This window comes from Falco peregrinus, chromosome 4, assembly GCF_023634155.1.
Source record: "Falco peregrinus isolate bFalPer1 chromosome 4, bFalPer1.pri, whole genome shotgun sequence".
Classification (NCBI taxonomy): Eukaryota; Metazoa; Chordata; class Aves; order Falconiformes; family Falconidae; genus Falco; species Falco peregrinus.
Genome location: NC_073724.1, coordinates 94,733,921 through 94,806,009, shown reverse-complemented (window position 1 = coordinate 94,806,009; position 72,089 = coordinate 94,733,921). Strand labels below are relative to the sequence as shown.

The window sequence follows — 72,089 nt, the reverse complement described above, 5'->3', positions numbered from 1 at the left end:
GGCAACATTTCAAGGGTCCTGTGTTATGCTACTTCTTGGTAATTGTCTGGTGTCTCTGGCAATATCTAAGCATCTTTTTCAGTGCCTGCCATAATGAGGTCTTCATCATTTTGAAGATCTTGATGTTACTGTAGACCATATGAATAAATATGAGATTTTTTTTTAAGTCTGTCTGTAAATTCTAGTACATTGAACAGTTCACTGGCTGTTTTTAATCTACCCATGAGCTTTTGAAATACTATTTGCACATTAAAATTTCTGTCCCGCTTTATTATTAATGTACTGTGTATTTGGAATCTATGAGGTCTTAATCATGTTGAAGATCTTGGTATTATTGTACTCCATAAAAACACATAAGAGAATTAAAAAAAAAAAAAAGTCTGTAAATTCTAGCACACCAAGCATTTCACTGGGTGTTTTTCTTTACCCATGAGCTTTTCAAATACTATTTGCACATTAAAATATTTGTCCTGCTTTATTACTGATGTACTTTGAAATCTACTATGCAAATAGTTCCTTTCATTAAATCAAGAAAATAGAATGTTAAATATGCACAGGAATAGTTTCCAGATGGCCAGAGCAGTAGTCTGGAGCTACTAAATGGAAAACATTCTTCTTTGTTAGTTCAAGGCAAATACGTACCTGTCAGGCAGAGCTCTGAGTCAGGTATTTAGCCCTAAAACATCTCCAAGCTCCCCAAGAGACAGGCAGGAAAGAACCTATTTAATCCTTATGAGCTGATACCATTCTCTCTTTCCTATTTCTGTAATCTAAGGTACAGCACAGTTGCAGAAAGCAGGGAAGTAATATCTCTGCAAATTTGGTCTCAAATTCTCTGGCTTCCTCTTCTAATTTATGACACCCTTACATAAGGAAAAGTTAGTAAGATATTTCATTTATCCCCTTTTCCTCCTTCTGTCTTGATTATTTACAGGGCTTGGTTATTTTGTCCTAAACTTTCAGTTGGTTACCTTGGAGCTGTATCAGCAATTTTTGCAAAAGCAATGCTGTAGAAATGATCGCTTCATGACATTATTGACTCAGTGTACATTTTATTTACATTAATGTACATTTGATTTACCTTAACAACTTAACGTAAATTGAACAATGCCAAGTCCTTATTGAAACATTCAAACCAGATCATGTGCCTTGGTAAAGACTGGAATATTCAGAATCCTTTTTCAATACCCCTAGAAAATATTTTTCAATACCACAAGTGTTTTATTGTGCTCCATCTATTAACAGAGGTTTCTTTTAGCACGAATCACTAAACAAAAATAATCAGTCTGCCCTGTCCCACTTGTGAACTGCTGTTCACCCACTGTGTAATGCTTCATTGCAGAGAATGTCATGAGTAACTGAGGCAGCATAACCGAGGGTTATGCCAGTTTAATGATGTAACTCATTATTTATATATAGCTACTTTTCAGTGAGATGGTACAGTAGAAATATTACTGCATACATTAATTTTAAGTTTTAATACTCCTTTGAGCAAATCTATATCACAGATAATTCAGTTGTCTTTTGAAATCAGCAATTCAAAAACCCCCAACAACCTGTCTATTTAGAAATGTAGATTAGCTTGCCTTCTCTGAAGGTTCACGTAATTTCTTTTTCTCTCTTGAGAAAGAGACATTATTTTTTACCCTTCTCTTCTTCAGAGCTGCTTCCCAGCAATCTGAACACAGCACTGTTGGCTGATGTTATTCTGTCCCAAAGTCAGATTCTGCCTTTGCTAAACTTCAGGAGGTTTTATCATCTGTAAAGTTAACACCAAACATATAATTACTTTACAGCGGGTATCTATTAGACCATACAGATCTGCTTGGAAGGCCATGTCTACACAGCAAGTGAAGTGGTTGCAGTTTGTGCTAGCTTTAATCAAATAAGGCCGTACAAAATAGGACAGCACAGGTTTCAGCATATTATAGCATCCTAATGAGCTTGGACTGACTGCAAAAATCCTAGCAACAGGCTGTATTTATGCATGCCACATCATCAGCTTCATGCACAGTGCAAGGACATCCTTAACCTTAGAGTAATACTGCTTGTGTAAACTAAAAGTACTGCTTGTGAGGAGATGATGAAATTGGTATACACATATCATTTCTGCCAGATCCTTTCCACAGACGTTTCTCAGTCTCACAGTACTGGATGAGCCCAGTGATTGAAGCATGTGTTAAAGAGAAAAGAAAAACAGTTCTACAAATCTCTTTATCAAAACTCATCGCTACTTAGTGACAGAGCACTTAAGTAAACTGATGAATATGATTTGGTACGTGAAAATTTGTTTATTTGTTATTGATATGTGCTTTACCTGCTTACTGACATTTTATATGGTTATTTTGATGATTCACCTTCCTCCTTTTGTGCTTCCGATCATTTTCCCCTTTTTCACACACCTCAGGTGAAGGTTTCTACCTCAACACTTAGAAGACAGAGACATAAACAGTTCACTTACAGGCATGGTCTGGGAGAGGGTGAGCAGGAATGGAAGTAACTGTAAGCCTCCTTCAGGCACCTCTAAAAAGAGAATTTTCTTCAGCAGGGAAGGAAATCTCTCTTCCTTCTTGGCTGTTCATTTCCAGTCTCCTCTCCAGATGTTCATGTCCCTTGGGCTGAATATGCAATCTACAGTTTTTGAGACTGCACTCAGGCTGAGAAGAAGAAAAAACCAAAAACCCCAAAGTATGTGGAGAGAAAGGAAAATCAATCTTTGGTTGGTCTTACAACACAAAATAAATAGCCTTACTGTAAAAATATGGGGACTGAATATTCTTTCCTGTGGTTCTTCTCCAGAGTTTAATACTTTTGCACCTTTGTGTAATTACAGTACTGAACCCCGCCAATTTCTAGTAGATGAAATGCATCTTTTGATTACCAGCTTGGAACTCAAAGGAGATTTGCATCTTCCAATGTTGACTATACTATGGCAGTAGTAGTGGTAGAAAAAAAATCACATCTGCATTTAACATTCAGTTAAATTTATGCCTTATTAATTATTTTTTGTATAAAGCTAATAAGTAAAAAGCACTAGGGGCATGCATTTAGAGCACATATATATAATTAATGTCATATACATGATTTTCACAATACAAAATAGAAATAAGTAATATAATATTTTCCTCACTGGGATTGATAATTCATTAGGCTGCAAATAGAAAATTGTCATAAAGTTTCTACACAGACAGTGGTCAACACTGACACTGAAAAAGATTTCCTGTTGGCTGTGTTTAAAGATTCAAACAAGAGGAAAAGCCATTGAGGATGATTAAATGGAATGAGATAAATTAGAAAACTGGCATCATGATGAAGGTCTTTAGCCACACGCAGTATGGGAAGGTGAACAGAGCTGGTGTATAATTGCAACATCACTTTTGTATAAACTGAGTCCTGATGCTAAATGACCATCTTTGTGGCTACACTCAAAAAGAACAGAAAATCAGAAGGTAGTTTCACAACTGAGCTTAAACAACATTCCCTGACACTGACTTCATCTCGTATGACAAGCTCCTGTGGTTCCTGTGGCATAACTCTAACCCTTGGCTGCTTTGTCATTTCTTTGATGCTTTTACCTTCAGAAAGTCTTGCACATTAAGATGCATCAAGCAAAAGAGCATCAAAGAGGAATAGTGAGGGGAAGATTATAAGAAGCAGAAACTGGTATGTTACTGGTATAGCTGAGACATTAGCATAATCCCCAGTATTTGACAGGTGGGCCTGGATAGAAAGTCTGATGTTGTGATAACTATATATGTTCCAGGGGGTTTAGAACAATGACAGATTCTAATACATTAAAGAATCCTCTTGGCATATCCAAAGTATATGTTTTTTAAAGTTTGTTAGCGTATTTATCTTTTGCTTTTAGGGCACAAGGCTCAAAAATAAAGGAGAAAACTATCAGTGAATAGATTTGTCTCAGGTCTGCCTGTCATGTGCTAAGGAAGGGCCAGGTAGGTCTTTGCTACCTCCTGGAATGAAATGGGTTCGGTAATCTCTGTAGATAGCCTGTTACTGGGCTTTATCTCCCTCAGGATTATGAATAGCTTCCTAAATCCAACCTATGACCCAAATTGTCAATATAACTGGTTGTCATCTTCTTTACAATGCCATTATTGAGTCTTCCCTTTCTCTTTTCCCTTCCAGCTGCCCCCTAGCTTGTCCTCTTTTCTACAGAGAACAAACCTAACTCCTTCTCAATTTACTCATACATTGTATTTTTTTTTTCTTGTCATTTTTTCAGTTTTCCCTTAGATTTTCCGGTATGCCTATACATCTCCTAAAAACCGCCTGCCAGAAACAGGGCACAGTATTTCAGCTGAGGCCTTTTCCATGTCAATTGAAAAAGAATAATTATACCTCGTGTCTTACTACAAGACAGAAATACATCTGCTTGGTGTTGTGGGTTTTTTATATATATATCAGAATCGTATTTGTTACACATTTGTTTTTTAAACCTCTTCTGCATTCTAATCTGCCACTCTTCTGCCTGGCCATGTATCTAATTCCTTCAGTGTGTTTGCTACCCACCCAGCTTGGTGTAACCCACCAATTTTATAGATATATATTCTGTTCTGTCCCTAGTATTTCAGAAAGGTATTAACCAAGCCCAGCACAGGTATTTATAGGTTCCTGAGTACTTCAGGAACAAATCATTGCTAACAGCTTTTAGAATATTTTTTCAAATACATGTGCACCTTGTGATGATTTCCTCTGTCCCACATTTCCTTGGCTTGTGTATCGTAATTTCACCACAACAGTGTCAAAAGCCTTAAAGCCAAACAATACCATATGTGTTTGCTTTCCTTTACCATCAGCCATGAGAGAAATAATTATCCCAGAGTAGCTGAAAATCATAATGGCAAATATGGTAGCAGAATGTAATAATTTACATGGTGCTCTTCATGTTCTGTTTTGCCCTGTCATTAGAGGTCTGGGGAGGGAGGTCATCTGGATTTCTTAGGCATATGGTTTTATTTAACTATGGTAAACCAGCAATTGCAACTGGAGGAAATATCTTTACAGAGGAATATATTTACAGATATCACCCAGCATGGAGCAGTCTAATGCTATTGCCTAGCATGCAGGAGAGGCCTTTATTCAGCTAATTCTTGTTGTGAGTGGGGGGACTTCACATGGTACTATCTAATTTTATCTAAAAAACCTTCTGCAAACAAAATCAGAAAAGGGCTTCCATTGCCATGGCTGCAGAGCTAAGCAAAACTTCACCATGCAGATTTTTGTAAGAAAAAATGAGTAATGACTGAGGGCTGTATGAGCTGGTGGGAAGACAGTATAGTTTCATGGTTACAGATGACAGCTAAGAAAAAGAGAGCCTCTGAAGTTTTTGAAGCTGCAGTCATTTGTTTACCTAAAAGTAAACGAAAACAAACTCATTTCAAGCTTCTATGATAAGTAGCTTTTGTTCCCAGGTACTAGCAATCTGGTAACGCTTCTCTTCTGTTTTCTGTGTCTATATTTCAACAGTAACCTCTCTAGACAGTAACCAGGATTTGCTGAAGATGCTCACCACTCAATATGGGGATCTCTGGACTGCAATTTTTACTACCTTTTACATAAAACTATCACTGAAATAAGTGCTGTGCAAATTTCTATTTTTGCATTGTTAATGAGTCTAACATTTTTCATTTTAAGAAGTTTGTTCTCACTTGCTCATTTCTCTCCCAAACTGTTCCACCATCAGCTGTACTTTTGTGTTCAGATATTTGCCTAAAAATTTCTTAAGTTTTTTAAGGTAAGGGAAAACGTTTGTGTTAATACTAAATTTGTCATTTTGTAATATGGCACTGCTCTCTTATTTAATCTGTAACTCATATGAGCACACACCAAGCATTCAGACTTCTTCATCTTTGCATTTGGAAGCGAGGTTGCTCTTGCAACAAAGATTTGAAGTCAAGGTCCATAGTCCAGAGTTCTGGTAAAACCTTAAGTAGGTTAGACAGGCCAGAATTAGTTTCTCCTGCTATCTTGAAGTTATGCATCTCGTTCAAGCAAACCAAGTTGGGTATTGATGCAGTTTCTGAAAAGAAGTAGACTAGTTTTTGATGGCAATGTACCTTACAACTCTTAAATTGTTGTTCTGGGTTTTGATGTGTTGTATTATGAGAGTGACTGGTGATTGAGGGAGATAACATGGCAATCTTAGCTCAGACAGCAAACTTTCAGGTACTTAAAATTAATTGAGTCCTTCCCAACATTATTTAGTTCCAAAACACATTCAGTGTAGGGAGCTTATTTTCATTGACATAAGTAAAAAAATAAGTTGGTTGGGTTTTGTGGGTTTTTTTTGCTTGTTCTGCTTTGTTTTGTGGATTTTTTTTAAGTGTTTGTGCATCTTTATCTGCTTTTCAGCAGGAACATAAAGTCTTTCCTACAGATAAGATCTTAAATCCAAGTCTGTAACTGATAAGCACAAATGGTAGATGATATATTGCTATCTATACTGGATGTAACTGTGTCCTGCATCTAATGTTAATGTTCTCTGATCCTTACTGCCTCCCCCCCAGGAACACATTAAAGCAAAGCACAGATTAGTTGAAAAGACAGTTGGCTTGTCAGGTGTGCAGGCTAAGACTCTCAAACGGAGAGAGGAATTTTTACCAACAAAATCCCTTTACTAAGAATTTTTCTTTCACATACCCCTTCTGTAACCTACTACACAACAGAACAATACAGGTGAAGTTTGCAAATATGAAACTTTGTGCAAGGGCTGCAGGCAAGCGGTGGGACTGCTGGTTAAGTCCTGGCCTGAGGCTAAGTGATCTGAGCAGGCTGGGGAGAAGTACTGGGCATGACATGAGAAATTGCTTAATACAACAAATAACTGCAAGAAGCAAACAAAAGCTACAGATAGCACCCTGAGGGCTAGATAGATCTCAGAGGTGGTTAAACGGATATTACATGAGAAACAGCCAAACTTCACCAATAACTGGAGGTGAATACTGGGGACCTTCTGGGGAATGCAGTCTTGCAAAGCTAGCAACATCTAGGTAGTACTTTGCACGGTAACATACAAGACCAAAATCACACAAGTGATAGCATCAGAAATACCAGATTTGGGTACAGATGTAGAAAGACTGCAACCAATATAGAAAAAAGTCATTATAGGTAGTTTTTTCATTTGGGAAAAACCTGGGATGGACAAAGGGAGGTAGAGGGATGGCAAAAAGGAGGATCACAAAGTAAGAAAAAGGGATTATAGGGTGTGCAAATTGAGTGGCCCAGGCTGTTGGAGATACCCGCTGGGAAGCCCCATGCTTGGTTGCTGTCCCTGGGGAGGACCTCAAGCAAAACCCACTGTTCTGCCCATAGTGTACAGGTAGGAAGAAATCATGGGTATATAACGTTTGTGTATAGGAAGAAATTAAGCATTCAATATTTGTGCATTCTTGATTCGGCATGTGAAATGTCATTCTGTCAGTGTTTCCAAACCAGACAGATTTTTCTTAGTATATTAGTGTTAATATAAACTTATTTCTTTTATTCTTTCAATCAGTTTCAAGGCTTGTCAGTACAGGTTTACATCCAAAACTGACTAAAAAAACCCCATTTCATTAAAAGAAAAATTTGCTTGCTTCAATAGCAGTTGCTACTCTTGGTGTCTCCAAATATCCTTCAATTCATTTTTCCTTTCAAAAGTCCATTCAGTTTGCACATTTTCGTAGCTGTAATCTCACTGTCTTAAACTGACAAGCATGAAAAATAGCAAATGTAACTGCTTCAGCAACCATAAGTTGAGGACCACCATCTGGTTAAATATTTCACAGTTTAGTATTTGCTAGTTTACCCACCAAGTAAAAATCTCTTCCCTTTTGATTCAAAATTAATTAAGATCTGCTAAAAATTCTGTTCATTGCAATTTTTATGTGCACAGACAGTGCAGTGGTGTATTACTTTTAAAACTACATTTTGGAGAAGAAAGTAAGTAATATAAATTATTTTGACTTGTCCCGTGACACACATGACCTATTAAACGGAACCTGCATCCTTCCTCTCAGAAAGACCATCTTAAATTTTACAGAACAATGTTCTTGCATTTATGGTGGCTTTTATCTGCTGAGGATTTCTGTAATGTATTTTTCATAGGTGTTGTCTGTAAATTGCTACTAATTATGGGAAATATGCATTTTTCCCCTATACTGTGAAGGAAAATTTTTCTGCTGTCAAATATACATGGTGTATGTTTGCGTTAAATTTGCTTGTTCTTGCTCTCTTGGAATGTGCTCTTTGCTGTCTGTTTTCCAAGGCTTTCCTGATTGTATATTCTCAGGGTATAGCTCTTAAGGAAAAAAAAAAAAAATGCCCATTGCTGACAGGGCCATTGTTGGATATGTTTTATATTAAAGGGCTGTTGTTTTTTTTCCATTCAATTATTTGTTCATACAAAACAGGAAAGAAGAATTCCAAGGCTATCAGTAACATCTTTGAACATAAGTTCATGCTTTCCCATAGGGCTGAAATTAAATCAAGACATTATCCATCTTCCTGGAAAAAAAACCCAAACTAGCAAACGAAAGATGTCTACAGATGTGTTTTTATTTTTGTTGTGATATGAGGAGGTGTATCAGCACAAAAACTTGTATCATTGACTTAGAGTTAATTAATCATGTGTAAAGCTGTATTGTTTATAACTCTTATAAAAACTTTATTAGGGGTGGCTATCTTGTTTGTATGTTGACCTCAGTGATATTCCTAGACTAAAAGAGGTCTGCTTGTGTGATGAAGGGTTAACAGGACCCTAGCTGACAAGCCAAACCCTATGACTTCACTGTTTTTCTTAGGCTTGGCAAATATTTCTATTGTTACAGGCCAATTTTAACTTTGCATAACCACAAATGAGCTACTTTATCCTTTAACTTCCTGACTGTAAATGGCACTGAACCTCTACATCCGTTGCTAAAGGCTTCACAGGGTAAGGTTCTAGCAAAAAGGTGAAAATTAAGAATTTTTCAAGATATAGAAAACAGGCCTGGAAAACTCTTACTCCAAAAGTCCAAGTGTATCCTGTAAAGTCGAATCCAGCAGATAGAAAGGCAGAACGTTATTTATGCTGCTTTAGAGAAATGAAGCATGCTGGTAATTGGAAACAACATAAAAATCAAGTATAAGGTTACTGGCTAACACATGGCCACCCTTAAAAATAGCAGGACACTCCCCTTTCTGAAAATTTTCTCAGATTTGCAGTGTACTGTGTAAGCAACTCAAGAAGGAAATGTTCTCAAATATGAGTTCTGAATGATCAACCACAGAAGCTCCTAAACTATCCTCAGCAAAAGGCAAGACAGGTATTAGCCCAAAGCCAGTACAAAGGAGGTCAGGAACTAAAAAATATTTTAAAATAAAACTGAATACCCATGTGTGAATATCTGCTACTAGTTCCAGAAGTATACTCACACACAATGGTGTATGACAGGATGCAAATTTTCAGGGAAATCCTAACCTATAGATCATAGTAATTCAGGGAAGCAATGATATTTGGTTACTGTGACTCCAAAGGCAGTGCAAATAGAACAACAGATATCTTCATCATTATGGAAAGTAGCATCATGCTTTACAGGAGTTTGGAATGGAACATGAAATGGAAACCAGGTCCAAAGCAAGTGCTTCAAGGCATTTGATCCTCTTCTGCTATACCCCTTGCCTGAAAGCAGGGAGACAGGGTCCCCACAAGGGTGCCTTGGAATGACAGTCTCTCTTACCCGTTCACCATCACTTTCTGAAAGGCAACAAGTCAACCCCTCTGAATACAAAGACCCAGACTGCTAGACACTTGAACTCGCAGGTATGCATGCAGCGGCATTTTCCAGAGTGCCTTTCACCTAACTTCTATCAACCAGCAGCAGGGTGTCTTGGCACTCTCCAAATCCCTCTGCATACTTGGCTGCATCTCTGGGTGCTTCGGGCATGCCTGCAGATGCAAGCAAAGGCAGGATACTCTGCACTGGCAAAATGAAAACCAGCCCTGCTCTGAAACCTGTGGCATGCAGGGCTGTGGCTGAGCAAACTTACCCTGCCTCAGATCGGAGAAGTGCCTCAGCCTGGCGTGTCAGCTGGGGTGCAGCAAGACACGGGTGCAGTTCAGCTTAATCCACACTGAACCTGCCTTGTATCCAAATAGCCACAACTGTGGATCCCACAGGCCATTTCTCAGTCCAACCAGACAAAGTCTGAAATATTTCTATAAACAGGATTTAGGGAGCAAACACACTGCTGTTAGATATAAGACCAACCAAAACATACACTTGAATATGATTCAGTATCCAAGGCCATGACCCATTCCATGATTCTGATTAATACAAACCGTCTCTTTTGATAGTCCTGCTGGTTCTACCCACTTGCTGTAGTGACAGTGAAATAATTAATCATGATTTCTTCATTTACTCTTAGTAATCTTATGAAGAATATTCTGAAATGTAATCCTTCCCAGAAACATGCACAGTATAAGTCTTCTGTAAGTTCTCTCTCTCATAAGGTGCTTTGCTTTTGATTTTAAAAATTCTACTGCTATAAGGCTACTAGGAATGCTCTTCTAGTAAAAATTAAGTTGAACATTTTTTTGCCTGCCTTTATTTTGTATTAAATCCCAGACTCCCTCTGATTTCCCACTAGTACTCTGTCCCCAAAGCGATGCAAGTCTTCCAATAGAAAGCAAAAAAATCTGCAGCTTAACCCAAGTATATCCTGCAATCAGGTTTTGCTTTGCACAGCAAATATCGTGTTTCATTGCATTTTTCTGTCTTTGATATATTCCAGTAGTTTATTTGCCTTTAACTGTAACCACACATTAGACTGATGTTTCATATATATATTTTTAAGTAACTATCAGCAAACACACCATTAAATCTCCAGGGCTGCTTTTCTTTCTTTCTGCAACTGTTTTTCACTTTCTGGAATGAACTTCCACAACACTCATTACAAATGTTCCATAGTATTTATTTACCCTACCTTTTCCTAAGTCCTACACTGTTACCACTTCACTGCTTTGTGGTGGTGGTGTTTTTACTAGGCACTGTTTCAGATGTACTCAACTTTCTTCTCCAGATAGCCAGTAACATTGATCTTTCTAAATATGAGTCTAAAACCGACTGTATGCAAAGATGTACCCTTTTTATATGCACTTGTACAAGTAAAAATTTCAAACCTCTAAGTGTGCAATTACTGCATCAACAGATCAAGCTGCTGGCAGAAGGGAACAGAATGCTGTATCATGTCCAACACAAGCTGAATGTCGCATTGGGCTCCTGCTTATCTCCCATTCTGCTGTGGTGTTGCTGCAGTCACGCAATGGCAGCACAGTCTTTTATTGTTTGTGACACCTAACTATCTAATTTTATTATTGAGTAAGTATTGTTAAGGATATTCATAGACCAGATTAGCCTATGAATTGTGACATCCATCTAAAGTGCAACATATTTCATTTTCTGAAAATCAACAAAGCTTCCATAGATCTGTAAACCCAATAGATCTGGAATGTTGTGAGGTGACCTGACATCTCCTAGAGGCTGGATACCATAGAGAAAGAAGCAAGATGACAAAATTTTGTCAGGTAAACTGAGGATGCTTGTCCCTGGCATCTCTGCTTTACAAAGTACCGAACATCTGCAATCGTAATGTTGTGGGAAATTACCTACACTGAGTACAGCAACTGCTTTTGGGAAATGGGACTAGGCGGGAAGACAACATACCTCTCTGTTTTAATATATGTGGAATAGGTGCTGCTTAGCTTCTCAGCAATCTAGGCATGTCTATTGCAGTGGAGCCAGTTCCGCTGCTGAAGAATGGGAAAGCAGCAAGAGCACGTTCCTACCACTGAATTCAACGCCAGTAAAAAAGAAATATCCCCGTAGCTGGGCATGAGAAAACCACATGGAATTAATGAAATTATCGTGCTATCTGAATATTGTGTATGAAAGAAACTGGTTTTCATGTACTTAATTTTTAAAGTTTGTTGTGTGTGTAACTTTCACATATGCATATTCTACTACTAGCTTGGGATTTATGCAGCGGATTCCCAGACCCTTTTCAGTTCATAAATTAACACACTGGACTGAGTCCCAGCAAGGATTTTTTCTGAGTTCAAGCCCAATGCCTTAGAGAGCACTCGTTAGCTTCCTGGCAGGCATACGTCTGGCCTTGCACTACAGTGCTTCCAGGCATCACTGCTGCAGGGCAGATCACACAAATACACAAACCCATGCTTACTTTTCTAAACAGAGGTCTTAAGCACCAGGGTACAGATTATTCTGTGTAATGACTCATGATTCAACACCCCACCCCCCCCACCCACCCCCACTTTTTAAAACTTAATATTTGGCAGCAAAGGCTTGAGGATCTGCTGTGCTAGATGATGACTTTGAGGAGGAGCAAAGCTGTGTAGATCAGCACAGCATTCAGCTGGGAAGGGAAGGCTTTCTAAATCACTCCTTTATTTTGTCTAAGCTTTGAGGAATATCTATGAGATATGTATAAAATGGTCTTGATGGCAGGGACCTGTGCGCAGGACCTCCCTCTCCCAGTGGGGTGTTTCCCCCATTGACTGACCTAGAGCTTGCTCTCTTTCCAGTACCCTGTGTGCTTTACTCTGCAGTGGTAAAGCTTCAAAAGGAGAGGTGCTGAGTACTTCACTCTAGCATAGCAAGTCTCATAGTAGATAGATACTGATATAAAGTTCTTCAGACTGAGGTAAAATCCAGGTCTTTCCTTGATGAGAGCAGGTTGGTAGCTAAGAGACAAGTGCCACTTAGGTGTCCTTTCCTCGTTCTGCAGGTTTTAAAAGAAAAAATGTCACTATTCCACCTCAACATGTTCTTGAAAAAACACGTTCATACTTATCAGACCTAACAGATCAGATCTGTCAGACAGCTTATGAATTTCACAAAAATTATAAGGTAGTTGTCGGTTTACACAGCTCTGAAGTGTACCTGGAGAACTGCAAAGGAAAAGAGTAAATTACCTGCAGAACTTGCATGCTTTTAGCTTTAGGTGATCTGACCATTGGAACCGGGTTTTCTCGATCACAGCTTAGGATTTATGAAGCTAAATTCCATTTAAGTGTCATGTGAGATGAATAAGCCTTTTCCTGGATTTCAGCCAGCCTCCAGGCTAGGAAGCTATTTCGCCTAGTTGTTTAATGGGTATCTTACTGTGTGAAAGTTATCAGCACCCTGTAAAGCAGAATAAGTAAGCCAAGTTCCCTCAGTTCCACAGAAAAACTCCCTTAACCTCCTGAAGCCCTTTTACATTTACACTGGTGTAGTTGCCCTCACCCCCTACCCCCACCCCCCACCCCCCACCCCCCACCTTAAGTAATTTCCTTTGACAAGTTTATGTATAACATTTCTTTGGTAAATGGCAAAATAAAAACTAAATGCTATATGTTAATGATGTATATTAATGTTTAAATGAAATGTTAATATTTACGTCTTGAGACTATAAGAAAGATATAACAGGGAGGTTATGTCAATATGTGAATACCTAAAGCCAGGCCCCGCGTGCTGTGTTTGCATGGCTCTGATGCATGTATACGTCAGTGATCCGCCAGGTACAAACTGTCACCTCTCTGAGTATGCTTTCAGTGATGCACTCCACGAAATGGTAGCTGTGTGCACAGCTTTGTAAAGAAACTATTTCAGTTATTTGATTTCTGAGAAAGCACAGAGTTCCCTTCTGTGCAATGGGTTGTCTGGACATTGTTCTAGAAAGATTGTCAGCAGAAAAAGCTTCTGACCTCATTCTTATATGGAGTTACAATTAGAGAGTCTGAAGCTTACTATAATGTAGGTGAAAGAGACCAAAAGTGAATACAATATTCCCAGCTAGTGAATTTGTCAAATAGCGACAGAGAATTATGGGTGATAGTCAGGAAAAAAGGTAAAAAGTTTACTGTTTGATTAAGCCTGCTGCTTTGCTAGACTTGTTGAAAATTAGCAGTGCCTTTGTCTGATGGAAAGACTAAATGAATACTTTTATCATCCATAAAGTTATGCAGCAGTTTGCAGTGGGCAAAGCACTGAGTCATCTTTTGACCTACTCAGAATTTCACATGTTGGGAGAACTGTCAATTTGTAAAGTAAAAAAAAAAAAAAAAAAAAGTGTGCAGTTTAGCAGCCTTAAATACTTAGCAGGAAATTAGGATGGATGTAGGAATTACAACTCTGGGCGTAGGGGACTAAGTTCTGCTCAAGTACCATTTTCCATAAGTGAACACTTACATAAAAACCCGGTTGTTGACCAGGAGTTCAGTGATATTGATGAACTGTCAGCTAGCATAGAGATTTCTGAGTTATACTGCTAATCATAGAATCATGGAATGGTTTGGGTTGGAAGGGACCTTAAAGATTGTCAGTTCCAACCCCCCCTGCCGTGGGCAGGGACACCTTCCACTTAGTCCAGGTTGCTCAAAGCCCCATCCAGCCTGGCCTTGAGCACTGCCAGGGATGGGGCAGCCACAGCTTCTCTGGGCAGCCTGTGCCAGTGCCAGCGCCACCCTCATGGTGAAGAATTTCTTCCTTGTATCTTGTCTAAATCTACCCCTTTTCAGTTTAATGTCTTAGAAAAGGCTGGCAGACAAGGCCAGTAATGCAAATGCTGTTCATTACAGTGTCATTAGTTCATTCTCTTTTACTGGTGTTTGGGAAAGGGTATATGCTATTTTTACCTCTCTACATGGATTTAAAAGGAATTGATTTCCTTTCTGCTAATACATGGGGAATGTGATACTGTTTGTAAAAATATTATCTTATGAAAGGTTACAAAATCTATCTACCCTTGTAACGTTGAATTTTTCAATCTAGCCATACATTTTGAATTACAAATCTTGATTTATTAAGGCTTTTGGAGAATTCAACCACATGATTTTATTAATCATCAGTAAACATTTTTTGCAGATATTTTCAAAGGAAAAAGGATTGTGTCCTTTAGTGAAATGACAATGTAGTATTGTTATCTTTGCCAATATATAAACTTTGCAAGAATTTGAAAGGACATCTGAAACCTCTGGTGCTGAGCTGAGGCCAATGTACTTAAAATGTGTTTGCACAGCTCTGTGTCTAGAAATTTGCTCATTCTGTAGGTGAAGTGTCTAATCAGACTATGATGGGACCACCAATGAATTCTTGGTGTGTCAGTGACTAAAACATATAAAACTGTACTTGCAGTCATATTGTAGTGTAAACTGATTTCCCCCAATAACTATTGGATAAAGAATCATTATATTATTATAGCAGTAAGATCCTCTATCAGTTTGTGTAACTGGGTGTCTTTTCACATGGTACTTTGAAAATGCAGTTGAAGCTGTTATGGTATATATGATTTATGTTAAGTTAGTGATTAACTGCTGGCTAATAAGTTGTGATGAAAAATTATTGAGGAATGAATCAGTATAAAATGGAGCACTTTTTGTTTTCTTTGTCAAATAAAAAATGAAAAATTGCAAGTCCCATTTAATAAAAAAAATATTTGATCCAAAACCCCTTTCTTATTTTCAGCTGTTATTTAATCAAGTTGTCACTTTTTGATCTGAAATGTCATTTTAAAACTCAAACTGAAAGATCTGAAAATGCTGAAATAAACATTTCCTGCATTTTTAATCAAAATTATTGTGTGAGTTTGATATTGATTTATACATAGGATTAATCAAAATGAAATAACAGGTTTTGGTTTACTGTATTTGTTATTAATCCAATTTTTTCAATGAATTTCCCCCCTTCCATTAAACACCATTTTAGCTTCATTAATTTTGGTCCTTTGAAGTTTTAAGATCAAATCAGTAATGTACATATCAGCTGATGCAACTACAAATACATCAAGACAAGTGGTCACAAGGTTCATGAGGAATCTGCAGCAGTGGGACAAATGACTCATGAAGCTTTTTATATCTCAACACACTCTTGCATGGGATTAATGAGACAGAGCTATTGGTCTGACCATTAAAATGGATCACCTGAGGTTTCTTGTTCTTTTATTAGAAGGCAACCAGCTCTGTATCAATGTATTTTTTTACATCCTTACTGCACTCTGTGGTCTCTTTATAATCGTTACGGTTTCAGTTAAGAAAGTTTAACTTGATGGGCCCCATATGAAATAGAAAGTGTCCAGTAGCAAAGAAATTGAAGTTACATATTTATATTTTAGTTTTCCCGATTTGATTTTCCTCAACGGCATAAGCTGAGAATGTATCACTGAAATTTTATTCTATAAGCCGTACACATTGCTTTTTAAAATGTTTCCTTCCTCTTTATCCAATGAACTGTCAAGTGATTTGAGAAATATGTTGGTAGCCAAAACTGGTCAAATTACTGTTGTACTCAATGCTGCAATGCCTAAAAGTCTGGTTCCTGGCTCTGGGATGAGAAGTTATGATGCTGGCTCCTGTGGTGGAGGGAGGACCCCATCTGGACCAGGAACACTCAACTGGTTCCCTGCTTACCCCATGAGAGACCTAACATGTAACCTGTGTTTCAAGCTGGACACGGGGTTGCTGAGTTCTGGGCCAGCAAGATGCACACTTGAAGACATTGCTAGTCCAGCCGTTGGGTTGGTACCTCCGAAATTATACGTCCCAGTGGGAAAAAGCGGCTGACCACTGGAGGCTGGAGGGAGGACTCTACTGAAGCACTCAGCTGTCGCCTCATTCACCAGGTCTACTCTGGTTCTGCAAGTGCCAGAGCCAAAATCTCTTCCTTGTAGTTGAGAAGCTCCAGGCTCTTTGAATGATTTATGGGATTATGTGAAGCTATAAATCTTCTGCTACAGCTAAATGCAACAATGATACTGTTTATATAATAATTTGCATCAGCTTTGCTTGACCACATCTATGCCAATGCTGAATTGCTGAACGACTGAGTAATGGCTGTATGGAGAGCGTGACTGAAATAACATCAGGCTCCATGGCCACAGAAGGGGGCTGTCCCAGCTTCAGCCGGTTCCCGAGGAATTACCAGTTTTCATATAAACAGAACCACCAGAGCTTCAGTTAAGCTCAAACAAAGTGATCTTTCAAAAAGATAAAATCAAAACCCCCAAGGCTTGCCTGGCAGAAATGTCCACCAGCAATGTCCATTTGTCCTCTCCATATGGAAGAACATCCCCCTTCACAGTGCGCATGTTTCCCTCCTGCCCACTGCCATCAGTGCCTGGGCCAGAATGCCAGAAAAACATCAAGAGCTTATTATCCTTTTTCACGTGGCAAACTGAACCCAAAACTTCTTCAGTGCTTTTGAGGCTCAAATTTTTCTTCTTCACCTCTGAATTTTGGATTGGTGCCAAAAGAGAAAATACTTGACTACCATGAGGTGTTCTGTTTAGCGTTTTCCCAGCTGAGAATAGAAGTAAAAGTGCCAGAAAATGTGTAAGAAATATTGTACTTGGGGAAATTTACAACCTACTTCTGTAAACGAATAGACACTTGGATAAATAGAACATTTGGATGAGCTTTTGTTTTAGAATAAACAAAACAATGGCCCGTACTAGGGATGTGTGTGACCTAATGGGTGCGTGCTAAGACTGACAAAATTAATGTATTTTCACATGGTATAGCTGCCCATATAATACCTAATTGTGGAAGCAGAACAGTAAGTCTGAGGCTGCATCATTTCAAAGGCATGTCAATAAAAACTTCTCCTATATAACACACCATCTTACACTTTTTTTGTTCACTAAATATGTAACATAGGCAAATTGTTTTAGAAATATTTAGAGAGCTTACAAGAGACTAGTGGCAATGCTATTTTTACTGTGCCTTCTCCTTCTATGCAGAAAGTCTGTTACCTAGAAGAAAACTACATCTTTTTTAATGGGAGTTGTAATTGAACATGCTCTCAGTTATCGTTCTCTCTGTTATTTACTATGTGCTAAAAGATTGCTTTCTCCAGAACTTTTCCAGGGTTCTATTCCTTTTCCAGAATTGGGTTATACTCTATCCAATCTATAGGACTGAATATTTGAATATATGTATTTTCTGTTTTCTGCCTTTTTAGAAAAATTTCTCCAAGTGTTCGGGTACTTCACCCTTCTCCAAAAATTCTTCAAGGTCATCTCTTTTTCTTCTGAGTTTATGTCATTTTCTTTTATCCCTTAGAATGAAATTCATGAAGTCCAGCCAGTTTAAAGACATTCAATTCTCAAAGTATTTTTTTTTCATTCTACTCTAGAGAAAGATGTTTGCTCTTTGTGACTGGAGTTAATTTTGATAGCAACAAGTCTGACTTACCCAGGGAGCACTATTTCAAAGCATTAAAAAAAGCATCAGGTTGGCTGGCAGTTTTTCCTTTCAGTGTGACTGTAGACCAACATTTCCATCACTCTGCTGCTTAGGAGCCCAGAAATTACATCCTGGTACTCTCACAGTGTTACTCTCATTTATTTTTTTGCCTTGCCTTTTCTGTTATTCACTCTGCATGGCTGGATTGTTTTTTAGTACTTTGTACCAATTTCATCGTTTCCACTGTCTGTGTGTTTTCTTCTTGTGCTGAAGGGGAATGAAGAACTTGTATGCAAGTCAATTTCCTGTCTTACTGCATTTTTCTATTTTTTTTAAGCTTAAGCATAATTTGTACTTGTGTTCCCTTTATTTTTTTTTCTATGGAAGTGCCAGATCCTTTAGCTTATTTTCACACTTTTATATTTTTTGTACCAGTACTGTAACTTGTCACTATACAAATGATGAGAACAAAGACAGTGCTCTCCAGTTATTAAAGTTAGACCTGAAGCTCATATGGTCTGTGGAAATAAAGTGGGTTTTGTCATTGCTTAATATGAGAAAAGAATAGAAACCCAAGAGATAAAAAAAATATAAAATAATTGATAAGCACTTTAAAAGTAAAAATTAATTTCCTAATCAAGGAAGGATTTTATTGGTATGAAATAACACATAGCAGCAAACAAGAAAAATGAGATTAAATGCAAAAAAATGGATATGGAAAAAAAATAACATTTCTCAGTAAGCAATTGTTATCACTTAGTGAACCATACTACCCAAAACAGGCAGAAGAACAAATAAAACAAAGCATTAAATTGCACTGTTGTTATATACAACAACATATTCATGCTGTATCTTTAAGCCAGAAAACACACACACTGTAAACCCAAAACCTGCTGAAAACTGCAAGATTTGGCTATTCAGGAAGTAGAAGATGATGGTGAAGGTATATGAAATAATGAAAAAAATGTAAAGGATGGATGGTGTTTTAACAGTAGCTGAAGGTACCCATCACATTGCACAGCAGAAGAGTGTACTTCTGACAAAGATGTGTGCAGATGTGGTATATCACTTATATACACAACCAGTACTGTGAATGTATGACTTATGAGTCCTAATGCCTGTGGCATTCCCCCATGTTCTTTCTATCTGTATAATGAAATATTTGAATTCATAACAGAGGAATCACACTGGTTTAGACCTGCCTGAAGAAGTAAACTAGATATTTTTAATCATACACTTTTATGGTTAAAATAGTTAAGACATGTTCTCCATCTCCTTGAGCTCCTGTGATGAGAACTATAACTGAGGAAGACTTAATGATTGATTTTGGAAAAAGTACTAGATAAGAAGTTATCACGGAAAAGTTTAAAGCACTAAGCATCTTTCAGGGCACTGACAGATTTTTGTGCATTTCTGTGAACTGCATAATTTAATTTCAGGCAGTAAAATCCATATAAATTAATGCTAAAAATTTGAGGAGGAGGGGGGGAATCACATCAAAACAAATAAACAGCTCATAATGACTTGATTAATCCCAGGTTTTGAGCAGCAAAATATTTAATCAGATACTTTTTAGTCCTGACATGTTCTTTGTCAATATATAAATAATTCCAAAAAATCTTCAGTGCAGTTCTATGCAGCGTTTATAAGGTATATTACTGATTTCAAGTATGAAACCATTAACTACAAATCATTGCTTTGAAATTATTTTTGTGGCCTGTAAAATCAGAAAACGAGGTTATTGGTTTCCCAAAAGTCCCTAAAGATGGAAAAGAAATCGTTATATAAAGTTCTACCTAAGTGGAAGAGTAAAATTGCAACATGTGGTGACAATCTGTCTAAAATACAGGGCAAAAATAAAGCTGTGCAAATACATTTTCTCATCGCAAGTTTCAGTTTCTTTGAGAGGAGAAATGGAATAATTCTGCACAAGCACAAAATTTGTTGGCGGAGAAATGGGCATCTCTCTTGGAAACTGAGTAAGGTACCTCACACAACTGTCGTCCTGAGCCAAAGTCAGGAACATAGACCCATACTACCCACAAAATATTACAACAAAACCGTTTTCCACCAGCAGATTTGACCACTGCTTGTTGACTCTTACTGTGCAATTCTCCCCTATGGGAGGTCTGTGTATAGTCATCTATAATTAATGATTCTGTCTGCTGCAGACTTTACTGTCTTCTGCACTGACAAGAACAAACAGCCCTGGAAGACGTGTATTTTTTGCACATCTTAGTGACAAGATAATGGACAGTTGTGGGAAAGTATAAAAACAGGACACTAAGCTACACAATGGCCCCATGAAGCTCCTGGGATCCCAGGTGTCTGGCATCTTTTCTGAGTTTTTTTAATTATTATTATTCAGTTTTATCTTGTGTTTTTTGTAAGAAATATTAATTTTCTTGCTAAATAGTTATAGTTCATGACAGGAAAAAATGTAATTCAAAAGAACTGATCTCTTAACCATAAAAATACTTGTTTAAAGATTATGAACTCGTGATAGAGGAAAAAAATAGCTTGTTTTTATACAGACATGATAAGAACTTTCTTGGATGAGAGTAAATACAAATCCTTTTCCATTATTAAACACTATTCAGACATTGCAAAATATCAGCGAGGTCAATTAAGTTTAAAGAGGTGTTGTCTTAGGTCAGACAGGATGGGTGACTATAAATGAGAACTCAAAAGTTAAATGCACGATAGAGGCTAAAGAGAAAGCTATTAATATTAAAAAATAGACAGATCATTTGTTCAGCACAATTGTCCTGTGTCTTGGAGAAATGGCTTCAATGTCATGCAGGAAATAAAATTAGTTTGCAGCAAATAGTGCACTTAAAAAAAAAAAAAAGGAGAATATCTGGCTGAAGGTGAAAGTGTAAGAAATCGTCACCAGTTGTTTAAATGAATAAAAGAGTAGAGTTTAAAATTACAGAATTTATACTGAAACAGAAAATTTCAGACTTATACTATGAACATACCAGCTCTGATATCTTTATTCCCAATCCCAGACCAAACAAGTCATTGTGACTTATTTTAAACCTTCCTGTTATTACTGCCTAGCCTAAGAGCTTGAACAACTTGTAAAATATGCAAATCAAAATTAAAAAAAAATGTGAAATAAATTGCATCTTTTGTAGCAGTTTTTCTTTACAGAAAGATTGATAGTAATGGAAACTATTATGACCAAAACACTTTGGGTGCCTGTGCTTTTGTTGAAGTCTCTGTATTGAGTATTGCACAATAAATTAGCACCATGTCTAAAATGCTCCCCACTAGAAGAATCCTTGACTATTGAAGTATACTCCCTCCACTGACTATCACTGCAGCTGTTTTGATATGAATTATCAGAGTGCTCAAGAAAAAAATTACCTTTATCTTCTCTCACAGAGAACCTGGGCACTCAGGCTTCACTGGCATTCGTTGCCACTTGATCTGAAGACCAAAGGACTGGAGGAGCTGAGAGAGGGGAGAGATGTTCTGGTGAATAGTCAGACATATCTACAGCACATAAGTGACCAGTTGTAAAAGATGACAAAGAAATCCCATCAGAGAGCCTTATGCTTTTTCTGTCTGCAGATAGCAGCGCTTAGGACTTCTACCTGAATAAAATCTAATACCAATATTTTTATCTTAACTAAATTTAAGCTTGTGCTGTATAGTTATTTTCTTCCTTTATTTATCCTTAAAGGCACAGACACTTCTTGGAGCTTAACTGTCACGCGAAAGTCAGTGAGAGCTGAGTGCCTAAGTCTTCTGCACTCCTTCAGAATTTATAGCGTGAAATGTCAAATGTGAGAATCTTCCTTTTATATTGACAGCAATCCTGTGTTCATGAGGAAAAAATAAGAATTCTGTTATGAATAGATTTCCTTTCTTCAGAAAATGCTGATATCCATAAATAATATTGTGAAAAGTACTGGTGTTGCACATTTCCTGAACAAGTTCATTACGGTATCTGCTTTAGACTAAAGTTTCTACATACGGTCTTGGGAGTTTTTTTCACATCTTTGTGGAAACTAATATTCTTTATGGCACAGCTGTCAACTAAAAAAATATAATAGAAACTTGCTGTCCTCTCTCCCCAGAGCAGCAAAGAGATTTCTTTTCTTTCCCCTCTTACTCTTTGCATGTGTCACATACTTTCTTACTCAATATGAAGAATATGTTTTATGAATGGTTCGGCATTTCCTTTAAATAAGAAGGAAAGCAGTATCTTTTATAGTTTTCTTCTTTAACAAGATAGGACCTCTAAGTATTTTTGAGGCCATGAGGATTTATTATTTTTATTACACAGAAAATAATACTCTACCAGAAACCACAGAAACGGTGCTTTTTATTAATAGTATGTATATAGGATTTATTGGCTACCTTCCTTCATATGATTTCAAATTATAAACACTCCCTCAAACATTTTTACATTTTTACAGCTAGTTAAAAACTGAGACTGCCTAAATGTTTTGGCAATGAAGTCTAAATACTAAAGATTAATTCTGACACTGGATACCTTAAAAGACTTTAATGAAGATAAATAGCTGAATACTGCACACTCTGTGCATCAGGCTTACGTTCAATACAATGTTTCTTCCTTTTTTGGGTGAAGAACACTCACTCAGGCCAAGTGAGACAAAGCAAATTCTCGATTTAGAAACATGAAATATCCCCTGAATAACTCAAGTGTTTTTGTTACTTACTGAAAAGGACATTGAATTCACTATAGAGAGCTCCACTCTTGTGCAGATTTATGCATGGCAGAAAGCCTTATTACCAAAAGTTAGTGTGCCAAAGGCTTTCTTGTGGTCCAGGCTGTCAGTATCTGCAGGCAGTGTACACAGCAGCAGCTGCACTTCCACTGGCTTATGGAAATAGAAAGTGCTGGAGAATGCTTATATGAATACATTCATGCCAGCCTGCAAATCACTCAAAACTGCCATTTCAGCTAACACCATGTATGGTGCATTTTTCAGCTGAGATCAATTTGTGCATGCAGTCTAACCTAACTACAAACAAAAAATATAATGATACGTGCAATCTAACAATATTGAGATTGACCTGGATTATTGGGAACAGAAATCTTTCCCAAGCGAAGCCTGGGGAAAGATATACAACTTTACCGATGGGGACATATATCACACAATATAATCTGCCATGAGGGATGCAATCAAGGCCATGGTTTCTGCCACCTTCTCTTTTGCTGCAATATTAAAAATTTATCCAGGAAAAAAAATCAACAACAACTATGGCAAAGTATGAACCCACAGTTTTCCATCAGTGTGTTGGAATTATTTCTGCATGTGAAGATGGTATTGGATGGTCTGGGATGTTTGGTCTCTTTACTGCATGTCTGGCTGACTACATTACGCTGTGCATGACTATCTCTGTAATCAAGAGAACATGTCTTCATTCCTTCTGATGCAAACTGGTAGGATTTACTTATCCTTAGATCAGGCTCTGGTCACCTATCCTCCTCAGCTGTGTTTCACCCCTGAGACTCTTCCTTTCCTGCTTTTGTGTCTATTTTAACTGTGTGGGTGGGATCTGTGTTCTTAAAGTCTTGGTTCTCTGCTTGTCCACACCAGTTTACCTGATACAGCACATCACTCTTCTTGTGCACATGTCCTTGTGTTTCCTTCTATTGGAAAAAATTGGGCTTGTGAGACAATGGCATCTATTCAGGCTTTGACCCAGTTTCAGTAACAGTGTCACAAATGTGCCCTCAGGTGTGGAAAGAGAAAGCTCTCCCATGTTCTCCTGTTCAGGTATAGGTATGATGTTCTCCAAATCAAAGCAGCAGGTTTGTTTTTTTTTTTTAACAGCATAAAGGAGGTCTAGTGTAAGAGAAAAGTGTTAAAAATATCTGGACAAATGTCAATTGTGTTGAAAACTGTAGTAGATAGTAACTTTTAACCAGGCAGGTCTTCAGAGGAAGCTCTGTGTGGCCGTGTGTGATTGCCTGAACAGCCTCGTGCCGCTTGCTTATCAGCCCTGAGCACCTGTGTTTTCTTGGCTCATAGGCCTTCTGACTGTGCTGTTAGCTAGCAGCTATATACAAGTGAATGGTTCTGCTTCAGGGATGCCATGCCATGTGAGGACAGTGGTTGTATCCATGTTGTTCAGGGACAGCTTCCTTTCCAGTGGATTGGCTCACCCACACAGTGCATGAATCCAAGGTTTCTCTCAACCTTCCAATTCTTTGGTCTGTGCCATTCAGCCCAGTGTCAAAACTGATGTGAAGTTTGTGTTGCTACTCACTAGAACAAGGTGTCATGAGACTGAAGGCAGGTGCTGAATACCATGGGGTATGGTATGTAATCATGTAAGAGGGAGGAAGGATGGAAAGCCCACTGGACATCTGTACATAGGGCAGAGGGAGCACACTCTGCACACCAAGCTCAGTGGTGCCTATGGACTGAGGACCCAGAGTGAACTATCAGCTGGTGACAGCTAATTTTCATCTTAGAGGGAGTGCCAAAAGAAACTGTAAGAGTAGACTAACACTTCTATGCAATGAACAATCAGGGAACTCAGAGACATCTGCGGAGATAAGTTTTTGATTGCATAGAAATACAAAACAGTCTGCCCATAGTCTACTTACCAGTGATCCTCCAGTTGTCCTGTAATGATTCCTATATGTTTGCCTTCCTCTGAAGTATTTTTTTGCTTGCTTCTGTTTTTTTCCCAGTAACACCATTCATTCAACCTACATAACCCCACCGTAACAATCCCTATAGCAAGGTTGCATCCAGCATTCATAAATTGTTACAGTTCCATGTCTGTCACCTGATTAAAATCCAATATGTTCACCTTAACCTCTTACAAGTAGTTTTGAAAACATAAAAGTGACTTACTGCCAAGCTGCTAAGAGTATCTGACGTGATGAAGCAGATGATTGTGTCAGGAGGGAAAAAAAATCCTAAGAATAAATTTTTGGGGTCTATTCCAGGGGAATCTGGAGGGCTATTATCTAAAAAAGACACTCTTTCTTTGTTAGAAGCAACACCAGCAAGTCAAATTCCCCTGTTACACTGCCCTTTCAGGAACTCATTCCCTTGAAAAAAAACCCCAAACATGAGTAATTTACACCAAGCTGTGCTGTAACTAACCAGATCTTAGACAATAACCCAAATGTTCCATTTCTCACGCTGGCATTTGAAGGCCAGTCACTTCTGCAGCTCTGTATAGGTGACAGTCATAACTGCAGACCTTACTTTTTCCTGGATACTGTAAAGACCAAGAACCATAAACTGTTTACTGCAGAGCAGATGACATACATAGACAGCTAACCCAGCTTCTAAGTCCAGAACGATATTGACCCAAACCACTCACCCTCCAGGACCTCCCACCCACAGCTTCCTTTGTTGGAGTTAGCAAGTGCTGCAAGCAAGACTATCTCATGTATCAACCCACTGACACCATGTGTTCAAAAGTTTTATTCAGATTTGGAGTCATAGGTCCTCCTTTTTAGGTAATATAGTAAATTAAGATTTGAAAGGCAGTACAAAAAGAAAAGAAAAAGATGATGTAATCCTGCCTCCACTAAAATTAGTGACAAGACTCCCACTGGTGTCTGCAGGGGTAGGATGTCTCCTCCCAGATAATATCAACCTACTGTCTCTAATCTACAGCTGGTAAGTTCTTTGTCCAAGCCACACTTTTTGCATCTCCCAAATCAAGCTTATGAAGTGACCTATCCTTCTGGTACTGTGTGGGTCAGGCAATGAATCATTCCCTTTCAGTCCTGACGAAAGGCTTGTGTACCTGACAGCTTGTCTGTTACTTGCAGCTATAGTCATTGCCCAAGGAAAGTTCTCTTGATTTCCTGTAGATCATTGAAAGTGACAAAGAGAATGAAAAAGCATTTATGGTATCGTAGTGGGAAACCTAAATGACTAAATCACAGAAATAAATGTTTGCCTCACTGAATAGTGCAGAGATACAAGCATGGGGGGATCTCTGCTGTGTACTAGGGAGCAGGTCAGTTAACCTGATCATGATGTTCTGTGACCAGAGACTGCTTCTAAGGTGCTGGGTTTGTGCATGTCCTGTCATCACCCTCCTGTTCAGGTGAGCCTGGGTCATGCAGGCATTTCCTCCCCACACCATGGTTTCCCTGATGGGGATGTTGTGACCAAGGGGGAGAGCAGAGCCAGGTCAGCTTCTGATAGTGTTTCTTCACCCACAAATAAATAAAAGAGCATCCAGGAATAGAAGACATACAAAAAGTCTGGTTTGTATCTTCAACATTTGTTACTTCTTATGTGATAATTTTCCACTGCAGAAATATTTTTAATAGCATTCATACTGAAACCACAAAGACTTAGATCATAGCCTCATAATCTGATTAGGCGGCAGTGTGGAATTTTTGATGAAAGAAAACAAAAGATCCAAAATAACTGTTTAGCACTGGTCCTAGGATCTTAGTGTGGAAGGTGTCATTGTTGTCAGTGTAGTGTTTTTTAACAATTAAATCAGAATCTACCACTGAACTATCCTTGAGTAGAAAGGGGAGAGACCATAATAAATGGCTTGGTTGGGTTCTTTAGCATTTCTAAGCCACAGGCACATAGGTAGCATCTGACTCTGGTTGCTTACATAAAATGTAGAGGTTTTTTTCACTTAGCACTTCAGAGTGTCTCGTTGCTGTCCTAAGCTCATTTAAATCGTACTGTAGAACTAGGCTGCAAATTTTGACTTTTGCACTTGCGTACACAGTTAGAAAATGCACAAAATGATCCACATGGTAAATTTGTGGTGACTGGGTACGCAGTCTGTATGGATAGATGAGGCAGACACAATCTTCCCAGTGAACAAACTGCAGATGCATATACGTATGACTTACTTCTCTTTAGGATCAGCTAATACAGCCTGATCTTCTCTTGTTATTTCAGTCAGCTGTGCTCCTACTCACAGGCAATTCTGGCTGCAAAACCCAAAGCCTGGGGCCTTTCTTAACTTTAAACCTCAGGATCCAGATGCCAAGAGCCAAATGACTTGAAACGGTTTTCTTCTGCCTGACTTTTGGGGCAGCCCTGGTCCTGTGGCTGCCTGTGGGTGAAGACTTTCAGACCAGTAAGATTTTCAACGATGAAACTGAACAGAATGCTGAATTTTATAGTCATTCACTGCCACACTTCTACTGACATAACTCTACTTGATTCACGAGGAGTGCTAACAATTACATTAAATAGTTTGCCATTGAACTTGTGTTTGAAAAATGCATTTGATTTTGGCACAAGAGAGGAAATACATAGGGGCATTTCCAGCTCATAAGAAATATCTCACAAATGCAATTGAGTCTTTAATTATTTTTTAGAACTCTAGCTGACCCTGCTGGAGTAGGGGGTTTGGCCCAGAGGACCTCCAGAGGTCCCTTCCAACCTTAAACATTCTGTGACTGTGATTTGCTGAACCACATATCCTGAACAAATAAGCCATCATTAAGAAGGAAAAAAAAAAAAAGAAAAAAAAAGTGGCAGACCTATGAGGCCATCCACAAACTAAATCAAAGTCAGTAATTTGTTCAACAGCAAAACAGATCTCCAATTGTACGGATTTTTCAGGAAAGTATGAGCAAGTTCATAACTGTGAGATTAACAGGGATGTTCATCCTTGTTATAGCTAAAACAGTTCTATTTTCTACTGAAGGAGTACTTCATGGAATATATCTGCCTAGTCTGATGGCAGCTAAGCCAGGAAGGGGAGCAGAATATGGGAAAGTGGCTTTGAGGAGGGTGTGAGAGAATGACTGTGGGAAGGTACCATTCGCCTGGGCAAAGCATTACAGACTGTAAAAGTGGGGAACAATCCAGCTTTGGCAAGGAGATCGATAACATGATCTAATAAGACTTTTCCATTTGTAATGCCTCTGATCTGCAGCTGGAGAAATAATAAATACACATTTGATGTACAGCTGTTTTGTTCCAGACTTGCTTCTGTTTGGATTGTGGTATGACATCTCCCTGGCTCATGTTTTCAGAGCCCTTTCTGAGGACTAGAGATGGAGGAGAGTACACATTCAGGTATTGTCCATCAGAGTCTGGGCATATGTGGGACACACGTGAAGATCCACTGTCTTGGAAATGTTCCTGTGGATTCTGCAGACTTGTACAGGAGTTTTGCAGTGCCTTGCAGTGGTCACATAGAATTTTGCTAAGGTCTTGGCACTACAGAATAAGCCTTTCAAAAGACAACCTCATCCATACCCAATTTCATATGAAAATGCAAAAGAAAAAAAAAAAAAAAACACAACATATATTTTATTTTAAAAAGCTCTTTACCAGAATTCCTCTTTTAAAATTGTACTTACTCTGTTTTCTGTCTCTGACCAGCTGGGATCCAGAAATGAACCTCCATGGAAAGAACAGTCTTTCCCAATTAAATCATAGCTGCTTTTTTCTAGAGATGGAACAAGGGAGCTCAGCAGTCTCACTCACCACTTTATCTGTATCTTCTAACCCCATATGGGCACTTTGTAATCAAGGTCTTTGTAAAAGACAGAAGCAAGTCCTGCTAAGTCCTCCAGACAAATGGATCTAGGTGTCTGTAGACAGATAGATCTGTACTTGCCAGAACTGTGGGGTCTGGATTTGCTGCTCATCATGGTGACAGACTGATAGTGACAGGCAGACGCCTGAGCTCTGGGGGATTGTGGGGACACTGATGACCTTAAGAGGTTTCTTAGACCTCATTTACAGTACAGTCAACAGCCTGAAGACCCTGGGGTAAACTGCAAATCATACCTCAGGTCACTCCTGTCTATGTCCCTGAAATTTTCCCTGTCTCTTGCCAGTAGTTTTTGCACTAATGTATTTTTTTTTTTCAATTAATAAACACACTGATTTAATTCTGTTTAGCATCACATTCACATCACATGGCTTCAATGTGGCCCTGACTCAGGCCACATGTTCTATTGTGGGAAATACAGCTGTTGAAAAAACTGTTACATATTTTGCTGAGGAAAAAAAAAAAAAAGGTAATTGGACTAGCAATTAGAGGGATAAATGCCTGTGATTCAACACAGACATGACTAAAACAACTCTAAAAAGCCCAGCAGAAGTTACAATGAAATGAATGATTTTAAAGCAGGCATGCAGCAAGCAGCACTCTTCACAGATTAAACATCCAACACACCGTGACCAGCAGCATCTTTCATTTCATAGTGGTGTTTTCCAGGGGTCAGTACTGGGCCCAAAACTGTTTAACATCTACATCAGTGACCTGGGCAGTGGGACAAAGCGTAGCCGCAGCAAGTTTGCAGAGACTACAAAATGAGGCGATTGTTCATCATTCCGAAGGCAGGCTGGAGAAATTGGCTGACAGGGATCTCCCCAAGTTCAACAAAGGCAAAAGCCAAGTCATGCCCCTAGGGAAGAGTAATCCCAGGCACCAGTACAGGCTGTGGGCTAACTGGCTGGAAGGCAGCTCTGCAGAGGAAGGCATTGGGTCCTGTCGGACAACACATGGACCATGGGTCAGCAATGTGCCCTCATGGAAAAGAGGGTCAGTGGCCTCGTAGCTGCACTAGGAAACACACTGTCAGCATGTTAAGGGATATGATCCTTCACCCCTACTCAGCATCAGTTAGACCACACCTGGAGTGTTGTGATCAGCTTTGGGTTTCCCAGTACAAGAAAGAAATGGAGCTACTGGAGTGAGTACAGGAAATGGTCACTAAGATGATGAAGGGGCTGGAGCACCTGGCATAAGAGGAGAGGATGAGGGAGCTGGAACTGTTCAGCCTGGAGAAGAGAAGCCTCAGAGGGGTTACAGCATTGTTCACAAACACCTGTAGTAAAAGTGTAACAAAGATGGAGCCAGGCTCTTCCCAGAGGTTAGCAATGGAAGGACAAGGGGCAATGGGCAAAAACTGAAACATAAGAAATCCCATTTAAACATAAGAAAAAACTTTTTTATTCTGAAGGTGGTCAATTACTGCCAGAGGTTGTCCAGGGACATTGTGGAGTCTCCATCCCTGAAGATACTCAGCACCTAACTGGACACAAGCCCAAGCAACTTGCTCTAGCTACACTTGCTTAGGCAGGGGAGTCGAACTAGATGATCTCCAGAGGTGCCTCCCAGCTTCAACCATTCTGTAATGCTGTGATGTCCAGGCGAAGCATAAAGTTTGCATTTTTTCCTACAAATAACCTAAAGTATGTGGTTTGTAGGTAAAAGTGATAACCTCTCACACAGATGAATCCCACAGATTTGTTACCAGACATGAATTAATTATTGCAAATTAAAAAGGAAGACAGCAGGGCAGTTGATAAAAGGATGATTGAAAATATTATTTTTTTCTTTTTTGTCTTCTGCCTTCACCCACCCCCCCGCCTCCACATTTCTGTATGCCAGACCTGTACAAATATTACAGCACCTAATTTACACCAGCTCAGATGAATTGAAACATGAGGTACAGTACATAAAAAGAGGGAATTACAACTATCCTAGTCCATAGCTACATCTATAATATAAATAGTATATGGGAATGAGATAAAGCACCAGACAGAGTACTCTGCTGATATAGCACTCCATAGCATGGTTTTGGCTCACACCAGCTTGCACTTTTTGAGCAAATCCCATGCATTAATCTGTGAATAACAGATTCCAGGAAACATTCCAAGAGATAGCATAGACAAAGCTGCACAGATTTTGCTTGCTTTCTTCCTCCAACCCTGCCTCAGCAGGCTTTGCACTCAATGTTAGCTCATGTATGCTTTATCACATTGCATACAATGGAAAACTTCTGTGACATGCTAAAACAGCATCCTCGAAAATACCATGTTATTTCATGCACTCTAAAGTGGGGAGAGAAAAAGAAAGTTAATGCTTTAATGACAGTCAAAGGCCCTGGGGAAAGGTGACAGCTTCAGTTCTCCCCCTAGGCAGTCCTAAGAGCTCTCATTCTCAGCTAAAAGCTACCTAGCTCTTACCCGGGTTAAAAGCTGTCCTTCCACCCAAGCACTAGGATAGTAGATACTGTGGTCACCTTTTTGAGAGATTCTGACAGCCCAGTAAAGCTACACAACATATCAATGCGATTTTTAGATAGCTTTACAATTCGAGGAGTAGCGCTCATGGTATGTAACTATGAAATTAGGGAAGGTTTTTAATTGTGTTTGAGTGGTGCAGTTTAAGTGCATTAGCATGTGTTAAGTAAGAAAGGGAAGCATCAGTTTGTTTCTGTGAAAATATTTTTTTAAATTAAAAACTACACTAAAAGCTTAAGAATATTTTGAGTGTGCTTTACTGCCCAAAAAAGTATTTACAAATGAAAGAAGCACAGTTCAGCCAAATTCTTTATTGAGTATTTGTTTCAAAACAGAAGTATAAAAGCACATTAGATAACTCCTCTGAAACTTTGGTCTGCAGAATAAAGGCACTTTGAACATGTTTTCTCTACTCCATGAGTAATTGTTTTACAACTTTTCTTGAGAAAGGCAAACAACTTTTATGAGTAAAAAACTAGAGTTATAAAATTGACATAATTTACAGACAACTCCACATTAGTACCAGACATTAGCAAAGCATGTTTGATATAAAAGCTTTCAGACCTAGCCTCAGTTTTGTAAAACCTTTTTCCATGCTGAATTAACTGTTTGCATGCATTTTATTTATCCCTTTTATAATTCACTTTTATAATCAAAAGACACATTTAGGGAAAAGTGGAAAAACACTTAGGAATCTCGGTATATGTATTACTACAGGATTCCTTTAATGGGAATTATTTTTTCTTATAAATAAAGAAGTCAACATGATCTCAAATACATTTCAAGAAGCTCATAATGTTTGCTTTTTTTCTTTTTAAGAGCTTCCATTAGCCATGATACTAGAAGGCATTTGGATATGCAATGTAGAACAACAAGAAAAGATACATTTACTATAAGGCATATTTGCTTGTTTAGAAAAGGTAACTTTACTGGTGTCATTATGATATTAAACAAATGATGAATTTTGTCTTATAAAAAGTATACAATACTACTGAACCAAAAGTGTTATGTTAACATCTCATATTTCCTTAGATTACTCTAAAAGTCACATGAAGTCATTTTTTTTTTCTAGAAATTATCTAATTTCATTTATATTTCTTATTTAGCGGAAATAATAATAATAAAAAAATACACTCTGTATTGTTCCCTGCTCTTTTTAAATCCAATCCTGCAAACACTTACTAGCCAGCATAAGAAGGAATCCTGGTTCTACAGAAGCTGATGACCTTCAGTTGTTCCAGGACTCCATCCTGCATAGTGCTTACTATCAAGAGTAGTTAAAGCACCCCAGTGGACTACTCCTAGTGAGCACTGTGCTATCAGTATCTGCAGCTTCACATCCTTTTGTGCATTTGTGGTTCAGTTTACATTATGTTATCAAAACAACATCGTTTTCTCATGTTCTCATTTTTTTAAAGAAGTTTCTCTTCCTCTTAAACACCATGCTGTTAATTTGTAATTCTGTGGATTTTCTCTTAGAAAGTTTTTAGTGATAAGCTAGTCTTGTCCTCCTTCTTGCTGTTCCCCCTGGGAAAAATGGAAAAAGAACCATAATTATTACCTATAGCTATATATAATATAGTTACACTATATACTGTATTTACTTGTGAAACAGACATGTGAAGAGGAAAGGTGAAGACTGATGCTGAATCTTTTACTCTTGTGCTGGCAGCTAGGAACTGGCAATGATCTCTCAGCTTCTGAATTGATCAAAATATGTAGAAGCATTGAGTTAGAAATCCCATGGTGGGGAATTCCAAAGTGCCATTTTCAGTGTTAGACTTCAGAGTCAGAACTCACTTTGATGGCTTTAATTCAGTCTGAAACACTGTTTGACCAAAGTGCATAATTAAGTTTTTTTTCAGATAGAAATATATGTAAGAAAACAATCTAGAAACCCAGTAATTAACAATATCAAGCTTTGTTAAAATTTATTTTTGTAAAAGCATAAATTCAACCCTTTCAATGTCTGTTAAGAATTCTTAAAGGTATTTTTTTTCCCTCCTGACTTTTACCATAACTGAGAGTGACACTTGAGGCATGTTAAAATGTTTAAATAGATGTTTTGCATCTACCTTGTGTCCTCCTGGTTGGTTGTACTTTCCGTACAGGTGCTTCTAGAAAACAGAAATGTTACAGTCAGAAGTTATTTGTAAAAGCCTTTGAATTAAAACTCATTAGAAAAGTTGGAAACCCACTGCTGATTTATGAAGTTTGTTCTTTATGGTTTTCAGCAGATTAAGAATTTTTTCCCATTAGCATGTTGACTTGATCACCTGAAACATGAATGCTTATAATACAATTAACGCATTTCTGTCATGTGCAGTCATTCATAAAAAATTAGCAACATTTCAAAAGTACTTTTACATTTTAACAGTATGAATTCATTATTCACACTGATCTCCTAACAGATGGTTACATGGTGTAGGCAGGTTCCGGGATGTTTTGCCCGTGGTCTTCATTCAGCAAATACCATCTGACACTGTCAGTGACATACAAGCTCAAGTTAATGTACAGGCCAGGACTTGGCCTCAGCTTTTGGCAGAAGGTGGCCAGGCCTGCCATATAGACATTACTTCAGGAATTATAAGTGATATGCTTGAAACTCAATCATTGCAAGATGTTGGCCACGTTTCCATCTGAATTTGAGGCTTGATGTGTAATTGCATTGTGAGTCCACAGTATGATTTCCACATTTAGAGTTCAGTTAATTTCTCAGAGATTTCCGTTTTGAAGGGTAGAGTAGAGCAAGGGCTATTGAATAGGTATCACCTTCATTAGCAGATACATCTGTTTTCCAAACTATTGACTGAGTGAAACTACAGACACTTTTTCCACTTTCTCATCAAAACCTGAGAAATTTTTTAAACCAGATGTCTCCTCATTGGAAGGAAAAACATTTCACAAGCATAAGAGATAACTCTTCTGTTACTATCACAGAAATGTTACCGAGGTATTTTTCCTTCTTTACAACCACGAAGTGCTTGCATCTTAACCAGCTGCCATCAGTTGTCTTTTCATCCTAAGGTACAGCTTATATAAATGCATAGCCCTGAGACACAGGCTTTATGTCATTACAGCTGATACTAAACACTGAGTATCTGCAGCAGTGTGATAGAAAATTTCAAGCTCTGCACTGCTCTGACAAGGACAGAACACGGTCCATCCAAAGTATGTTTTCTCTACTTACATGCTCTCTGACAATTATGCTTTCAGGTAAACCTCATGGTCAAAGATCACACCTGTCTGTCATTTTCAGGCAATAGTTGACTTCTCCAAACACTATGGTATACCTTCAGTATTTAGCAAGACTTCAAAATTGAAGAAGCAGAAACATATTTTTTTAACTTTTTTCTTTACAAGCCATAATATTTTTTCCTATGAATTCAGTTCAAAGGCTGACAGAACAACTTATTCTGCATTATTAGAATTAGAATTGGAAAAGGACATACGTACAAATAAACAAAAGAAATGTGAATAACAAATTTCTGGTAGAAAGCCAGGCTGAATTGTATTTGGGTCCTTCAAGGCATTAATTTTGGATCTCGACATCTTTCAGTTTTTTTCAGACTCAAGAGCTTTCCTCATTTAAGCACAGGATAAAGGTAAAGAAATTTTAAGATCCTGTGAGATATTTACTCAACCCCAGAGTTATACTTCCTCCACCCCACCTCCCCTTCACCAAATTGAGAACCCCTCACATCAACAGATTGCATTAACACTGACAAGAAATAATTCAAGTTAAAAACAACTCACGTGGTCTTCTTCTGGATATGCTGCTTAGAGAAAAGGCAATTCTTATGGCGCGTGTTCCTTCAAATGTTTTACCTAAACTTTGTGGTTAGACATTTCCTCTTGTCCATTATGCTTGCCAAATCTTTTAGTTACTTTTAGCCACAAAATAAGCCTCAACATTTTTGTCTGCAATGTCAGGGAAAGAATTCTTTTTCCAAAACAATTATGAAACTCTTCTTGCTAAAATACTGGCTTCAGATCCAAGTAATTTTTGTGAATAGATAGTATAAAACCACACCTGGAAAGATCACTTCAGACAAAGCAGGTCTTAGTGATACTGGATTTTTAGACAAACTAACCTTCCAGATGGACCTTCTTGATTTCTCTCTCGATAATCTGTGGCTCTCCCTCAATTACTTTAGTAACCTTGGTGTACTCAGTTCCAGCTATGATAAGCATCAAAAACAGATGAGTTAAATCTAGCAGAGCATTTCTCCATATGCGAAGAGCCTTCAGTGGAAGCAATGTCATTTTGCAGGTGTAGGTTTATGCAGGCCACCATGTTATTCATGACGTAAGGTCCTGCTGATTTCCTCAGCCCTGCCACAGGCGATTCCTTCTCTAGGGCTGGGACTCATTCATTGCAATCTTGGCTTGAAGTTTTGTTTCAGCAAAGACTGCCAGTGGTAATAAGCAGTGCTGGATATTGTATGAGTAGAATTACAGCCCATATGAAATCATTCCTTTTACTTCAGACAGTGGTAATACATTTGCCTGTGACTGGACTCAGATTTAAACGCTTAGGAAATTTCAGTAAAAGAGAAGTAATTTGATGTATACAAGAAGGCCATAAAGCATAATCGCCATTAACACCAACAGCCATAAAGCAGCATGTGTATCTGCTTTTATTGGCTAAGCATATGGTAAGGTATTATCAAGGCAGCCAGGGGTAGCTGACTGCATAAATCATGGAAAAGATAAAGAAAAATCAAATTAAAACAAGAGACAAATCTGCCTATTTGGTCCGTTCTGTAAAGTAGGATGCTTATGCAAACTAACATATAATAGCAAGGAAAAATAGCAAGAATTCAAGAGACAGTATTCTTTTCCAAATTTACTACAAGGAAACTATTCATCATCTTTCCATACACCTATAGGGTCACTGTAAAATGCATCTTTACAGATTGTATCTGTTGTATATATCTGAGGTATTGTATACCTCTCTAACTGAAGTTGGTTACAATTACAATTGCAATCGTTAGATTCTGGCATCAGACCTGTCACCAGAATTTTGAATAATTCTAAAGATGAAGTTTGATCCTGCTCTTTATTGCCTGGTTGACACCAATAGAACACAATCCAGTACATGGAAGGATTTACTTGCTATAATTTCTTTCATTTTCAACTTTCCTTTTAAATATTCAAAACTGAAATAGGCATCACCAGAGAGCAAGTCTATTCACATAGTTGGGACACTTAAGATAGGAAAACATGAAAACCCTCTGGAAGTTCCTATTTCTCTCCAATTATTATAGGTGAATCCTGACTTAGATCGGTAAAACTAAGACTTAAAGCAGAAGAAAGAAATATAGTCAACAGTATTCATAATGATATCTTGGCATTCCTCTAAGACTAGCTATATTATCAACTACCGTGGTTTTGTTTGGTGGAAAGCCATCCTCCATCACTATATTTTTTACTTAACCAAAGTAAAGGTTGGTATCAGTCATATCCACAGAATAGTGCTGTTAAAGGACTACAAGATAGCTCAGTGAACACACAGCTGGCTGTGAAGTACTTCACAGGTATTCAAGTCTGTAAATTACTAAAAAGTGAACATAAAATGAAGTGGATTCACTTAATTTATGCCACGAGAAACATCTATACATATTTTTGAGCTTCTGACTCAGGTTTACACTAACATGTACTAAAACCACACCACTTGAATTCTCTTTTTTTATTCCCCATTGCTATTACAGATAGTTTTTCTAATCTACATGAAGCAAAGGACATTCAAAATTCATAGATAAAGATTAATTTCATAAGCAGAAGTTCTTTTGCCAATTTTCTACAGCTACGGGTTATTTATTGCCAAAACTGTTAGATATAAGAGAGCAAGAAGGAAAGAAAACCATTCCTTGGAATGCTATATTTGAAGAGAATTAAAGTTAATGCCTTGATATCCATCACCTGTAAGCATTGAAAGAAGGATGCTAAACATGCCTTTGATTATTAACTTGAGGGCAATGAATATTCATTTCTGAAGAACTAATCAGATGAATTTGGCCTACTACAATACTTTCCACTTCATTAGTGTTTTTCACAAATTTAAATTTGCTGAAAAAATGTTCACAGCTAGTGGAATAAATCTTCATTGCTCCCCTGAGTTTTAATTAGATAACTTTTTAAAGACTGAAAAAAATGATTTTTTTTTCAGGATCAATATCATAAAAATTGATTAATCAAACTTTGGTACTTATTTCCATTTCGCAGGCATCTGGCACTTCATATACAGCATTTTATTTTTTCTGCCATTAAAATTACACTTCTGCTAGGTCAGTCTTTAAAATGTGATCAACGTATCTGAGAGGGGTTTCAGGTATCATAGCCTACTGCAAAAAGGTTAGTTGTTATACACTGTATTACCTCCCTGCAGAAGTCTTTTGATTTCTTCATCTTCAAGTAAATGACCATCACCTTCAATAAATTTGGTCACCTTGGTAACCTCTGATAGGATACAGGTTATGGCAAAATTGATTTACAGAAAACATTTGACAATCCTGTAACAGCATACTACTGAATTAATCCTGTCACAGCATTTTGCTGAATTAAAAAGTTCATCTGTTATGATATTAAATTCCATGTAATCACTAAACCCACCATATTTTTTATGACAAACATAGCATAGTATGTATTAGACCAGGGGTCCTCAAACTTTTTAACCAGGGGACCGGCGCACGGATGCAGTGGCAGGCAGTCATCTGCGGCTGCTTGGTTTCCCCCCCCAACCCCTGGCGAGGGGTGGGGTGGGGTGAGGTGCGGGGGGGTCTGTAAATACCAGGAGCTGGATTGAGAACCCTGGGGGGCCGTATCCAGCCCGCAGGCCGTAGTTTGAGGACCCCTATATAATTAGACTCAGGCAGCCTCAACTCTTGCTGACTGAAATGTGAAGATCAGACTCTCAAAAACAGAATGTTAGTTTTGGACATTTGTCAGGTTCTGAGGTTTAATCTCTAGGTATGATTGTGCAGTATGAGCACCTTTGCTGAAAACATCGACTATCTATTCAGTCATTACTTAAGTAATATATATGTTATTTTTTATTAAAGGAAGGAAAGAAAATAAGGATACTAACCTTCTTCAAGTAATTTCTTTAACTTTTCTTCATTGTCTGGACTACCTGCAGTAATTCTGGTATATTTTATTTCAGGACCTGTAAAAAAGATATGTAAGACAGCGACTTTAATTAGATAGGATTGCCTTCTAAGTTATTTTTTCCTATTTAACACTTAGGATGGTTTCATGGTTAATATGCTTTAATCTGTTTTTATGGTCGTTTCATCTTTCACTGTGTCCCAAACTAAACTGAAAGAGGGTTACAAATAGTATTTAAAGCTATTCAGGAAAGTACTCAGACAAATTTAACATATTTATAGTAAATATATGCTCACATTCTTGAAGTAAGACACAGTTTTCAACACTTTGTTGTATTAGGTCATAGATCAGATACTTCCTAGGTACAAAAAGAGTTTGGATCCACTGTTGTAAGTATACATTGTTGCTTTTACTACTGCTATGAGTAATTTCAGAGCTTAACATTTGAGATTTTTTATCAGTTTCTACTACAGAGGGATGATAAGGAAATATCAGGTCTCAAACTCTGGCATTTTACATTATATTGAGCATTTTACATGGGATAATAGTGAAACTGGAAATTGAGAAATGAGAATATGGTTGGGTTTTTTCCTCACCAAGAAATTTTGAGTTGAAAAATAGTCCTAGGTTTATTCAGAAACCACCACTGTTTTGCATTCAATGATTTCCATTGTAGTAAATAGCTGAGTGAGAATAACTTAAGTCTGGTTCGTTACTTCTCTCTTCCTTGAATGCCTACTTAAACTGAATTTTAAGATTTTCTAAATAAACTTAATATTAAGACTTTCTACTAAGTCAGAATGTTCCTGTAACACTGTCTTTTCTTTACAACTTCTCTGGCAATCAAAATTTTAATGGCAGCATTCCAAGTGATATTTTAAGCAAGGGGATCAAAACATGTTAGCAGAGAATTTGTGACTGCTTAAATATGCCTCACTGCACTTTCCAATTTCTGTGAAGTTTCTAGGTTTCTTAAAGAAATGTCTCTGTAGTAGGTCAAATGAAATTGGACAAAGAGTTTTAAAGTTACTGTGGGAGAAGATCCAGGGACACAGATTCATGTAAATTTTATCTTATATTAGCTGAATACAAATCTCTAACTTGTGGATGTCAGACCAGTCAAGGCCCCTCCTTACAGAGAAACAGAGAAGTTTGGGGTTTTTTTTTTCTGAAATGATTGTCAAGGGACCCAGGCCTGGGATTACATACAAAAGTAGGTATTTACACACTAAAGGTCTACCTTTGGTCAAATGACACCTATCTTGAGATATAAACCCCAAAAGTTCACACACACGGAGTGGGTGGGGGTGGGGGTGGGGAAGCCATCTTTCTAAAGTAAGCCAGACTAAAAGAATTCAGTAAAATCAGTCTCATCCTGAAATGGTAGCAAGAAGCTTTCAGAAGCAGACATTTCACAAATATATTAAAAAAAAAAGGGCAAGTTTTCATTGTTTTGCATGCTGTTAAAATATTGTTGCAGTTTCCATATATGTGTATGTAGCACCCACAGCCAGAATTTTAGCCATACATAGGCAGCTCTCTAAGAAATGTAATTTAGGCATTTCCCTCCAGGCAATGCAATTCAGGCATTAGGACAGAATTTAAGATGCATTACTTTTGTACGTAATAATGAACTTTACTAAGTGTGAATAGCTCAGCGTAATTTACCTTGAATAATTCTTTCTTCTGTTACTTTTTTCTCTGTCACTTCCACAGGTCGCCCATCAATGATTTTGGTGTATGTTTTAATAATTGGTTCTACAAGGATTTTTAAATCGAAGACATTAATCAAGCAGTGAATAGTGTTACAAGTGCTGTTTTTGAGATGGAAACTTAATCAAGCTTACACAAGGAAATACTATTGCATATTTTATGAAAACTAAAAATGGTCAGAGGAGACCAGAAACTAAGTTTCCTCAAAACTTAGGATGGCTACATGCTGGTTTTCCCTTAAAAGCATCCTAGATGTGAACTTCTCAATGTCCCTAGCAAAGCAGAAGGCAAAGTTTATCTCTCTGTCTGATAAAATTGCCTGTCACAGAATTATCTACTGCATTTTTGATGCAGGACAACACCAGCAAATAATTCTTAACAGAGAGAGATCTTATGTCAGCATGCAGAGCATTTCTAAAGCTGTCTTGGCTGTAGCTATGGGACACAACTAGACAAAAACCCTAAATTTTTAAATTCATGAGAAGTAAGAATGAATTGATGCAATACAATTACAACACTTCCAGGTCTTGTTAAAAACAGAACAGTTGTTTAACATAACACACATGAATCCCCTACATAAAGTAGAAACAGACTGGGAATAATGAATGTTTCAAATTTTAACTAATACAAATTGAGTTGCTAAAAGTATACCAACCTCCATGAATCACTTTAGTTATTGTCTCCCCTTCCCTGACTATTTTGAACTCAGGTTCCCCTTCAATTAATTTAGTGATCTGTGTGATAGATGGGTCTGTGACACAGGAAAAAAACAACACATTACAAATAGTCATAAAAATATTTATGGTGTTCCATGGGGCTGAGATGAAGCCAGAATTATGCCCCCTTATCCTAAAGAAACCCAATGACTGTAATGGAGGATTTTTTAAATCTGCAAACCCATTTGCAGCAATGATATACAATCTTGTACTTCCTCTCATGCCATCTTAAATTTAGATCCTATTGCACACTTACTATTTACCTTTTTTTTTAAAAAAAACACTTTTGTGTATCTGATATTTTTAACATCTGTTGACAAGTCTCAGGCAAAAAACAGATCCTCAGCAGCTGAAAGAAAGTGTTCCTCTATATATGTAAGAAGGATACTCTGAGGCACTGTTGGAATATTATTGCTATTGTTCCACTAGTGATCAGCATGCAAACTATTGTATGAAAGCTTAAAAAAGGACTAGAGAGAGGAATATTTGTCATGTTGTTTGCTACTAACTGTATAGATATCCAAGAGGAAACTAGGACTTTTAATCAGAATTCCCTTATGTTGTTTTGGGTTATTTTTATTTGTTGTTTGGGGTTTTTTTATTTGGTGCTTTTTTTTTAGGCTACCGAGACTTGGCCAGTTGTCATCAAGCTTAAAGAAAAAAAAAAAAACACGTTTCACATATCAACTGGAATTGCTGTAAGGATATTTGTCAGCATTATTCATTTGAGTTGCATGGGATTGGTCATCTTGATTGCAATGCAAACACAAACCTCTTAATATTGTGCAATCCCTATAGACCACACTGATCCAAATGTATCTCTGTCTGACAGGCTGGAGCAGCAGATAACAAGCAAATTAGGAACATACTATTGATGCAGTCTATTAACAGGAATAATACAGTTCTTCTGTAACAAGTGTTCAGCAACACCTGCTTAAGAAGTTGCTGTAACTCACGCTTCCCTTATTCCCTATTCAGAGTTAGAAACTTAAGACAGTTCATCTCTCCCACTTTCCTTAAAAATCCCTTAAAAATCTTTCTTCATATAAATTTATGTAGGATTAGATACTGTATATTTTTATTTTTATTTTTCCAATTACTGATCAGGATTTAACAATAGCTTTTTAATATGTGTGCCTGGTGTTAATTGTTGAAAACAGTACAATTTAGGCTAACTAGTGTCCTTCACTAATAACAAATCCAAGCATACATTTTTGTTTGTTTTTGCAGCAGACTATTGCATAGGTTAGCTAGAGCTGAATAACTCATTTATTTGCTGCAGTTGAGATGATATGATAGGATCAGAATGATGCCCAGTTATTATAGAGCTCTATTCATCTACTCTTAGTTTTAAATAGCTGAATAACCCATTGCTTTTCCTTTTATTTTCTAACAATTCTGGCTGAAAAAAACATTCATCAATATTTCAAAGAAGCATTCTTACAAGATTCATTCACTTGCTTGTGTTTTAAATTTAGAGGCATTTTTGTGTGTTGAGAATACATACATTGATGCAAGTGATGAATATTACTGAAAATGTCAAAGGTATATTTATGAATATTTATCAATCGTTTTACATTTTTTAATATTTCTAAATTACTTTACCTTCCTATGTGGTTGATACAGCAAATGTATGCAAAACAAAAGGCAAAGCCATAGTTTGCTATACTGCCTAGTCTAGGATCAATCTTTTGAACATGTAATCCATTAAGATCTGGGTTTCAATCAGATTTAACTATTTAGATCCCTTTAACTTGCCTATGCATGGACAATGGAAGCACAACTAAAGTACAAAACATTGAGACAGGCATCACCCTCTAAACGTGGGGGTGCTGATGATTCTGGTTTTTTACTGAAATCTCCTTTCCATCATGATCTGCTAGAACTTCCTGACATATGCCGCAGAAATTAACGTGCAGCGTTGCCAGCTTTTTTCTACAGATAATTGTGGGCTTATATGGTTTTGATGCAAGCTACTGCTTACTACCGTTACTACTAGCAAGCTCAGAAGGACCAGAAATTACTTTATTTGGTCTATTTCTGAATCATCAGCAGAAAGGCTGTATTGGCCAGGAATCATTCCCTGGAGTACATCCCAAAGCAGAAGTACTGTACTGGCAATGGAAAGGAGTAACTCTTCAATACTCACTAACATATTTTTTCTGTCTGTGGTGAATAAAACTTAGCTGTATATATAACTGTAGAAGTGCTCAGACATTTCATTTTTTCCTCAAAAGAGGGGCTTTTTTTCGGTTAACTATCAATTTCTGAACAACATGTAAATCACCTAAATTATATGCCCTGTTTCTGGATTTAACATAGAAGAACAGGTACTTTCAGAGTGATTCACCTTCATCACAGGAAAATTTCCAAAATATCTTGGGTAAATTACCGTATGGAATAACCTATCCATTTATATTGCTCTGTGGATCTGTTTTAATGATGGAGACTAGGCAACAAAGATCAATATATATGTTGGATGATGTCTAATCCTAAATGAGATTGAAGCACAGGCAACCTGCAGAAAACACAAGCTCATGTCACTTCTGTTGGGAGGAAGTCCTCCCAGAAACAATGATTAAAAAGGCTGGATAAAAATTGTTGTTGTGAAACATTTTTAACTGCTTTCCTCCTCAGTTGAACTCAACCCTTTGAGCATTTTTGTTTCAATGAGAAACTGGAGCTCATTAGTAGTGATCTAGTGAAATCAATGGATGTTTTAATTGTTATGAATCACATGAGGTTTTGACAGTCCCAGCCCCACTTTTTGATCTCTTCAGTCCCACCACTAATCTTCAAGTCATGCTTTTGCCTTAAGAAATTAAATAAGTTTGGCTAACTGCCCTTTCCAGGCATCTGACAGATATTGGTATTTAGAACTGATTGAACACTATAGAAAAATTAACTGATTGGTTTTTCCTTCAAATTATAAGAAACAAATCTACTTAATTTTTTAAAATAACACTTTTAATTTAAAAAACGAAATTATTTTATTAAAGATATAGTAATATTTCAGGCACATAAAAGAAATGGTTTTAAAAAAGATTATTTAAAATGTATTTTTAAATGCCCATAGAAAAAGGAGAAAATCCACTTGGGGAGAAAAACTGTAGGAAATCTTTTTATGTAAAATATTTCAGCCAGTTCTAATTGCAATATTTGTATCTTTGCTTTTTCAGCAAAGTCTTGAATGTCCTGGAGTTATTTGGTACAATTTGCTATTAAGGAAAGAGATACAATATATATTCTGTATATGTACATGAACATATACAGAAATATATATACTAATTGCCTCATTTACCTTCCTTTCTGATGATGGGCTGGACGTTGCTTTCAATTATATTAATTTCTGAAAGTATAGAAAATGGAATATAAAGTACATTCCATTTGTAGTTTCCTTATAGTAATGATCAGTTAGATTTGGTCTGGCCATTGATGTGGATAAAATCACAGATATTAATGGATGGAAAAGTAACTCAAAAGGTTTTAGAATACAGATCTTTGTTCTAGTTACTAAATGGTGGTGTATACAAGTCATCTGCAGGCAAAGTCTGTTGGCGTGCTCTTTGCCTTTCTGCCTTATGAAACCCACTGGTCATGAAACCCATGATAATGCAAGCTACGTAATAATAATGGCTCATACAATTCCCTGCATAAAGAGTTGCACAATTCCCTGACACAAATTAAAATCTTGCCCTTTTCTTTTGATTAGGGAACCAACCTGGTAAACAGAGGAAACCCTCTGACATTCAGAACTACTCTTACACTTGATAGAACATCATGGAGAGGACAAGTGTGGTGCCCTTGGAAGATGGAGTTGTTCCTCTATACCTAAGACAGACTCTAGTATTCATTGAACATCTCTGATAGATTGTTATTTGACTCATATCCATTCACTGGTAGAGAAGTCTTTACTGGTAGAGGTCCCAGCTTTCCTGTTCCTGCATTCAACTAAATGAACAGTTACAACTTTCCTCATGTCTGACATTGACCTTCTTTGCTTCAGTTTACAGACATCGCTTCTTGCACTACTCTCACTGGCCATTGGAGATAGAATCATAGAATAACTCAAGTTGGAAGGAACCCATAAGGATCATCAAGTTTAACTTCCTTCTCCTCATGGGACTACCTAAAACTAAATCATATGACTAAGACTGTCCAGATGGTCCTTGAACTGTGGCAGGTTTGGTGCCATGACCACTTCCCTGGGGACCCTGTTCCAGTGACGAACCACCCTCTCGGTGAAGCATCTTTTCCTAAGGTTCAGTCTGAACTTCCACTGACACAGTTTCATCCCATTTCCTCCTGTCCTATCACTGGTCACCAGAGGGAGATCAGCACCTCCCCCTCCGTGGTTCCTGTTGAAGTTGTAGACTGCGATGAGGTTACCCCTCAGCCTTCTCTTCTTTAAGCTGGACAAACCAAGTGGCCTCAGATGCTCCTTATAAATCTTGCCCTTGAGACCTTTCACCACCTTGGATGTCCTCTTCTGGACAGACTCAAATAGTTTGATGTCCTTCTTGTATTGAGGTGCCCAAAACTGCACACTATACCCAAGGTGGGGCCACACCAGTGCAGAGTGGGACAATCACCTATCTTGACTGGCCAGCTAAACTGTGTTTGATGCACCCCAGGAAACACTTGGCCCTTTTGGCTGCCAGGGCACACTGTTGACTCATATTCAACTTGCCATCAGAATAGATAATTGCATTTTTTGTTCCAAGAGTCTTTTAACTTTAGTGCATCCATTTTCTGTTTTCAAAGGTCTAATGTGATGGTTTCCATTTCTACAGAGAAATGTGAGTAGATCCTATAGAAATTTTATCATGTACCTAAATTCAAAACTCAAAAACCAAAGCTTCAGGAGGACCTTTGTCTTCTAACAGTTGTTTTAACAGTTCTACTTTTTATTCAGAAACTAAATGCAAACCCTGAAAAAGGCTGCAAAAGAACAAGTTATTCCTTTTTTACATTTACTTCTTAAAAGGAAAATGGTCAGAACAACTGCCTCTCATGCAAGCCTCATATTTGCACATATGGGAAACAAGTGGAACAGGTGCACTCTGTCCCTCTAGAAACATCAATGAAAAAGAAAGCATCTCATTGCAGAGTTTGGTCAATGCTACATCTTGAAGAGTCAGCACAGTACAATGTTACATCTTGGAGAGAGAGACAGTACAAGTCTGTTACGCACCAAACACTGAACCTTGGCTAAAAACTGGAAAACAATATTTTCCATATGTATCTTGCCTACCCCAAAGAGTTTGAACAGCTTACTTCAGGGTTACTTTCCTGTCAAACATCTGGAAAGGAAAGAAAATGCATACAGTAGCATAACTGCCAGAAACATTCTAATTTGAGTCTTTCTCTTCCTGTGATTCATTGGCACATCTTACTTTCCCAGAATTCTCTTTCTTTTTAATTGAAAAAAAAAAAAAAAGATCTACAATTCAAGATTGAAATTGGCAAGATTTAAAAAGCAATCTCAAACCCATCTGGATGTATTTAGAATGAACTTACTGTAAAACGTCAGTGGAATCTCTTTGAAGGTACTGTCACGAACAAACTATAAATACAGAAAAGTAATTTTAAAATTTAAAAGAAAGTATACTTGGCTTCTAGTTTCCTAATGAATGGGGGTAGGATTCTCTGCTTCATTGATGTAAAAGTTAAGCTATGCTATTTTTCAAGGTCTTTTCATTCGTTGTTGAGGGAGAATATAATCTCAAGAGGTTAGCTGAGTTAGATATGAGTGCCTGTTTTTCTCCACAGGCTATTGAGGCTGGTGGTTTTAATGCCATAGCATTAATTTTTTTTTTACTCAATATTTCCTTCAAAGACAAATTGCCTCAAGGATTTAGAAGTGATTTATTTTGCTGGAGTGATAAAGTGTACTTGAAACAAAGAGCAGATTTGGGCCAGTTCACATTGGAGTTATCCAAATACAAATATTCTACAGATATGTGGTGTTAAAAACATACATTCTAACTATTGAGTGCAGTGTATCATTCATTTTTATATTTGGGTAACTGGGAGCTATTGAATATGTTGTCTGCTGAAGAAACATAGGGACGAGAGAATCACTTACGAATTATAATGTACATGATTTCACAGATCCTGCCAAAAAGATGAAGGGATAATTATTTAAAGAGTACCTTAATTTGAATGTACTTAATCAACTTCTTCAGGATTGTAAGCAACTGATCATTTCCAACAGGCAGATCTGGCAAAATAAATAGGCATATAAGAGTAAACATACATCTGTGTTCGTTTTAATTCCATTTACAGTGATCAGGAGATGTATGTGTGCACTTATACCACTGGAAAAGATAGCCTACAGCATCTTGTCTTCCACATATTTAACTTTCACAGAATTTCAGAGTTGCCATGGTTTCAAGCAAGGCTCTTACACAAAACAGTAGTGAGGTAAATTTGCTGTTTCTTTTTCCACATACGAATTGTCTTTTTACAGGAATTAACATTTTTAAGTTATTGCACCTGCATAACTTGTAAATAGATTCAGAAGAGTGTGTATAAATTACATGAACTAATACTCACCTGCTGGATATAGGAGTTTATCAATAACATGAATGACACCATTGGTTGCCATGAGATCAGATTCTCTTGACTTCAGTTCATTAACCAGAAGAGTATCATTTACCTGGGATAGGATGAAAAGAGACCACAAGTTATTAGGGACATTAAAAAATATCCCCAAACCTTAATATAGCATTCATAGAAGTGCAGCCCACTCTGCAACATGGATAGACGTGAAATGTCAAATCCCTGTTACAAGGCTGTATCAAAGAGACTTTTTTTTTTTTTCAACACGTAACTGTTTTCAAGTAGAGTTTCCCTCCTTGGATGGTTTTAAGAATGTTTGTCACCTCAGGCTCAAAGCCACTTCCAATGAATACTCCTTGTGTCAAGTGGTAAAGAAGAATATTCCTGAGAGCATTTTTGTCTCCTATTTAAAAAGAAAAGTAGAATTAAAAATTAAATGGTAATGTATAATTCTTTCTGGAAATTTTAAGGATTCATACAGACTTGAGCCAGAACTAGGCACAGTATGAACGAAACTATCATGAGCACATACAATTTAGTCTGTTAAGATGATGATAAAGGGGAAAAAACAATCACATGACAAAAAGGTTCTTAGAACATAAACATAGACATTATGAGAACTTTCAAGCAAAAGAACAGAAAAGGAGTCAGCATTTTCTTATTTTTCTATATTATTTTCTCTTATTTGCTTGCACATCTAATCAGATTTTTTGCCCTTTTCTTAACTATGCTCCACAAAGCATTCACAAACACAATGATTTCAGGACCACTAAGCAGTGAGCAATATGAAATTTCACCAAGCTACTAGACAAACTCCAGCCTTAACATAGCTGCAATTAAAGGTAACCATAGCTAACAATTAATATAATTTTTCTCTTGTGGTAACATGCTTTTGAGATGACTGGGGATAACTCACAACTCTTTATATACACACATCTTTTCCCATCTGGGGAAGGAGGGAGTTGATATTTACTTCAGGCAGAAAAGAAGTCTTTTAGAGTGCTGTTTTTCTCTGTTCTTACAGAGACCAGATGCAGCTTGGAGAAGTTGGGAAAAGGGAAAAACCTCTATTCTAGGGATGTTTCTCATATTTCAAAGTTTGACATTTTTATTTAGGAAGAAAAGAAAAAACTCAACATTTCCAAAATTGTCTTAAATGGAAATGGATTCTGGAGCCCAAGCTGGTGTCCTGACAAGGCTGTCTGGTGCTCTGGGTCCATGGAGATTCAGTTATAGGATAGGCTGTAGGAATACCCATAATCTCCCCAGGAGGCAGGGTACCAAGCAGAGCAGTTTTGAAATACATGTGCCATTACGTGGAATATTGACTGTTCTGTTACAAGTTTCATGTTAACATTACATGCTGATGTTGATTGTTAATAGGACTTTCAGCCTTGATGAAACTGCAGTGGAAATACTGTCTGGTTATAAGTTTTTCCTGGTATGTCTTTCAGTGAACATTTTCCTTTTTCTGCTTTTTGCTTTGATCACTTATTTTACTGGAATTCACTTTACTACTGAAATGAAATTAAATGCTCTTTTTCTTCCTACTAAAATCAGCACTCAGATTTTGTGACTGGACCATTCATAAACAGCATCAAGTTATATACAAAGCCTAAGCATGACCATTCAAAAGCTGTTTTCACAAACTGCTTACCTTTGTTTTCTGCCACAATGGTTACTGGCTACAATAATCTTTGTTTTCTGCCTGTCTTACAAATAAAGTATTTCTTTATAGTCCTTCAAAATTTACATATTCTAAGGTTTAATTTTTATGGTGAAATCAACATAATGCCTTTAAAGAAAGCCGAGACAGAATTCCAGAAAGTAATCTCTGCTTACAAGAATCTCACTTACAAGACAAGAAATGGACTTTCTGCTGCAAAAGGATAGGGAGGTAGACTAAAATCTCATCTACCAAGGAAAGTAAGTAGAAACTGAGTCAGAATCATAGGAAAAAGTAGAACATAAAGCCCCTTGAAAAGCAGAATGGCATATAAGTGTATTTTTAATTATAGAAATATTCCAAAATACCATGGCACTTGGCTACAAAGTCAAGTTGTGAACCAAAGATAAAAATAATAGATTTGATAAACTCAATCTTAGTTAGTAACTATATAGTCCAATAAAAACAGAATAATAGCATTTATCAAGTTACTTCACAGCCTTGAGACAAGCTTAAATTCATTATGTAGCTATCTAACATTAGTCATTTAGGCTATCTGCTAATTCACTGTTAGTCACTAGAGACACACTACACTGGAAGGTAATTTATATGACTATTGTAATTTTAAATGGCTGAAGAGATAATTCAAAATCATAGTGACTCATTAGTGGGTTAAAGGCTGTATAGAGCTGGGATTTCTGCTTATTGGTGCTTTGAGCTGGACTCTTTGAAGTCATTAAGGTTTCATGTGATTCGACTTCATCTCTTCAAACTTTGATCTGAAAAGTTCAGGAACAGAAAATGCGACTGACCTTCTGGATGTGGGATTCAAGGCAACCACTCCTGCACTTGTGAATCTGGCATGGGTCTATTACTCTCAAATATACTAAAAATATCTATAGTGCTGTGGCCACAGTCTACCCCTCTAGTGGGAAATTCTATAGGAAATTTAAAATATTCACTGTGCATTTCTTAACTTATGGAAATAAAGCATGACATTAAAGAAATTACTTTTAAATCTTGTGAAAAATCTACATAATTCCAGAGTTGAAAAGTGTAAGATGGAAAGAAATTACATAAACTGGCATTTAGCAAAATATATTCAATATTTAACTTGTAGTGCACAGGTAATATCAGAGATCACTGGGTGGAGGCAGAAAGCAGAAAGTAAAGGAAAGAAAGGAAAGTCAATACTACATAGCTTTTAATGCAATGGTCACAACCAGAAAAGATATCTGATAGGAAAGACTTTTCAATTTAAAAATGTCTATAGCAAGGTTTAGTGATGAAAAGTTGAAGCTAATTAAATGAATGCAGATTTTTAACTTTGAAGATAATTACACCTTGGAATAATACCTTAAGGACTGAAATTTAATTTTAAATTCAGGTTGGATGCATATTTCCAAAAAGATATTTCCTCTAGCCCCCAAGAAAGAATTAATTTAGGGAGGTCCTATGACCTGCTCTATGCAAAAGGTAAACTGTTTTATCAGATAGCTTTTGTGTACAAAGTGCACTAGCCACTTTACCTATAGATCATACATTTGCTCTAGTTTTCTTATGGTACTTACTTATCAATATATCCTTATCGTCATCAGTCAAACCTTTAAAGGCATCGTTAGTTGGAACAAAGAGAGTCCATTCTCCAGGCCGTGACAGAACATCATCTAAATCTGCAGCTTTCACCAGACTGAGGAAAGTGCTGTTTACAATAGACAGACAAACCACAAATATATTCTGTTGAAATGTGGTAACTATACTCGGATCCAGGTGCTTTTTTCCCTCATGTTTTCTGATAGTGCATCAATCTTCAAGCACTGTCATTATTTCCCAGAAATAGACAGTGGGGGAGGGGAATGAGAAAAAAGAGTAGCAAACTGAGGAAAATGGATTTGAGAAAAATATTAGAAGCCTGGATGAGAGCAGAATTCATCAAATAACCCCCCCCACGCACACACATCAAAGAGATGAAGCAGGGGGGTGCCAAGGGTTGTTGCTGTCTCTAGGAGTATCGAGATACTTGCAGGAAGGGAACAGAACTATGTACTGGAAGGGTATGCAATCATGTTGCACCCATATGGAATTGTACTGATTAATTAAACCTCCAGGCTCTGCGGCATTTATAGTTCTGAATGTATCATGCAATCCCGCTAGTCCTCATACTCCTCTCATTCTGGCGTTTTACTGACTCCTATGTGCTGCAAACAACCATTCTAGCATAAAGTCTAGGAACTCTTTCAGCACACAGCTGGAGGAGAACCATTTTATTTTTTCTTTCCTACCCCCTCTTCTTTTTTTTTTTTTTTTTAAGAGGAGGAAGTAATAATCCCTTCCCTGACCTCCCTGCCCCCCAAAATCCAACAACGCACAGTCCACAAGTCCATTTCTCAGACTTGCTGTGTCGTACACATAATTACACCTTGTAGGAAAGTCTCAGTGCTGTCAAAACTGCTACTCACCTAAAACGTTTATCATTTCTCAGCATTTCATGCAATGTCTTTTCTGCTGGATTGATGATCTGTCTGAAGATGTGAATAAAACCATTCCTTCCTTCTTTACTTCCTCTGACCATGCATGAATTTTCAATACATACAGCCTGATTAAAAGAGAAACAAGTGGAGCTATTCACACAATGATAATCACTTATATATATTTGATAATATTAGATGGATGCACACTTCCCAACAGGCTCCTAAATTTAAAAATTATATTCATATGTACTTCCTACAGTGAAATTGTGTATTCTTGACAGGCAATAGCTTGAGAAAGCAAAAGCAGCAAAATTTGGACTAAGTTTATATGGTGTAAACATTTCCAAACAAATTTCCCTTGAGAATGTTCTTAATTAGTTCTAAAAAATAGCTTTAAAAATTTGTTGCTATTGGAGTGTCAAATCTGGAATCCTGTTTCCTTTTCCTGAAAAGTCTTCCATGCAACCAAAGTTTCCATCAATAAAGATATTTATTTTTATTTTTTTCCTAGCTTAATGGCTTGAAAATTGTTGCTAGATAGTCATAGCAGTAAATGTTGGAGGTTTCATTCAACTTCACCGTCTATTCTGTCACGATTTTCCATTCTCATGGTTGGGATATGTGTTGTTAGAAAGCCCCATTCACTTACTGTGCGATACACAAAGACTCTAAGCACTTTTCCACCAATTGTCTCCAGCTCTTGTCCATTGTACAGTTCGTTGAGCCCAACTTTCACTTTTACAATGTGATTCTGCAGGATCGTTTTAAGAAGGCGTTGATCCATCCTTAAGGTGTCATCTACAAAGCCATTTAAACATTAATATATAATGATTTATATAGTGAATTGTCATTTAAGTAAGGTTAACTGTGAATGCTATATTAAAAGACCATGGAAATACTGACTCTTTCTTTGAAATGCTTGAGTTAAGGTTTGTACTTTCTTCTGTGTACACAGAAAATGAATTGTTAAGGGGTTTCTGCAAACTGTCATTCCTTAAATTCAGTCATTAACTCTTGACATAGCTCTGATTAATTAATATAAATAATATGGCTAATGATTTATATGCGGGCCTGCTCCATCTTCTGTATTACTGCTGAAGTTCTTATTACAACTTTTCCTTTATGTATGTGCACCTTAAAACCTTTCCAAATGCACTTCTGTGGTGATGAGTCAACACTCACATTCTTGGGGGAAGGGCAGGATGCCCTTGTGGTCACTTATTCAAATATGCAAACACCTTTTTTTTTTATAGTATATTTGTATGAGTTTTTCTCTGCTTTAATGTACTGGAAAATACCAAACTTCTTGTATAAATTTTTTACAAATACATAAATTGTGAATTTAATGATTAAGGGAACTGGCAGTTCATTAATATATTTCCTTTCCCACAATCTGTCTGTGCATGCATATTTTCTACCTTATTTTAGTGATACTATTTCCATTAACAAACAGTATCACTAAAAATAAGCTGTGCGCCCTGGTAGTTAGGCTTGTTTTGTCTTTCTGCATGGTATGTATTTTGGAAGCATGAAGTATCTCTGTTTCTCTAGGGCTCTTTCCTTGGGACTTAGAACAAGTACTGGGGCTTATTTGGAAAACTATCAGGGTAGCAAATATTCTTGTTTATTTTGACATTCAAAGCATAATCTTTTAAGGCTACTAACCTGAGAAAGCACCATTCAGAGGTGCCAGGAGAGTGTATTGGCCTTCTGGTCTTAGAGAAGATGCCAGTCCTAGCTGTGCTACCAGGTCTGTAAAAGTAGTCTGCTGGGCACCCCCAAGCTCAATGACTTGCTTGGCTGCAAATAAAGGAATAGGAAAAGGTATTTTAAAACACAGTTTATTCCTTTTCCTGATTTGGATTCTCATGCTTATCCATACCAATATAACAAGTAATTTAGGTAAGATCATAGAAAACATCTTCAGTGTAAGATTTTCATACACATCACTGACCAGAATCAGGAATTAGCACTTCATCGATGAGATGGATAACACCATTGCTTGTCACAATATCTTTGCGTTTCACCATCTTCACTCCATTCACAGTCAGACTTTCACCATCACAACCAACTTCAACTGTGTTTCCTTCCAAGGTTTCATAGACAGCTCCACCTGTGATGGCTTCAGAGCACTGGAGAGTATTTAAGATATGGAACTTCACGAGAGCTGTGAGAAAAGAGCAGGAAATTCATATATAGGTGTTTGGACACATATATTCATATATATACATGTATAATATTCATATATAGGTGTGGAATAAATTATTACATTATTACATTTACACTATTTTCAATAGCTTACTAGCTTATCCATCATATTTGCTTATTTACATTCATAGATACTTTGTTGGAAGTTATTTATATGAGAATTGATACTGTAGGCCTTTAAACAATATCTATGGTAAAAAATCTTTGGCATCCCTTGCATTATGAGAATATACCGGTTATGCTGCGATCTCTGTGTAACAGAGTATATAACTGGGTGACCGAGCATGATATGCTCCAAATGGGCCTGTGAGTACAAAACTTTATAGGCTATGCAATGTCGACTCCAGATTTATTTTTTGTTATGACTTACTATACAAGTAAGATTCAGTGTACTCTGTGGGTACCAAAATAATCAGCCAAAACCTCCTGAAGATAAAGTGGGAAAAAAATAACCAAACCAAAAAACACACCACAACAAAAATGTCATGTTTTTTCAGGATTCTATTTTTAGTTATTGTCTCACATTAAAATTAGTCCAGACCCCCCTCTTCATCATTCTCCATTGAGATACTGAACAGTGACTTAATCAGGCTACAATGAAATGACGGAGAACTCGTTTAGTGCAGTGGAACTCATAAATGAGCCTTCCATTTCTAAGTGGTCCATTGCCTTACTGTCCACATAACAGACTGATTCAGCTATTAGTTTTATTGTAGTTCTCAGAAGAATAAGTGTGCTGACTGTTACAGTTTGTCAGAATACATAGTATAAATTCAGTTCAACTTGCAGGGCAGAGCTTGCCTTTTAGAAGAACATGTCTTTTTTGTATGAAAAAACTGTTCATAAGAAAGCTATGGAAGAATTCCACATTCAGATATCCCTGCATTGCTAGAGACAGGAATCTCTATCAGAGCTATGCAGCTGAACTCTTAAAAACATTGATGTACCTATATTTTCAGTTTCTTTTCAACTGTTTTGGAAATTAAGTTTTCAGTGACTTTGAATCTTTAGTAAGTGGAAAAATCAGACGGAAGAAATAATTCTTCCTTTATATATGAGAGTACAGGTGCTCAACTTCAGTCACTAGGATAATGTAGTTTTTATCTTCTGATCCACTCACCTGTATTTCTCATTTGCAAAAAACGTTACATACCTTCAGAAGCCACCTTGTCACCCATGATCCTTTCTAAAACCCCCCTTGGAAGTCGTTCAAAAGCTTCATTAGTAGGAGCAAAGAGTGTGTAATGACCAGGCTTTCCAAGAATATCCAAGACATCTGATGTGATGGCAGCAGCCTAGAAAATAAATTTATTTTAATATTGGTTGTTTAAAATATTACCAGAATACATTGTCTAGTTTCACCTAATGACCACAGGTACTAGACTGAGATCAGTGTTACAGAAAGATGAAAAAATGAATTGACAAAAAGTAATAGAAAGTTAATTTAGTGGGGAAAATGCATCTTGATACACTGAGTTAGCACCTTAATTTAGCACTTAAATTAAATAGCAATCAATACATTTGCATAGGGGTGACAGCAGAGTATAAATTTTTATTATGGACTAAATTTTTAAATGAAAAGTTTGAACATAGAGGTTTTAGCAAATTAGATGAAAGCAATAGTCTAGCAAAGCTAATGATTTGCCCCATAAATAATAAAAATTTATTACAGGTGTATGACTAATTTGTTTAAATACTAGGAGGAGTTTTTGAATCACAACAGGAGGCTGAGGGGTGGTCTCATTGCTCTGTGCAGCTTCCTGAGGAGGGGAAGTGGAGAGCAAGTTGCTGAGCTCTTCTCCCTGGTATCTAGTGCAGGGTGCATAGGAATGATTCAAAGCTGCATCAGGGGAGGTTCAGCCTGGACATTAGGAAAGCATGGCAAAACACTGGAACAGGCTTCCTAGAGAGGTGGTCAATGCCCCAAGCCTGTCAGTTTAAAAGACATTTGGACAATGTTCTAATACCATGCTTTATCTTCTGGTCAGCCTTGAATTGGTCAGGTAATCATACTAGATGACAATCATAGGTCCCTTCCCACTGAACTATTCTATTCTATCTTAAGATTTGAGGCCAGGAAAATTTTTCTCCAGGTTTTTAATCCCTAATGTGGTACACAGGCCTGGACATTAAAAAAGAAAAGTTAAACACAATTGATGAAAAATTCTCTACCTTCTTGTGATGAAGAGGTAAGCAGTCAGAACTAAATAAAACCCAATTCAATGTTTTTCTAAAAATGTAATTTCTCTCTTATTCCTTAAATAAATTTTCTTAAGTTGCTTATAAATCTCATCTGTACAACCTCACAATTTGGGTGTTTCCATTATCAGATCAATCTTAAAAGAAAATACTATAACAATATGTATTTCTTTGGCAGCTACATCCTGTGCTCATTAGAATCGAATTCTGAAGAAAAAGAACTATGCAGGAAAAGTAATCAAAGATATTGTGAGAATATATGATGCTTTAAAGGGTTATATGATAGAGTATGCCAATATAAATTATGAACAGATTTGCCAGAAGAACATATGTAAAACTGAACACATGTGGAATTGACTAAAAAATTTGCTGAGTTAAATTCGAAATACTATTAGCTCAATGTAAGACAGAAAGATAAAGTACATGTGAGAAATTCGCAATCTGGAAGATGCGAATAACCATCCTCAAAGTAATGTCATATTAGTCTTAGGACTGATTTTGCTTAATGGTTTCATTAGCACATTATCTTTTGGGGCCAAATTCATCAAAGCAGTATGAAGTGCAAAAGCATACACACAGGAATTAGCAGGTATATGTGTTATAAACAGGGGCTTACATCCTTTGAAAAGTCAGAAAGTTAAGTGCAATGTGATGCAACTGAAAAAAACCCAAGCATGATGATAGCATGTATCCTGGAAACCAGTAAGATTTTTTTCAAGCAGAGTTAGGGAGGTATGCAAATTAATATAATAGGAATAGGTAAAACCTTATCTAGGATTAAGTGATAATGTCTGCTTAAAGTTCACAGAAGTTAAATCCAAATAGAAGAGATACAACAAAGATTACACAGGAAAAAATGAAATAGATAGGGCTTCTTTTTCAGCTGGAGACTAGAAATGCTTGGTTTTTATATTAATTTTGTTAAGGGGTTTAAATGATGAGGTTGCCTATGACTGTCATGGGCTTGATTTAAAGGATTCAGAGGATCTTTTCCACCTTTATGCTGTTGCATTCAATTTTTTTTATTATTATTTTTTGAGGACATGGAAGAGGGAAAAGAATAAAAGCTATCTGCAAAACTGTGGCTTTTTTTTTTTTAATATGTGCAGCATGAAATCCCATTACACTAAGCAGATACATTCTCCAGAAAGAGAAATTAGAAAATTGGACAGAAAAATATCTACTTCCTCTCTGCAAGAAAAATCCTTCCTACACATTATCTACTGGTGTTCTGAAAGTTGTTGTTAGTTAGGTTCTGGAATTTGTTTGGTTTTTTTAAATTTTTCTGTTGTTCATTGAAATTATTCATATTTATCTAGCACCAGACACTGTAACTTACGTTCACACATTTCATTACCTTTGTATTTGAAGGGAAGACACTTTTCCATGTAGAGGGACACATCCTGTCCTATTGACATAATCTTCTCTGATCCACAAAAGATCAGAAGCAGACTCCCTATGTAAAATATCCTTTGCTTTTTTATATAGCTAGTCTTGCAATATTAACTGGAGTTCTTAACTTTATTTCTGTCTCTTACTGAACTAATCCTTCTTACTTCCAGGTATCATACACATATGGGGGGAGGGGTGGGAAACAAACACAAAAAAAATAAAGGAAGCAAAAACCTAAAAGACCAGAGAAGCATTTTTATTCTTGTCTTACTCTAAGAGATGAAAGATCATCCTCAACTTCAATGAAATCTTGAACGGTATTTCCAACAGCTGTCAGGACACGATCAATGACATGAACAACACCATTGGTAGCAATCTGGTTGCCATGGATGATCCTGGCACAGTTAACGGTAACAACCTAGATTTGAAGAATCAAGTAGTAGAAGATTAAGCATTAATTTTATTATATACTTGGAATTTGATTCTTACAGATTGGCAATTCATGTACTGTATATTATATATTCACTATTGTTCTTTCAGTTTTTGGATTTTTTAAGTAAAACCTAAGATTTGAAAGGCAAACTAAGCTTCTGGAAAGCTAGTAGCAGATTTATTCAGGCTACTCTGATTTCATATTCATGTTTTATTTCTTATTGCAATTATTCAGATTTGTTTTCCCTATCTGGTTAACATGGTGATTGTATCAGTTTTTACTGATGTAAACTGTATCCAACATAAACATTTAGATGCACTTAAGGCAAGAAAGATGAGTGACTTAACAGGGACACTTATAACATTTATAAAAATGAAGGTTTTTTTCCAACCAAACACTGAATGTGTGTTCCCTACAATCTTAAATGCTTCTACTGTGCATCCAATTCAAATAAGAGATCTGATTTAATATTATTTTGTAAACACATGAAGATTAATAGTAGATTTTGCTCTCAGAATTGTTATGATCCTTTTTGGCCACAGAAGGCTTAGTCTTTTAGGAAGAGTTTGAACTTTGATTTCTAAACAGCAAACAGCACATGTTCATTAATTCTTTCTCAGTGATTAGTCTACACAGCAGACAAAATTTCTTCAGGAGAAAATGTATTATCAGTGGCAACTGACTTGCTAGATGTTGAACTTTGTATAATGGATTTTCTTAGCTGTACAAGGAAATAGAGGAAAAAATTCAGCTATAACTGTAAAATTATATTAGGAAAAAAGAAAAAGAGACCAGACTTACCCCATTAGGATAATGGTTAATAAGCAATTTCTGGTCATTATACATAGACACCAGAGTCATGCCATTCTTAAGATCTTTTGTTAACATACGCTTGTTTACCATGTGGTGGTGGAGAGCGTTATACAGTTCAATATTTACATTGTCAATCAAATTCCTGTGAATTTCCTGAAGAATAAAAGAATTTAATGAATTAGAAGCTTCAAAACATTCTTCCAGTAAGGAAAATGTATCGATTGCTTTACCTTAACGTATGCTTTCAATATTCAACAATGGATATCTCCTGTTAGGAGACACAACTTTGATACCTAGCAATCTGGCTCTACTTAAACGATGGTTTAGTCTGATTTACTCACAAATAGAAGATAAGGTCTCATCACAAAGTCATTGGAGGAGCTTTGATTCAGTATTTTTTTAAATAAAAACATCACTAAAGGTAGGACACCTGAATTGCTGGCAAAGTACAATTATACTCTACATCATGCAGTTGCTGGAATTCCAGTCTCTTTCCTCAAAACACAGCAACACTAACAATATTAATATTTGTCATGCAATAATAATGTCATGCAATAAATAAGAAAAAACTTATAGTTGCTTAGTACTCCTGAAAAAAATTTCAGACTCTAGCTTCAGCAATGAGTTAAACATGCAAATTATTTTATTATATGGTAATGTCCTTTTATATCTAAAATATCAATATTGTTTGTAGTCTACCTTATCATAGGCTAGCTGTTACAGCTAAAACATTAGGTGAAAGACACTTTAACACATGCACATGCACGCGCACGTGCACACACACACTTACTGTACTTAATTGCTCCCAGGCTTCATTGCTTGGTGCAAAGAAAGTGAATGATCCTCGTCCCTCAATCTCTTCTCTCAGCTTTGATATGTCTGAATACTGCTGCGTGGAGGTAGCTCCCACAATACCAAGGGTACCGTAAACATGATCAATAGGAGCAACTAAAATAAACGTGAGATAGGAATACTGTAAACTCTTCAGTCACTCAGTTTCTCACAATCAAATCTACTTTGTTTCTTTTGGTTGGACAATAATATTGCCTTTTAGAAAATGTTTAATACAATATTACAACAATGTGCTTGGATTAAAATTCCATTGTCAACATACTCAAAAACCATCCAAACATATTTGCTTGGGTTTTTATTTGTTTTATTGTTGTTGGTTGTTGGCTTTTTTTTTTTTTTCTTAATGAAAAATTAGATCAGATGAAACCAAATGCTGTAATGTTTTCTTTAGAAGAGTTGTCTTGGTTTGTGCCAACCCAACCTGAAATGGAAGGCTACCTATTGAGGACAGGAGTAACTTCCATCTAAATCACAAAAATTGCAATGAAATAAGTGTTATTTGGTCATGGTGGACCAGAATTCTTGTGAGACCTCTTGCTCTTCTGCCAGTGTGTTTGTTTTGTGCATGTATCGTTTCATCCAGAGAATAAGAATGGCCATAGTCTCACAGTTGAAGCACTGCTACATGGAGACAGGCATCTAGAAGTGAGGAATCTGCAAGTGAACTAGTTTTTCTTGGCTTTTCTTATGGTCATGGAGAGGAACAGGCAATTCTAGAGTGTGACTGACCTCACCCTAATGCAAACATCTATAGTGAGATTAATTCACCTGAACAAACTGAACTCTGCCTTAGGTTTGACTAACTATCATTGAATTTAAAATGATTATTTCAGATGTAAGGATCTAAAGTTATAAAATATATTCTTTCTCAGGGTACTCTTCCCTGCTGCAATTAATTTTATTTATGCAAAACAGAATAGCACAAATAGAAGAAATCAAGAATTCCTGTCTTTATTTTCACTCTTTAATTTAAAGGAATAAAAAATTATTTTAATATTTATTTAAAACCTATAACACTTTCGGTAAATAATATTCAAGTCTTCTCAAGAAAAGGAATAAACAGAATTTAAATATGCCACACCTCATGCCCTGGGTTTCTGACCTCACTGGTATGCTTTAGGTTATTCTTGAGTGTGATGGGAATAGGAATAAAACTTCAGCAGCTTTGGGAACTGCAGACACTATAATTTCTCTCCAGTCCAACAACTGGAAGGAGCTGGGAAACTTCAACTGCATGATGAAATTCAGTGCTGGCTGATTTTTAACGGTGTGCAATTTAACTGTATGCAAATGAAGCTGTGTATTCTTAGGCAGTAAATCTTTAAAAAAGGCAATTATTTCTCAAGATGACCTTTGAAAGTCTCCTATATTGTAATGGTTCTCATATACTAACTCATCCATATGAAAATAAACTTGTACCTGCAGGACATCCTCTCATACCATCCATCTTCATATAGCCAGGACAGCACTCATACAAGACAGTTCTGTGGGATATAGATAAAAGCACAATTAAATCATATACAGGACAAGTGTATACTTTTTTTAGCTAATTCTAATTTTTAACTTTTTATTATTAATTTTTCATTGCTATGTACACACTCTCCAGACCTTCATCCCTTTTTTATCATTCAGCCTTTTCTTTATAGACCAAAAATTGGTTATATTTTACAAATTGTAAGGCTTTTGAATTTATGGAGTGACTGTCATCATTAAGTTTAAGTCCTAGGAAGGAACATGGGAGGGGATGTGGAACTCAATTAGAGTTATTAAAAGATTATGTGACTAGAACAGCAGCTGAAGAAAAGTAAATGAACTGTCTATCTTGAAAAGATTCGATGGGATTGAAGAAAGGTAAAAATAAAGAAAGTGAGGACATTGATAAAACCTAGTGGCAGCAGGGCTGTAAAGGAAAAAGAAAAAAAATTAAATTACCCTAACAGAAATTAAAATGACAAAAGTACATATTGGATCTAGGGACTAAACAGGTATTTAGGACAAGGTCCTGTGGATTGTATGGTGATAGAAAGTAGAATGTTAGAGCCTCAGTTTTTCAAGGAAGTCTTTGAAAAAGCTCAGGAGTGAGGGAGAGATCTAGTAACGGACAGACATAAAGCAGGTTATAGAGAAGAAGACAGGGTGGATGGACACAAGGGGAAGTTCACTGTAGATGTAGTGAGGGTGAAAACCAGAATACAAGTCAAAAACAGAGTTAAAAAAAGTATGTCATCACAGCATACATAGTATTTAGCAATACCAGGGACCAGGAGCTGTTATATAATGATGCAAATAAAGTATTCTTCTTTAATAGGTATAAGCTATACATAACAGTGAACCAGGGCTAACTGATAATTCTATATTGTAACATTCAATTTAGCATTGATAGTCTTATAAGTTATAATGTCTTCTTGATTAATATGACAGAAATAAAAGCTCTACCATAGAACTGCTTGACAAATTCTCCTTTCTTACATGAAAGTGCAAATTCATTAAAGTTATCACAGAGCTGATTTTGGCTCCTTGAGAGAGGGAATGCCAGCAAATTATACATTACCAAAGTTTAAAACAGAAACCTTAAGAAATTAGATTTCTGATATTTTCAAATTATGCTACACTGTGGATGACAAATTAAAACATCATGGTTTTACAGAAGTTATTTTTATAGGTATGGCCAATGTTGGCAGTGCTAGAATTCTGAACACTAATTCCTTGACAGTTTTTGCTACCACAACATTCCAGTTTTTAATCTGTAGGTTCTTTCGTGGCAGATGAGTACACTTCTTTCATTTTTCCTAAACTAACAAAACATTAACCACAAACACATTAAAATGAACAGCTTATTCAAATGAAAAGTTGGACTTAAGACCTTCAACATCCAAACTACTTGAAGACATTGAAAAATGAAAGTAGACTGGAAGAACAATAGCATTACAAAGCATTCTTTTAAAAGTGAGGATTGTAATTCTGTATTTGACAGCAATCTGATAGAGCTGGTGAAGATTAAAGAGTTTTTTTTTAAAAAAACAACTTAGTCTTTCATTTCTCTGTGCTATGAAAATATTTTGTCTCCATTCCCTCATATACATATACACAGATGAGATATTCATCCTTCTGCCATGTGCATCTTTTCAACTGAGGAGCCATATACTGAAAGCATTTGTATAGTACTTTTCAATAGATCTCTTTCTTTAAAGCAATTCACTGAATGGCTGTTGCCTGGCGATGGAAGAATAGCATACAGTTTAGGCTAAGATTTTCTAACTAATAAGGGAATTAACCTTATACTCTTCCTTCTTGTTGCATCCCTGCCAGAAGCTAATAAAAAAAAAAAAAGGTCTGATTAAAGAAAACTGTGTAGTAAAATAGGAGTCAAAATGTTCTCCCAGCTGTGTAAAATGCTTTGTCATGAGAAAATATTTCTTCCTTCCATGGGATAGAAAATCTCTCCCACTCACCCCGTGAGCAGCTATGAAATATTGCAGTATTACTTAGCTTTTGGAAAAAATAAAAGAGGAAGCTGAATTATAAGCATAGAATAAGACATGGCAAGTTTAGTCTTCTTACCATGTCCAAAAATGACACAATTAATGAAAGGCAGAAAATTGGCTGAACAACACAGTTAAGAATGAAAATGCTTCTTCAGCCAAGCATTACAAGATCAGTGATTTTTTTCTGCTATCTAAATTGTTATGTACAACTCAGGGTTTTGTTGATTTTTTTTTTAAGTCAGCAAGGGTTACTGTAAGTTCCCACTTACAGTATTCATATTCCCTTACAACTGACTGCAATTAGAAGGTCCATGTATCAGCTGTATTCAAAATGTAGTGAGAAGCATGGAATGGGAGAAAAGGGATCTGTGTGGAGGATCCCACAATAAGATTAGAACCAGCTAAAACTCAGTGCAAGATGCAGTTCCTCAGCACCACCTGTCTATAGACACAGTACACAGGGGAAGTACCATCTCACCCCATGTTATCCTCATCTGTATCTCTCTGCTAGTTCAATATAAGATGGTGCCCAAGTGAAGAAAGCAGTAATTCAGATAACAAGCAATGCTTGATTTTTGGTGTTTTGGTTTTTTGGGTTTTTTTGTGTTTGGTTGGTGGTTGGTTTTTTTTGTTTGGTGGGGTTTTTTTTAAAGATGTTTGCAAAAAAGCATTCTTGAATTTTTAGAGTTTTTGGAATTTTTTTTTTGGTGGGTGTGTGTGTTTGGTGGGGGTTTTTTTGGTTGGTTTGGTTTTCTTTTTGAGTGGTGTTTTTTTGTTTGGTTGGGCTTTGGTAGCACAAAATTGTTCTGACCTGATCCAAAGAAGTATATTCCAAAGGAAAAAGGGGGCACGGCAACACTACCTTAAATCCTTGTTATTCTTGGCTAACAGAGCCAGTTTTCAGTTTATTCAGATCAGCTCTGTGACTCATCTGTTTCTACTCCTTGCTGGCATGGAGATAAAATACTACAGCGAAACAGTGGAAAGACTTCTGGTCCCATAGACTGATTTTAGCAAATCTTTAAGTTGCATCCCAATTGGAAATTTACAGTAGAGGATAGAAAGTGTACAAATTAACATTTTATCGACTATATATTACAAGTTAGGGAGGACTTGTTAACATGGACATACTAACACGAGAAGAACCATTGTCCTTTGGATTAGCATTCGTGTTACAGTAACCTCTTGAGTCACGTCTGCATTTCTGTTTTGCATACAGAGTATAAAACTCCCATTAACAGTTAAGACTAAGTTATAACAGATGTTCCAGTACATCCACACAAAAAAAGCCCCTTAGGAGATTTATGACTTAACTCACTCTCTCACACACGCTGTTTTCCACCTCCAGCCTTGCTCTGTGAGTGCTTGTACAACAGTAGGAGTGTTAAAAGAGGAAGAAGAAGGTAGGTGGTGTGATGCGTAGATTCTCATGCTCAAATCCCCCCAGCCTCACTGCTCAATATTTTCCTGCAGTTGGCTGTAACAGGCTTCTTGTTTACAGCCTTACACAGACTCTGTAAAATGTTTTACAGCTTACATTCCTCTAAATTCTAGTCAGTGAAGAGAACAAAGTCACCACCTGACTTTAGTTCAATAAGTCCAATCTGCCTGTTGCTTCAGACTGCTTTTCCTGACACATGAAGGTATCTACCACTGCATAACTCATTTTAGTTCTGGAGCTCACCAAAATAATGAATTCCCTGTCAGATTTGTGCTGAGAGCAGACTCTCTCTCATGGGAAGACGTGACAGCTATCTAGGAATAAAACCACAGGAGTAGGTTGTATTCCAAAACTGACTTTGAGAATACGCAAGTTTCAGTCTAAATAATCCTCAGGAAATACCCTTCTTTCCAATATGTCTGCAGCAGAATAAAATGTAGTGCCAAAGAAGTCAGTGGTATGGCAGACTTTGCTCAAAAGGTGAAGTATTTTGAATGACTAGTAGCGTGTCCACTGAAGTAAAAGGGAAGTCAGTATTATAATGCCATCTGGAGGAGAAGGAATGCCATCTGGAGGAGAAGGAAAGATTCTGATAAAAACTATAAACCTATGGGTCCTGAAAAAAACTGAAGGTAGAGGTGGGGCAAATAACCACACACGGTCTAGTTTGACTGGAAATCGATCATTATTGCCATCATCAAATGCATAAAACCCTGCAGTCAGTATGAAAAATTACTTCTAATCTGCCTGGATTTGCTTATAAAAAAAAAATCAAAAATCAGGAGAGGAGAGACTGGTTAGGATTCCAGACAGTCAATTACATTCCAAAGAAACTTCTAGGCATTTAGAATAATCAGATTGCTTGTGTGGGTAGGATGTTCATCATGATTTGTGCTATGTCTACTCTAATTTACTGCTGTTACTTTCTTCTACCTCCTTAAACACTATTTAGTAACCAATAAAGTTTAGCTTGGCCCATGAAAATCAGGTCTTTCCCTCAGCTCTGGTGGGGCCATGGTATCATTCTTCATGTCCAGACTGACTTTAGAGTTGAGACTTCAAAGCCATAGCAGCACTTGAAAGACAAGACCATGTGCTGGAATCAGTGTCTCGCTGTATCAGAAGTATAACTCAGCTCTATTTATTTATGGAATGCTGTCAGAGCACTGAAAACATTTTCTTAGCAAGAAAATGGAAAAAAAAACCTTCCTACTACTACATCTTCCCTTGGTCTTTTTCCTAAGGATCCTTTGCAACACTGTGTTATGACATGTAGCATCTTTCAGAAACCTCAAAAAATGAAAAGCCTAAGACACCCAAGAGGAGCTGTAGAAACCACAATCCAAACCCATTTCAGGTCCTTGTCTGACTACTGTCTGATTTACATGTTTGATTTTAAAAGTGATAAAATCATTATTAGAGCCATTTTTCTCACAAAAGTAATAATTTTGGAATCTTAATCGCTTTTACATTAGTAAGTATAGGGATCATGCTCAAAAAGGACCATGAACATAATTGTCAGCCAGAACAGCTGAAAAATGAAACAAAACGTAAAGCTGGCTTTAAAAAAAATGAAAATAATAAATAGGAGAAGGAGACTTTTTTAGTTACGAAAGTGTCATATATGCAGACACACTGAAGAGAGCAGGAGAGACTGTAGCCATATTAGCACTGCTAGTGATGCATACATACTCTGCATCATTTTTTGTGCTCCCCCCCATTTCCCAGCACAAACTTAGGTTGTGTCTGGACTTAATTCTTTGTCAACATAGAATTCTGCAACTTGCTGTAAAGAACTGTTCAATGAATTTCATACATTTAACAAATTCTTGTAGTTGCAGTTTTAACTTGAAAGTATTCTGTTTGGAAAAGCTCAGTTTGACTCAATGTGAGCTATGTGTAATTGTTTAAAGTCAAATATATGTAGAGATACATTTCCCAGAATTTATTATTGCTTCTATGTTTAGAAACACTTTTTTTAACCTAAAGAATGAACTGGAAAATGTGGATCTTATTTACTCATTACTCTGACAATCAGGAGAATAAAATTGTGACTAACATTGAAAATTATCAGTCGCTTCTTGTTCCAGTTTTTCTGTCTAGTTTATTTAATGAATTATTGTTGATCAGAAAAACGTTTTCAAGAGAATTTAAGAGCTTGTTTACAAAGCGAATCACCTTCAACTGGCTTACGTTGCTAACACTGTGGGTATTTTTCTTCTATTAAGCTCTGTTAAGGAAGCCTTTGGCACAAACCCCAAAAAATCTCTATTCCACATTACATTAACATCTAAACCAGTGGTTCATGTTCATTGGGAAAGTTTTAAGAGTACATCTTACTTTTCAGTGGAGTTAAGCTCTTCATACTTATAATATGCAACATGTATCAACATATGTTTATGTCTTAGGGCACACAATCTCTCAGTGACTATTCAAATTCTGTACTGAAATATTACTTGGGTGTTTGGAAGAGTTTTATAGGCTTTGACTAAGAGACTCCTAATATCCAAAGACAAGAGCTGGAATTGAAGCTTGGACTCCCTGTTCACTCAAGCCTTTCTGAAAATGTCACCCCAGACCTATTTGGACCCTGTAAGAGGATAGTGGAGGAGAAAAATAATGATTTCCTGTGACAATTGCTGAGAAAATTATCCAAGTAATTGCATAACAGCAAGAGAAATTGTGGTACATGAGAAAAACATCAGTTTATTGTATTGGGTAAACAATGTCAGTTCCCATTAAATTACTTCATTCTAAGTGGCAAGTGGAGTAGATAAGTTCAGGACTTGGGATTTTGCATATGTTTACATTCTGAAGCTGCTCTATAGCTGACAAAGCAGCAGTGACTTCGACATTTTATCACAGAGAAGGCAATGACGTGTGTTCTGAAAACTGACAATTGAAATACACACACAATTTCAAATGAATGCCAAACTCACCCAGATTTAATCTGTATCCACAGCCACATTCTGATTTCTTTTTCCCTTGTGGATACATGGTCTGAGCACACAGCTCTGTTGGGTAGTGCTGAGTTCTTTTCACAATTGGCCTATTAGATACCTCTGTGGTTTTGGATATGTCACGTAAACTCAGATCTCTTCATGTTTAAAATAGAGCTATAAATACTTGAATCAGAGAAGTACTGCCAAAGCTAATACTTTGAACTCCTGAAACCTAAAAAAGGCTATATACTATGCTGTCACTTTCAATCTTTCTACTCCTTTTGTGATTATTTTTGGCGATAATTATTGGATCAGTTATCCAGGTGGTTTTAGAAGTAGCTAAAGAGAAGCTGTAACCCTGTAAAATTATGAACTGAATTCTTCCTGTGTCTGCATTTGAAAGAAACAGTTTGACTCTGAAAAAATGAGAGTTTTCTAATTGTACATTATATTATCTCAATGAATGGGGAATAGTTTTGAAACAAAGCATACTTACGCTTTCTTTCCACAGATGGCTCCCTGGTACCAGTTTCTACAGGTGCTGAAGTATTTCCTTTTTGTTCCCATAACTTGCTGAAGGGCACAGACATGTGGGCTATGGGTGTGAGTGAGAAACATTTTAAAAAGAAGTTTCTGTACATCTTTGGAAACGTTCTATATAAAATCACAGCAAATACTATTTCTGTTAAGCAACGGTAAGAAGTTAACATCTGGCTTCAGTTCCCAGGGCAGGTGTGTTTTCAACCAACCACAGTGCAAGGTCCCAGTACTGCCCAGTTGGGTTCCTTGGCAAGCCCACCCTCCCAGCAGGGACAGAAGATTTCCTTCCATTTTGGTTTGACCCTCTGTCTCTGATGGGCAGTGACCACCAGCTGTGCCTAGTCAAGTCTCAATATGCCTTACATTTCTCCCTTCCCCCTGTAAAGTGAATTAATTACCAGCCACCAGGGGCTGAGCTGTGAATACCATCAGGCTCTTTCCATTACAGTTTTTGTCTTGTACACATCTGTGCAGCTGAAGGTCATGGGGAAATAGGAGGAAAAAAAGTGCTTTGTTCTTCATGTTGAGGAAAACCCTGTCTTCTGTAAATCTATCAGCTATTTTGATTACCAACCATTTGGAGTACCACAGGCACCTAAGTAAACATTCTGGGAATTACTGGGGACCAAAGGGTAAATTGGCATGTAAATAAAAGGAGTCACAGTTTTCAAATAAGGAATACTTGCTCCTTAGCATGATGGTGTACAGAAGAGGAATTTCTTAAGGTCACATTCCATAGAGCAAAGGCATTTGTCACTAGTTTCTATACTTCTACAATTAAAACCATTCAATAGTTCAAAACTTAGAACATATATTTTACATCAGCAGGAAGCCAGTAAACTTTTTCTATTTGAAAAGCTCAGTGTGTGAACAGCAGGCAAGAGGGAATTCAACAATGGACGACAGGATGGTAAGCAATTGTTATTCACAGAACGTTTTTTTATTTAAGAAGACCAAAGGAAAATATGTTTAGGCACATGTGTCTCCCTGACACCAGCTGTTCAAACTATTTGCATGTCTCTGAGCAGCCTGGCTTGTAAGCATTGTCTTTTGGGTACCCTGCCGAGCAGCTTGCTGCATTGCCTTAGTGGGAACTAAGTTTTACAAGGAGCTCCCAGTATACATTGCCGTGGTAGAAAGCATTTAAATAGAGTTCATTATTTCCTTTAGGTTGGAATAAAGAGAGAAAATACTGTGGGATAAGTGTCAACTTTATTCAAACATTTGAAACCATATATTAAACATTTCTGACATTCCATCAACTGTGAACTGTAATTAACTTCACCGATTCTAAAATGCATGTATTTTATTCATTGAGAAGCAGTGATTTTAGATTTTTTCACATTTTATGACATTTTAACAGTATTTTGTCTCCTTTTGAAACTCCTCAGAAAGCTTTTTCTTTAGGAACAATTCTTGTAAATTTAATTGTGAAAGAAAGATAGTAAAAATTCATAATGAAAAATCACATTTAATATAATGCAAGAAGAAAGGAGATAATAAAGATTAACAAGCTCCTTTTAAAAATAGAAATAAAACCCAGTTACTTACCCTTGATCACGCGCCCTTATTCGACTATGAGCTAAAATCTTGTCATAGTGAGCAGAAGCAGCTGCTTGTTCAAAAGCAGACAACAAAAAAGTGGAAAAGGTGAATAAGAAAAAGATCGTCATCTTTAGTCCTCTGTTGCTTCTGGCAAGTCTAGAAGAGAGAACTGGCAAAGGGTCTGGAGAACTGACAATTTATATACATGTTGGAAGGTGGTGGGAGGGAACCACAGGATCAACCTGAAACTTTGTACCACCCTCCTTAGAACAACAGCTTTTGCTGCCAGCTTCAGTAACCTAAATTAGTACCATATATTAACCACATAAACCAGTCTTTTTAATCCCCTATTGACTGATTTCGTCCTTATTACAGAAGGCTTAGCATTTTATTCTGCTGACACAACAGCAGAGAAAGTTTGAGAAGTTTAGATTTTTGACTTATGATTTAGTATTTATAGCACTGAAGCATCCAGAGGTTGTGATCATTGCGTGTGGTTTTGTTCAAACCCAGAGGAAGATGTGGCTGTTCCCATAAGAACTGCACTGCTTTCCTTTGTTTTCCATATCCTCGCAGTTATCAACTATGAGCTATTTAACTAGTGAAGCTGATGAAAGTTCCAAACAATACTGTTGCCAATAACCTGGAATAGTATTTTTTGTCTTGAGAAAAAAAAGCTGTATTAACACATTCTGATTGTGAAGTAATCACACAGGCAAATGCGGTATTTGCTTAAATATTTGGTTTAATTCTAATAATAACAGTTGCTATTACATAATGCTTTTATTCAGAGCTTTATGCAATCATTTAAATATCATGGAGTATCTGAAAATTGGAATATATACTTTTCTATACTTACTAGTTGGTCCTTGAGAGCCTCTTGTGAATTAAGTGGAAAACGTAATTCTGAGCAGTAAATGAGGAATGAGGCAGAAGGGTGAAGTGACAGGCTCAGATCTCCAGTGAAGTGACAGTCTTAAGGCTCCAGGGACAGCTGGTGCTTGCACTGCAATCCAGGAGTTTGCAATTTTCATGTCAAGGAAAAAAAAAAAAAAAAAAAGCCAGTTAACTATAGAAGTGTTTGCATATGAATACATTTCACGGTATAGTCTATAGATCATTTTAGATTTTTATGAAAAGTGAGTTCTAATGGCAATAATGTGCTGCAGTTTCTTTCTCCAAACCAGAGCAACTAGTGAGGTGCATAACTGCAAATGGCTGCAGCATTGCACTGACATACCTGGGACCGACCTCTTATTACAGAACAGCCACAGACGGGGCAAACTGCAGAAAGCAGAGACAATGATTATTTCCTATATACCATCATCGGTAAAGGTTATAATTAGGCATAGGTATATAAACATTTTTATATATATTAAAAAAAAAATATGATTAAGGTCACGTCTTACATAACCATAGCACTTCATGGTTTCTAAGGTTAAGAGCAGAGACATTTGGTCAAATGGTAGGTGGACTTCTTCTGTACTGTGACCAGTACACATTCTACCTGCAAATGACTCGAGACAGCTCATGGAAGTATTGGCATCTCTAGACTCACTGTCTGTGAACTCAGTAAAACTCCGTGCCTGAAACCATCAATGTTAGATCAACTGATGGAGATGACAGGTCAACTCTGTGATATAATATTACAAATTTTAGAAGAACATCACTGCTGCACTCCTTCTATTCCTCTCAGAGCTTTTTATCTCATTCTGGTCTTTGCAGCAAGAAATATAGTGGGAAATACCACCTATTAGAAGTCTACCTGTGACATTTCAAGCTGTTAATTGTCCTCAGTTGATTACCCTTTGCATTTCTCAACCTACAGATGAAAAAATTTAGAAGATATTTTGTTAAAGTAAATTAAGAAACTTCAGAAAGTCCCCGAACTGTCCCAGTAACTTGTCTTCTCAGGAGTGCCTTCCTTTTGAGTCTCTGAACTCTCAGCATATCTCATGCTTTCTTCTACGCTTACCATGTAGCATCAAAAAATTAGTAGAAACGAATACTGCTGCAGGCATTGAGCTCCTGTTGTTTACACAGGTATCTACCGCAGTTAAAGAAGGGGCAATCTGAGCAAGGCAAGTATTTTTATTTCCAGATTTTTCTAGCTTTCTGATTAGTGACCTAATCTCAAATTACAGAGAACCCCATTTGTTTTCTGTGTAGAGTACAGTAGGCTATAATTCTTAAACTTGTAGTTCTTATTAACGACCTTACTCTGTTTCCACTTGTCTTTGTGATAGGAGCTGGACATAATGTGAACAAATAGTGATCCTAAGACGATTCAGCTTCCCATTTCCATACATTACTGTTACAAAGCTCCCTGTTCCACTTCAGTGGTATAGAAGAAAAGATCTGAAGGATTATTATATGTTAAACATTATATCAACCATGGTGGCAGGGGTAATAAGGCAGCACAGAAACTGGTGAAGAAATACGCAAACATTAAGTCATACTAACTAACCAAAGGATAATCCACATTAAACCTTATAGCAACCCTGGTGACATCATTACAATTAATGAGACAAATGTTAGTAAAAAGGAGTCAACGCAGACATAAAGTTTGTTGAAATAAAGTAGTATGAGGAAGAAAACTAAATCATAAGCTTGATTTTCTGAGAAAGCTCTAAACCACTGAATGAGTTGTTATGGTGAGTAGTGTAAAAATACACAAATCCTGAAATGGATAAAGCTCATCTTTAAGTGGAAATTACTTTTTTGAAAATCCCCAACCCAACTGAAGTTGTACAAATTTATAATTTAAAAACTTTCAGTGAAACAAGTAAAAAA

The 72,089-nt window shown here is 36.9% G+C and overlaps 1 protein-coding gene across 10 annotated transcripts; it reads right to left on the bottom strand.

Moving 5' to 3' along the window:
• Window positions 1-31,502: 31,502 nt before the first annotated feature.
• On the bottom strand, window positions 31,503-69,519 carry POSTN (periostin). Of its 10 annotated transcripts, XM_027785925.2 has the most exons (24): window positions 69,303-69,519; window positions 67,708-67,806; window positions 60,763-60,827; window positions 59,282-59,439; window positions 58,480-58,644; window positions 57,517-57,663; window positions 54,808-54,949; window positions 53,401-53,613; window positions 53,112-53,246; window positions 52,096-52,244; window positions 51,435-51,571; window positions 50,547-50,677; window positions 47,582-47,712; window positions 47,304-47,406; window positions 46,901-46,968; window positions 46,266-46,311; window positions 44,047-44,094; window positions 40,685-40,780; window positions 39,985-40,074; window positions 38,297-38,374; window positions 37,588-37,668; window positions 35,301-35,387; window positions 33,282-33,323; window positions 31,503-32,733 (listed from the first exon to the last, which is right to left on the bottom strand). In XM_027785925.2, the coding sequence occupies exons 1-24, from the start codon at window positions 69,422-69,424 to the stop codon at window positions 32,693-32,695; spliced, it is 2,574 nt and encodes an 857-aa protein (XP_027641726.2). In that variant the 5' UTR covers window positions 69,425-69,519; the 3' UTR covers window positions 31,503-32,692. The 10 variants fall into 10 exon arrangements, with proteins under 10 accessions (XP_027641726.2, XP_027641728.2, XP_005236933.2 ...); XM_027785927.2 differs by lacking the exon at window positions 35,301-35,387 and having other exon boundaries at window positions 69,303-69,512; XM_005236876.3 differs by lacking the exon at window positions 44,047-44,094 and having other exon boundaries at window positions 69,303-69,488.
• Between the last annotated feature and the right edge of the window lie 2,570 nt (window positions 69,520-72,089).

Bases quoted from the DNA above. Each gene is read 5' to 3' on its own strand.
- POSTN (XM_027785925.2), bottom strand. From the start codon at position 69,424: ATGACGATCTTTTTCTTATTCACCTTTTCCACTTTTTTGTTGTCTGCT. The intron at 59,440-60,762 runs GTACAAGTTTAT...CGTTTATTTTAG, and splicing joins TATGAGAGGATGTCCTGCAG to TTGCTCCTATTGATCATGTT. The intron at 40,781-44,046 runs GTAAATGAGGCA...CCTGTGTCACAG, and splicing joins GCCCATCATCAGAAAGGAAG to ACCCATCTATCACACAGATC.